Below are 56,598 nucleotides of genomic sequence, written 5' to 3' on the forward strand. Positions count from 1 at the left end.
CACTAGAATGAAAATTTTAAAGTCTACTGTTAGTGCTTCATCTACACGTTATAGCCCTGAATTTTCCAATGCCTATCTCTTTGCAAAAGAGAGATATCGGCAAGGAAAAGCTGTATTGTACCTTTGCATTTTTCTCCCAAACGAAAGACACTAGAATGAAAATTTTAAAGCCTCCTGTTAGTGCTTCATATACACGTTATAGCCCTGAATTTTCCAATGCCTATCTCTTTGCAAAAGAGAGATATCGGCAAGGAAAAGCTGTATTGTACCTTTGCATTTTTCTCCCAAACGAAAGACACTAGAATGAAAATTTTAAAGCCTCCTGTTAGTGCTTCTTCTACACGTTATAGCCCTGAATTTTCCAATGCCTAGCTCTTTGCAAAAGAGAGATATCGGCAAGGAAAAGCTGTATTGTACCTTTGCATTTTTCTCCCAAACGAAAGACACTAGAATGAAAATTTTAAAGCCTCCTGTTAGTGCTTCATCTACACGTTATAGCCCTGAATTTTCCAATGCCTATCTCTTTGCAAAAGAGAGATATCGGCAAGGAAAAGCTGTATTGTACCTTTGCATTTTTCTCCCAAACGAAGGACACTAGCATGAAAATTTTATAACCTCCTATTAGTGCTTCATCTACACGTTATAGCCCTGAATTTTCCAATGCCTATCTCTTTGCAAAAGAGAGATATCGGCAAGGAAAAGCTGTATTGTACCTTTGCATTTTTCTCCCAAACGAAGTACACTAGAATGAAAATGTTAAAGCCTCCTGTTAGTGCTTCATCTACACGTTATAGCCCTGCATTTTCCAATGCCTATCTCTTTGCAAAAGAGAGATATCGGCAAGGAAAAGCTGCATTGTACTTTTGCATTTTTCTCCCAAACGAAAGACACTAGAATGAAAATTTTAAAGCCTCCTGTTAGTGCTTCATCTACACGTTATAGCCCTGAATTTTCCAATGCCTATCTCTTTGCAAAAGAGAGATATCGGCAAGGAAAAGCTGTATTGTACCTTTGCATTTTTCTCCCAAACGAAGGACACTAGAATGAAAAATTTAAAGCCTCCTGTTAGTGCTTCATCTACACGTTATAGCCCTGAATTTTCCAATGCCTATCTCTTTGCAAAAGAGAGATATCGGCAAGGAAAAGCTGTATTGTACCTTTGCATTTTTCTCCCAAACGAAAGACACTAGAATGAAAATTTTAAAGCCTCCTGTTAGTGCTTCATCTACACGTTATAGCCCTGAATTTTCCAATGCCTATCTCTTTGCAAAAGAGAGATATCGGCAAGGAAAAGCTGTATTGTACCTTTGCATTTTTCTCCCAAACGAAGGACACTAGAATGAAAAATTTAAAGCCTCCTGTTAGTGCTTCATCTACACGTTATAGCCCTGAATTTTCCAATGCCTAGCTCTTTGCAAAAGAGAGATATCGGCAAGGAAAAGCTGTATTGTACCTTTGCATTTTTCTCCCAAACGAAAGACACTAGAATGAAAATTTTAAAGCCTCCTGTTAGTGCTTCATCTACACGTTATAGCCCTGAATTTTCCAATGCCTATCTCTTTGCAAAAGAGAGATATCGGCAAGGAAAAGCTGTATTGTACCTTTGCATTTTTCTCCCAAACGAAGGACACTAGAATGAAAATTTTAAAGCCTCCTATTAGTGCTTCATCTACACGTTATAGCCCTGAATTTTCCAATGCCTATCTCTTTGCAAAAGAGAGATATCGGCAAGGAAAAGCTGTATTGTACCTTTGCATTTTTCTCCCAAACGAAGGACACTAGAATGAAAATTTTAAAGCCTCCTGTTAGTGCTTCATCTATACGTTATAGCCCAGAATTTTCAAATGCCTATCTCTTTGCAAAAGAGCAATATCGGCAAGGAAAAGCTGTATTGTACCTTTGCATTTTTCTCCCAAACGAAAGACACTAGAATGAAAATTTTAAAGCCTCCTGTTAGTGCTTCATCTACACGTTATAGCCCTGAATTTTCCAATGCCTATCTCTTTGCAAAAGAGAGATATCGGCAAGGAAAAGCTGTATTGTACCTTTGCATTTTTCTCCCAAACGAAGGACACTAGAATGAAAATGTAAAAGCCTCCTGTTAGTGCTTCATCTACACGGTATAGCCCTGAATTTTCCAATGCCTAGCTCTTTGCAAAAGAGAGATATTGGCAAGGAAAAGCTGTATTGTACCTTTGCATTTTTCTCCTAAACGAAGGACACTAGAATGAAAATTTTAAAGCCTCCTGTTAGTGCTTCATCTACACGTTATAGCCCTGAATTTTCCAATGCCTATCTCTTTGCAAAAGAGAGATATCGGCAAGGAAAAACTGTATTGTACCTTTGCATTTTTCTCCCAAGCGAAAGACACTAGAATGAAAATTTTAAAGCCTCCTGTTAGTTCTTCATCTACACGTTATAGCCCTGAATTTTCCAATGCCTAGCTCTTTGCAAAAGAGAGATATTGGCAAGGAAAAGCTGTATTGTACCTTTGCATTTTTCTCCCAAACGAAAGACACTAGAATGAAAATTTTAAAGCCTCCTGTTAGTGCTTCATCTACACGTTATAGCCCTGAATTTTCCAATGCCTAGCTCTTTGCAAAAGAGAGATATTGGCAAGGAAAAGCTGTATTGTACCTTTGCATTTTTCTCCCAAACGAAAGACACTAGAATGAAAATTTTAAAGCCTCCTGTTAGTGCTTCATCTACACGTTATAGCCCTGAATTTTCCAATGCCTAGCTCTTTGCAAAAGAGAGATATCGGCAAGGAAAAGCTGTATTGTACCTTTGCATTTTTCTCCCAAACGAAAGACACTAGAATGAAAATTTTAAAGCCTCCTGTTAGTGCTTCATCTACACGTTATAGCCCTGAATTGTCCAATGCCTAGCTCTTTGCAAAAGAGAGATATTGGCAAGGAAAAGCTGTATTGTACCTTTGCATTTTTCTCCCAAACGAAGGACACTAGAATGAAAATTTTAAAGCCTCCTGTTAGTGCTTCATCTACACGTTATAGCCCTGAATTTTCCAATGCCTATCTCTTTGCAAAAGAGAGATATCGGCAAGGAAAAACTGTATTGTACCTTTGCATTTTTCTCCCAAACGAAAGACACTAGAATGAAAATTTTAAAGCCTCCTGTTAGTGCTTCATCTACACGTTATAGCCCTGAATTTTCCAATGCCTAGCTCTTTGCAAAAGAGAGATATTGGCAAGGAAAAGCTGTATTGTACCTTTGCATTTTTCTCCCAAACGAAAGACACTAGAATGAAAATTTTAAAGCCTCCTGTTAGTGCTTCATCTACACGTTATAGCCCTGAATTTTCCAATGCCTAGCTCTTTGCAAAAGAGAGATATTGGCAAGGAAAAGCTGTATTGTACCTTTGCATTTTTCTCCCAAACGAAAGACACTAGAATGAAAATTTTAAAGCCTCCTGTTAGTGCTTCATCTACACGTTATAGCCCTGAATTTTCCAATGCCTAGCTCTTTGCAAAAGAGAGATATCGGCAAGGAAAAGCTGTATTGTACCTTTGCATTTTTCTCCCAAACGAAAGACACTAGAATGAAAATTTTAAAGCCTCCTGTTAGTGCTTCATCTACACGTTATAGCCCTGAATTGTCCAATGCCTATCTCTTTGCAAAAGAGAGATATCGGCAAGGAAAAGCTGTATTGTACCTTTGCATTTTTCTCCCAAACGAAGGACACTAGAATGAAAATTTTAAAGCCTCCTGTTAGTGCTTCATCTACACGTTATAGCCCTGAATTTTCCAATGCCTATCTCTTTGCAAAAGAGAGATATTGGCAAGGAAAAGCTGTAATGTACCTTTGCATTTTTCTCCCAAACGAAGGACACTAGAATGAAAATTTTAAAGCCTCCTGTTAGTGCTTCATCTACACGTTATAGCCCTGAATTTTCCAATGCCTATCTCTTTGCAAAAGAGAGATATCGGCAAGGAAAAGCAGCATTGTACTTTTGCATTTTTCTCCCAAACGAAAGACACTAGAATGAAAATTTTAAAGCCTCCTATTAGTGCTTCATCTACACGTTATAGCCCTGAATTTTCCAATGCCTAGCTCTTTGCAAAAGAGAGATATCGGCAAGGAAAAGCTGTATTGTACCTTTGCATTTTTCTCCCAAACGAAAGACACTAGAATGAAAATTTTAAAGCCTCCTGTTAGTGCTTCATCTACACGTTATAGCCCTGAATTTTCCAATGCCTATCTCTTTGCAAAAGAGAGATATCGGCAAGGAAAAGCTGTATTGTACCTTTGCATGTTTCTCCCAAACGAAGGACACTAGAATGAAAATTTTAAAGCCTCCTATTAGTGCTTCATCTACACGTTATAGCCCTGAATTTTCCAATGCCTATCTCTTTGCAAAAGAGAGATATCGGCAAGGAAAAGCTGTATTGTACCTTTGCATTTTTCTCCCAAACGAAGGACACTAGAATGAAAATTTTAAAGCCTCCTGTTAGTGCTTCATCTACACGTTATAGCCCTGAATTTTCAAATGCCTATCTCTTTGCAAAAGAGAGATATCGGCAAGGAAAAGCTGTATTGTACCTTTGCATTTTTCTCTCAAACGAAAGACACTAGAATGAAAATTTTAAAGCCTCCTGTTAGTGCTTCATCTACACGTTATAGCCCTGAATTTTCCAATGCCTATCTCTTTGCAAAAGAGAGATATCGGCAAGGAAAAACTGTATTGTACCTTTGCATTTTTCTCCCAAACGAAGGACACTAGAATGAAAATTTTAAAGCCTCCTATTAGTGCTTCATCTACACGTTATAGCCCTGAATTTTCCAATGCCTATCTCTTTGCAAAAGAGAGATATCGGCAAGGAAAAGCTGCATTGTACTTTTACATTTTTCTCCCAAACGAAAGACACTAGAATGAAAATTTTAAAGCCTCCTTTTAGTGCTTCATCTACACGTAATAGCCCTGAATTTTCCAATGCCTATCTCTTTGCAAAAGAGAGATATCGGCAAGGAAATGCTGTATTGTACCTTTGCATTTTTCTCCCAAACGAGAGACACTAGAATGAAAATTTTAAAGCCTCCTGTTAGTGCTTCATCTACACGTTATAGCCCTGAATTTTCCAATGCCTAGCTCTTTGCAAAAGAGAGATATCGGCAAGGAAAAGCTGTATTGTACCTTTGCATTTTTCTCCCAAACGAAAGACACTAGAATGAAAATTTTAAAGCCTCCTGTTAGTGCTTCATCTACACGTTATAGCCCTGAATTTTCCAATGCCTATCTCTTTGCAAAAGAGAGATATCGGCAAGGAAAAGCTGTATTGTACCTTTGCATTTTTCTCCCAAACGAAGGACACTAGAATGAAAATTTTAAAGCCTCCTATTAGTGCTTCATCTACACGTTATAGCCCTGAATTTTCCAATGCCTATCTCTTTGCAAAAGAGAGATATCGGCAAGGAAAAGCTGTATTGTACCTTTGCATTTTTCTCCCAAACGAAGGACACTAGAATGAAAATTTTAAAGCCTCCTTTTAGTGCTTCATCTACACGTTATAGCCCTGAATTTTCCAATGCCTATCTCTTAGCAAAAGAGAGATATCGGCAAAGAAAAGCTGTATTGTACCTTTGCATTTTTCTCCCAAACGAAAGACACTAGAATGAAAATTTTAAAGCCTCCTGTTAGTGCTTCATATACACGTTATAGCCCTGAATTTTCCAATGCCTATCTCTTTGCAAAAGAGAGATATCGGCAAGGAAAAGCTGCATTGTACTTTTACATTTTTCTCCCAAACGAAAGACACTAGAATGAAAATTTTAAAGCCTCCTGTTAGTGCTTCATCTACACGTTATAGCCCTGAATTTTCCAATGCCTATCTCTTTGCAAAAGAGAGATATCGGCAAGGAAAAGCTGTATTGTACCTTTGCATTTTTCTCCCAAACGAAGGACACTAGAATGAAAATTTTAAAGCCTCCTTTTAGTGCTTCATCTACACGTTATAGCCCTGAATTTTCCAATGCCTATCTCTTAGCAAAAGAGAGATATCGGCAAAGAAAAGCTGTATTGTACCTTTGCATTTTTCTCCCAAACGAAAGACACTAGAATGAAAATTTTAAAGCCTCCTGTTAGTGCTTCATATACACGTTATAGCCCTGAATTTTCCAATGCCTATCTCTTTGCAAAAGAGAGATATCGGCAAGGAAAAGCTGCATTGTACTTTTACATTTTTCTCCCAAACGAAAGACACTAGAATGAAAATTTTAAAGCCTCCTTTTAGTGCTTCATCTACACGTAATAGCCCTGAATTTTCCAATGCCTATCTCTTTGCAAAAGAGAGATATCGGCAAGGAAATGCTGTATTGTACCTTTGCATTTTTCTCCCAAACGAAAGACACTAGAATGAAAATTTTAAAGCCTCCTGTTAGTGCTTCATCTACACGTTATAGCCCTGAATTTTCCAATGCCTTACTCTTTGCAAAAGAGAGATATTGGCAAGGAAAAGCTGTATTGTACCTTTGCATTTTTCTCCCAAACGAAGGACACTAGAATGAAAATTTTAAAGCCTCCTGTTAGTGCTTCATCTACACGTTATAGCCCTGAATTTTCCAATGCCTATCTCTTTGCAAAAGAGAGATATCGGCAAGGAAAAACTGTATTGTACCTTTGCATTTTTCTCCCGAACGAAAGACACTAGAATGAAAATTTTAAAGCCTCCTGTTAGTGCTTCATCTACACGTTATAGCCCTGAATTTTCCAATGCCTAGCTCTTTGCAAAAGAGAGATATTGGCAAGGAAAAGCTGTATTGTACCTTTGCATTTTTCTCCCAAACGAAAGACACTAGAATGAAAATTTTAAAGTCTACTGTTAGTGCTTCATCTACACGTTATAGCCCTGAATTTTCCAATGCCTATCTCTTTGCAAAAGAGAGATATCGGCAAGGAAAAGCTGTATTGTACCTTTGCATTTTTCTCCCAAACGAAAGACACTAGAATGAAAATTTTAAAGCCTCCTGTTAGTGCTTCATATACACGTTATAGCCCTGAATTTTCCAATGCCTATCTCTTTGCAAAAGAGAGATATCGGCAAGGAAAAGCTGTATTGTACCTTTGCATTTTTCTCCCAAACGAAAGACACTAGAATGAAAATTTTAAAGCCTCCTGTTAGTGCTTCATCTACACGTTATAGCCCTGAATTTTCCAATGCCTAGCTCTTTGCAAAAGAGAGATATCGGCAAGGAAAAGCTGTATTGTACCTTTGCATTTTTCTCCCAAACGAAAGACACTAGAATGAAAATTTTAAAGCCTCCTGTTAGTGCTTCATCTACACGTTATAGCCCTGAATTTTCCAATGCCTAGCTCTTTGCAAAAGAGAGATATCGGCAAGGAAATGCTGTATTGTACCTTTGCATTTTTCTCCCAAACGAAAGACACTAGAATGAAAATTTTAAAGCCTCCTGTTAGTGCTTCGTCTACACGTTATAGCCCTGAATTTTCCAATGCCTAGCTCTTTGCAAAAGAGAGATATTGGCAAGGAAAAGCTGTATTGTACCTTTGCATTTTTCTCCCAAACGAAAGACACTAGAATGAAAATTTTAAAGTCTACTGTTAGTGCTTCATCTACACGTTATAGCCCTGAATTTTCCAATGCCTATCTCTTTGCAAAAGAGAGATATCGGCAAGGAAAAGCTGTATTGTACCTTTGCATTTTTCTCCCAAACGAAAGACACTAGAATGAAAATTTTAAAGCCTCCTGTTAGTGCTTCATCTACACGTTATAGCCCTTAATTTTCCAATGCCTATCTCTTTGCAAAAGAGAGATATCGGCAAGGAAAAGCTGTATTGTACCTTTGCATTTTTCTCCCAAACGAAGGACACTAGAATGAAAATTTTATAACCTCCTATTAGTGCTTCATCTACACGTTATAGCCCTGAATTTTCCAATGCCTATCTCTTTGCAAAAGAGAGATATCGGCAAGGAAAAGCTGTATTGTACCTTTGCATTTTTCTCCCAAACGAAGTACACTAGAATGAAAATGTTAAAGCCTCCTGTTAGTGCTTCATCTACACGTTATAGCCCTGCATTTTCCAATGCCTATCTCTTTGCAAAAGAGAGATATCGGCAAGGAAAAGCTGCATTGTACTTTTGCATTTTTCTCCCAAACGAAAGACACTACAATGAAAATTTTAAAGCCTCCTGTTAGTGCTTCATCTACACGTTATAGCCCTGAATTTTCCAATGCCTATCTCTTTGCAAAAGAGAGATATCGGCAAGGAAAAGCTGTATTGTACCTTTGCATTTTTCTCCCAAACGAAGGACACTAGAATGAAAAATTTAAAGCCTCCTGTTAGTGCTTCATCTACACGTTATAGCCCTGAATTTTCCAATGCCTATCTCTTTGCAAAAGAGAGATATCGGCAAGGAAAAGCTGTATTGTACCTTTGCATTTTTCTCCCAAACGAAAGACACTAGAATGAAAATTTTAAAGCCTACTGTTAGTGCTTCATCTACACGTTATAGCCCTGAATTTTCCAATGCCTAGCTCTTTGCAAAAGAGAGATATCGGCAAGGAAATGCTGTATTGTACCTTTGCATTTTTCTCCCAAACGAAAGACACTAGAATGAAAATGTTAAAGCCTACTGTTAGTGCTTCATCTACACGTTATAGCCCTGAATTTTCCAATGCCTAGCTCTTTGCAAAAGAGAGATATCGGCAAGGAAAAGCTGTATTGTACCTTTGCATTTTTCTCCCAAACGAAAGACACTAGAATGAAAATTTTAAAGCCTCCTGGTAGTGCTTCATCTACACGTTATAGCCCTGAATTTTCCAATGCCTATCTCTTTGCAAAAGAGAGATATCGGCAAGGAAAAGCTGTATTGTACCTTTGCATTTTTCTCCCAAACGAAGGACACTAGAATGAAAATTTTAAAGCCTCCTATTAGTGCTTCATCTACACGTTATAGCCCTGAATTTTCCAATGCCTATCTCTTTGCAAAAGAGAGATATCGGCAAGGAAAAGCTGCATTGTACTTTTACATTTTTCTCCCAAACGAAAGACACTAGAATGAAAATTTTAAAGCCTCCTGTTAGTGCTTCATCTACACGTTATAGCCCTGAATTTTCCAATGCCTATCTCTTTGCAAAAGAGAGATATCGGCAAGGAAAAGCTGTATTGTACCTTTGCATTTTTCTCCCAAACGAAGGACACTAGAATGAAAATTTTAAAGCCTCCTTTTAGTGCTTCATCTACACGTTATAGCCCTGAATTTTCCAATGCCTATCTCTTAGCAAAAGAGAGATATCGGCAAAGAAAAGCTGTATTGTACCTTTGCATTTTTCTCCCAAACGAAAGACACTAGAATGAAAATTTTAAAGCCTCCTGTTAGTGCTTCATATACACGTTATAGCCCTGAATTTTCCAATGCCTATCTCTTTGCAAAAGAGAGATATCGGCAAGGAAAAGCTGCATTGTACTTTTACATTTTTCTCCCAAACGAAAGACACTAGAATGAAAATTTTAAAGCCTCCTTTTAGTGCTTCATCTACACGTAATAGCCCTGAATTTTCCAATGCCTATCTCTTTGCAAAAGAGAGATATCGGCAAGGAAATGCTGTATTGTACCTTTGCATTTTTCTCCCAAACGAAAGACACTAGAATGAAAATTTTAAAGCCTCCTGTTAGTGCTTCATCTACACGTTATAGCCCTGAATTTTCCAATGCCTTACTCTTTGCAAAAGAGAGATATTGGCAAGGAAAAGCTGTATTGTACCTTTGCATTTTTCTCCCAAACGAAGGACACTAGAATGAAAATTTTAAAGCCTCCTGTTAGTGCTTCATCTACACGTTATAGCCCTGAATTTTCCAATGCCTATCTCTTTGCAAAAGAGAGATATCGGCAAGGAAAAACTGTATTGTACCTTTGCATTTTTCTCCCGAACGAAAGACACTAGAATGAAAATTTTAAAGCCTCCTGTTAGTGCTTCATCTACACGTTATAGCCCTGAATTTTCCAATGCCTAGCTCTTTGCAAAAGAGAGATATTGGCAAGGAAAAGCTGTATTGTACCTTTGCATTTTTCTCCCAAACGAAAGACACTAGAATGAAAATTTTAAAGTCTACTGTTAGTGCTTCATCTACACGTTATAGCCCTGAATTTTCCAATGCCTATCTCTTTGCAAAAGAGAGATATCGGCAAGGAAAAGCTGTATTGTACCTTTGCATTTTTCTCCCAAACGAAAGACACTAGAATGAAAATTTTAAAGCCTCCTGTTAGTGCTTCATATACACGTTATAGCCCTGAATTTTCCAATGCCTATCTCTTTGCAAAAGAGAGATATCGGCAAGGAAAAGCTGTATTGTACCTTTGCATTTTTCTCCCAAACGAAAGACACTAGAATGAAAATTTTAAAGCCTCCTGTTAGTGCTTCATCTACACGTTATAGCCCTGAATTTTCCAATGCCTAGCTCTTTGCAAAAGAGAGATATCGGCAAGGAAAAGCTGTATTGTACCTTTGCATTTTTCTCCCAAACGAAAGACACTAGAATGAAAATTTTAAAGCCTCCTGTTAGTGCTTCATCTACACGTTATAGCCCTGAATTTTCCAATGCCTAGCTCTTTGCAAAAGAGAGATATCGGCAAGGAAATGCTGTATTGTACCTTTGCATTTTTCTCCCAAACGAAAGACACTAGAATGAAAATTTTAAAGCCTCCTGTTAGTGCTTCATCTACACGTTATAGCCCTGAATTTTCCAATGCCTAGCTCTTTGCAAAAGAGAGATATTGGCAAGGAAAAGCTGTATTGTACCTTTGCATTTTTCTCCCAAACGAAAGACACTAGAATGAAAATTTTAAAGTCTACTGTTAGTGCTTCATCTACACGTTATAGCCCTGAATTTTCCAATGCCTATCTCTTTGCAAAAGAGAGATATCGGCAAGGAAAAGCTGTATTGTACCTTTGCATTTTTCTCCCAAACGAAAGACACTAGAATGAAAATTTTAAAGCCTCCTGTTAGTGCTTCATCTACACGTTATAGCCCTTAATTTTCCAATGCCTATCTCTTTGCAAAAGAGAGATATCGGCAAGGAAAAGCTGTATTGTACCTTTGCATTTTTCTCCCAAACGAAGGACACTAGAATGAAAATTTTATAACCTCCTATTAGTGCTTCATCTACACGTTATAGCCCTGAATTTTCCAATGCCTATCTCTTTGCAAAAGAGAGATATCGGCAAGGAAAAGCTGTATTGTACCTTTGCATTTTTCTCCCAAACGAAGTACACTAGAATGAAAATGTTAAAGCCTCCTGTTAGTGCTTCATCTACACGTTATAGCCCTGCATTTTCCAATGCCTATCTCTTTGCAAAAGAGAGATATCGGCAAGGAAAAGCTGCATTGTACTTTTGCATTTTTCTCCCAAACGAAAGACACTAGAATGAAAATTTTAAAGCCTCCTGTTAGTGCTTCATCTACACGTTATAGCCCTGAATTTTCCAATGCCTATCTCTTTGCAAAAGAGAGATATCGGCAAGGAAAAGCTGTATTGTACCTTTGCATTTTTCTCCCAAACGAAGGACACTAGAATGAAAAATTTAAAGCCTCCTGTTAGTGCTTCATCTACACGTTATAGCCCTGAATTTTCCAATGCCTATCTCTTTGCAAAAGAGAGATATCGGCAAGGAAAAGCTGTATTGTACCTTTGCATTTTTCTCCCAAACGAAAGACACTAGAATGAAAATTTTAAAGCCTACTGTTAGTGCTTCATCTACACGTTATAGCCCTGAATTTTCCAATGCCTAGCTCTTTGCAAAAGAGAGATATCGGCAAGGAAATGCTGTATTGTACCTTTGCATTTTTCTCCCAAACGAAAGACACTAGAATGAAAATGTTAAAGCCTACTGTTAGTGCTTCATCTACACGTTATAGCCCTGAATTTTCCAATGCCTAGCTCTTTGCAAAAGAGAGATATCGGCAAGGAAAAGCTGTATTGTACCTTTGCATTTTTCTCCCAAACGAAAGACACTAGAATGAAAATTTTAAAGCCTCCTGGTAGTGCTTCATCTACACGTTATAGCCCTGAATTTTCCAATGCCTATCTCTTTGCAAAAGAGAGATATCGGCAAGGAAAAGCTGTATTGTACCTTTGCATTTTTCTCCCAAACGAAGGACACTAGAATGAAAATTTTAAAGCCTCCTATTAGTGCTTCATCTACACGTTATAGCCCTGAATTTTCCAATGCCTATCTCTTTGCAAAAGAGAGATATCGGCAAGGAAAAGCTGTATTGTACCTTTGCATTTTTCTCCCAAACGAAGTACACTAGAATGAAAATTTTAAAGCCTCCTGTTAGTGCTTCATCTACACGTTATAGCCCTGAATTTTCCAATGCCTATCTCTTTGCAAAAGAGAGATATCGGCAAGGAAATGCTGTATTGTACCTTTGCATTTTTCTCCCAAACGAAAGACACTAGAATGAAAATGTTAAAGCCTCCTGTTAGTGCTTCATCTACACGTTATAGCCCTGCATTTTCCAATGCCTATCTCTTTGCAAAAGAGAGATATCGGCAAGGAAAAGCTGCATTGTACTTTTGCATTTTTCTCCCAAACGAAAGACACTAGAATGAAAATTTTAAAGCCTCCTGTTAGTGCTTCATCTAGACGTTATAGCCCTGAATTTTCCAATGCCTAGCTCTTTGCCAAAGAGAGATATTGGCAAGGAAAAGCTGTATTGTACCTTTGCATTTTTCTCCCAAACGAAAGACACTAGAATGAAAATTTTAAAGCCTCCTGTTAGTGCTTCATCTACACGATATAGCCCTGAATTTTCCAATGCCTATCTCTTTGCAAAAGAGAGATATCGGCAAGGAAAAGCTGTATTGTACCTTTGCATTTTTCTCCCAAACGACGGACACTAGAATGAAAATTTTAAAGCCTCCTGTTAGTGCTTCATCTACACGTTATAGCCCTGAATTTTCCAATGCCTATTTCTTTGCAAAAGAGAGATATCGGCAAGGAAAAGCTGTATTGTACCTTTGCATTTTTCTCCCAAACGAAAGACACTAGAATGAAAATTTTAAAGCCTACTGTTAGTGATTCATCTACACGTTATAGCCCTGAATTTTCCAATGCCTAGCTCTTTGCAAAAGAGAGATATCGGCAAGGAAAAGCTGTATTGTACCTTTGCATTTTTCTCCCAAACGAAAGACACTAGAATGAAAATTTTAAAGCCTCCTGTTAGTGCTTCATCTACACGTTATAGCCCTGAATTTTCCAATGCCTATCTCTTTGCAAAAGAGAGATATCGGCAAGGAAAAGCTGTATTGTACCTTTGTTTTTTTCTCCCAAACGAAAGACACTAGAATGAAAATTTTAAAGCCTCCTATTAGTGCTTCATCTACACGTTATAGCCCTGAATTTTCCAATGCCTATCTCTTTGCAAAAGAGAGATATCGGCAAGGAAAAGCTGCATTGTACTTTTGCATTTTTCTCCCAAACGAAAGACACTAGAATGAAAATTTTAAAGCCTCCTGTTAGTGCTTCATCTACACGTTATAGCCCTGAATTTTCCAATGCCTAGCTCTTTGCAAAAGAGAGATATTGGCAAGGAAAAGCTGTATTGTACCTTTGCATTTTTCTCCCAAACGAAAGACACTAGAATGAAAATTTAAAAGCCTCCTGTTAGTGCTTCATGTACGCGGTATAGCCCTGAATTTTCCAATGCCTAGCTCTTTGCAAAAGAGAGATATCGGCAAGGAAAAGCTGTATTGTACCTTTGCATTTTTCTCCCAAACGAAAGACACTAGAATGAAAATTTTAAAGCCTCCTGTTAGTGCTTCATCTACACGTTATAGCCCTGAATTTTCCAATGCCTATCTCTTTGCAAAAGAGAGATATCGGCAAGGAAATGCTGTATTGTACCTTTGCATTTTTCTCCCAAACGAAAGACACTAGAATGAAAATTTTAAAGCCTCCTGTTAGTGCTTCATCTACACGTTATAGCCCTGCATTTTCCAATGCCTATCTCTTTGCAAAAGAGAGATATCGGCAAGGAAAAGCTGCATTGTACTTTTGCATTTTTCTCCCAAACGAAAGACACTAGAATGAAAATTTTAAAGCCTCCTGTTAGTGCTTCATCTACACGTTATTGCCCTGAATTTTCCAATGCCTAGCTCTTTGCAAAAGAGAGATATTGGCAAGGAAAAGCTGTATTGTACCTTTGCATTTTTCTCCCAAACGAAAGACACTAGAATGAAAATTTTAAAGCCTCCTGTTAGTGCTTCATCTACACGTTATAGCCCTGAATTTTCCAATGCCTATCTCTTTGCAAAAGAGAGATATCGGCAAGGAAAAACTGTATTGTACCTTTGCATTTTTCTCCCAAACGAAAGACACTAGAATGAAAATTTTAAAGCCTCCTGTTAGTGCTTCATCTACACGTTATAGCCCTGAATTTTCCAATGCCTATCTCTTTGCAAAAGAGAGATATCGGCAAGGAAAAGCTGTATTGTACCTTTGCATTTTTCTCCCAAACGAAGTACACTAGAATGAAAATGTTAAAGCCTCCTGTTAGTGCTTCATCTACACGTTATAGCCCTGAATTTTCCAATGCCTATCTCTTTGCAAAAGAGAGATATCGGCAAGGAAAAGCTGTATTGTACCTTTGCATTTTTCTCCCAAACGAAAGACACTAGAATGAAAATTTTAAAGCCTCCTGTTAGTGCTTCATCTACACGTTATAGCCCTGAATTTTCCAATGCCTATCTCTTTGCAAAAGAGAGATATCGGCAAGGAAATGCTGTATTGTACCTTTGCATTTTTCTCCCAAACGAAAGACACTAGAATGAAAATTTTAAAGCCTCCTGTTAGTGCTTCATCTACACGTTATAGCCCTGCATTTTCCAATGCCTATCTCTTTGCAAAAGAGAGATATCGGCAAGGAAAAGCTGCATTGTACTTTTGCATTTTTCTCCCAAACGAAAGACACTAGAATGAAAATTTTAAAGCCTCCTGTTAGTGCTTCATCTACACGTTATAGCCCTGAATTTTCCAATGCCTAGCTCTTTGCAAAAGAGAGATATTGGCAAGGAAAAGCTGTATTGTACCTTTGCATTTTTCTCCCAAACGAAAGACACTAGAATGAAAATTTTAAAGCCTACTGTTAGTGCTTCATCTACACGTTATAGCCCTGAATTTTCCAATGCCTAGCTCTTTGCAAAAGAGAGATATCGGCAAGGAAAAGCTGTATTGTACCTTTGCATTTTTCTCCCAAACGAAAGACACTAGAATGAAAATTTTAAAGCCTCCTGTTAGTGCTTCATCTACACGTTATAGCCCTGAATTTTCCAATGCCTATCTCTTTGCAAAAGAGAGATATCGGCAAGGAAAAGCTGTATTGTACCTTTGCTTTTTTCTCCCAAACGAAAGACACTAGAATGAAAATTTTAAAGCCTTCTATTAGTGCTTCATCTACACGTTATAGCCCTGAATTTTCCAATGCCTATCTCTTTGCAAAAGAGAGATATCGGCAAGGAAAAGCTGCATTGTACTTTTGCATTTTTCTCCCAAACGAAAGACACTAGAATGAAAATTTTAAAGCCTCCTGTTAGTGCTTCATCTACACGTTATAGCCCTGAATTTTCCAATGCCTAGCTCTTTGCAAAAGAGAGATATTGGCAAGGAAAAGCTGTATTGTACCTTTGCATTTTTCTCCCAAACGAAAGACACTAGAATGAAAATTTAAAAGCCTCCTGTTAGTGCTTCATCTACACGGTATAGCCCTGAATTTTCCAATGCCTAGCTCTTTGCAAAAGAGAGATATCGGCAAGGAAAAGCTGTATTGTACCTTTGCATTTTTCTCCCAAACGAAAGACACTAGAATGAAAATTTTAAAGCCTCCTGTTAGTGCTTCATCTACACGTTATAGCCCTGAATTTTCCAATGCCTATCTCTTTGCAAAAGAGAGATATCGGCAAGGAAATGCTGTATTGTACCTTTGCATTTTTCTCCCAAACGAAAGACACTAGAATGAAAATTTTAAAGCCTCCTGTTAGTGCTTCATCTACACGTTATAGCCCTGCATTTTCCAATGCCTATCTCTTTGCAAAAGAGAGATATCGGCAAGGAAAAGCTGCATTGTACTTTTGCATTTTTCTCCCAAACGAAAGACACTAGAATGAAAATTTTAAAGCCTCCTGTTAGTGCTTCATCTACACGTTATTGCCCTGAATTTTCCAATGCCTAGCTCTTTGCAAAAGAGAGATATTGGCAAGGAAAAGCTGTATTGTACCTTTGCATTTTTCTCCCAAACGAAAGACACTAGAATGAAAATTTTAAAGCCTCCTGTTAGTGCTTCATCTACACGTTATAGCCCTGAATTTTCCAATGCCTATCTCTTTGCAAAAGAGAGATATCGGCAAGGAAAAACTGTATTGTACCTTTGCATTTTTCTCCCAAACGAAAGACACTAAAATGAAAATTTTAAAGCCTCCTGTTAGTGCTTCATCTACACGTTATAGCCCTGAATTTTCCAATGCCTAGCTCTTTGCAAAAGAGAGATATTGTGCTTCCTAGCTGTTTTTTATAAAATCACTTAATTAAATCTAACTCTGATTACGTCAGAGAAGGCCAGGTACCCTACACCATAAGAGGGGGTTTGAAATTTTGACTTGTCTACTTAAAGATCACCAAAATCTGATGACAAGGTCAATTACATCCCTGGGTGGGATTGAACCTCCAACCTTTTGGTTAATAGCCCATGTAAGTGCAAGAAATCCTGAAGCACTCACTCATCATGGGAAAGTACCAATGTGTATCTTGATTATTGACTTTTTAAAGTTTTTCTAGGAAACGTTCTAGATGAATGATTATTAGCCTTTGTCAGTATTGACTTTTGCAAGGTGTCTCTGTGGCGCAATCAGTTAGTGTGTAAGGCTATTAACCAAAAGGTTGGTGGTTCAATCCCACCCAGGGACTTAATTGACCTTGTTATCAGATTTTGGTGATCTTTAAGTAGACAAGTCAAAATTTCAAACCCACTGTTATGGTGTAGGGTACCTGGCCTTCTCTGATGTTTAGATTTGATTCAGTGATTTTATAAAAACAGCTAGGAAGCACAATTTAGCAGTGGGTTGCAGAGAAAAAGAAATATGCTGGCAGAAAAATCCAATTGAGTGATTAAACAGCTCTTCATTTTCTGGCTTTATTTTTATACTAACAAATTTGTTCTCTGAAAAGTGTCCACAAAGCCAAGTCTCTGATTAACACCTTTGTAGGGATGGTTTTTCACCTATTACTAAATTAAACTTGCTTCATTGGAAAGGCAGCAAGATGCATCCTCATTTCAATGTCTACTGAAATAATACAGGTTGACACCAGGAAACATTAACGCCACTGCATCCTTGCTGCTTTCGCATGTGGAAGTCTGTTTAATGTGAAAACAAGGTGATATCTAATTAGCACACAGGTAAGGAATTAAGAAAATCTTTATTTAAGGGTGAAGATGTTTCTCACAAAATCGTTGCCCCAATGCATCATTGAAATTCAAGCTGGAAAGATGATTTTAATATATCACTTGTACATTTTGCATTGCTCTTCTGGTGACAATGTAGTTTGTTTTGTCAATTACCATTTTAATAATCGGGTAAAGAAAATTAATTGGATTTTTGAAAGAAAACAATACTGTCAATATACTATTAAAACAAATTAAAATGGTAAAAGTTATTGTACTTTAAGTAAAAATAAAAGAGCAAAAATATCAATCCCAGTTTTTGATTACTTTAATTAACAAAAAAAAATGCACATAGCAGAGGATAGTTTCGATCAATCAACCTCTGGGTTATGGGCCCAGCATGCTTCCATTGCACTACTCTGCTGCTCATGGAAGTGTAAGAGATCCTGAAGACTAAATTGATTAAAGGCCTAAAAGTACTGGACTATAAGGAAAGACTTACTAGGCTGAATATTTATACACTAGAAAAGAGGTGCCTAAGAGGAGATATTATTAATATCTTCAAATATGTAAAGATACATAACAAAGAGTTATCAGAGGAATTATTTATTAAACGAACACGTGGTCACTCGCTGCGACTGGAGGAAAGTTCAGAACGCAATGGAGGAAAGGTTTCTTCACTGTTAGGGCAATCAGGATGTGGAATTCCCTGCCAGGGAAGGTGGTAATGGCGGACTCTGTAATTGGATTTAAAAAAGGAATGGATACATTTCTGAATGAAAAAGCTATCCAAGGTTATAATACTTAAAATATCAACATGGTTAATCCGGGGGTAACATGAGTTATAGTAGCTAACTAGTCATAAAACATTATTCAGCAAGTATGTAGAATCATCACAACTTAAAACAGGTTGAACACGATGGGCAATTTGCCTCTATTCAACCTCAAAAACTATGTTACTATATTACTATGTTATTGTAGTATACAGAACACCACAATGCAATGAGCAGTGATAGTGAGCACTGATGAGGATACTAGAACTGACACTGAGCAGCAAGATGCAGCACTGGACTATTAGTAATGTACTGTAGTATGCTGAGCACCACAATGCAGCACAAGACAATGAGCAGTGATACTGAGCACTGATGAGGATACTACTGAGAACTGACACTGAGCAGGAGAGACACACTACTAGTATTACTGAGCAGCAATAAGTAACCACTGATACTGAGCACTGATATTGAGATTTCCACTGAGAGAACATAGCCACGTCCTCTCCGCTCTCTCTTCAATGCACGAGTAAAAATGGCAGCAACGCGCAGCTCTTTATATGGAATCCGAATCTCGCGAGAATCCGACAGCGGGATGATGACATTTTCCCTTGTTCAGGTTTTCCGAGTCAGGCGGGAACAACCGAGCCTGCCTCGGACCAGTGTAAACAACGTGGAGTTCGTGGGGAATTCGGTTCTCGGAGAACCGAACCCGCTCCTCTCTACCTTATACCCATCAATTTTTTTATTTTCAATCTAAGCCCCTGCAGTTTTCTGTAAGCATCTGCTTCGCTATGATGATCAACAAGTCACAAGGGCAAACACTCAGGGTTTGAGGCGTAGATCTTAGGACCAGCTGCTACAAGCATGGCAGAGGTGTCACTATCACTGGTGACACCCAGAGAGGTGGCGAGGGAGATTGTAATGCAGTGCGCGCAGATAAGCAGCGCAATGGTAAAAAGGAGGCATGGTTTCATAGGTAGGGGCGTGGCCTGGTGGCCTGAATCTACATTTTGTTGCTCCGGGTGTCCCGGGGGTTGGGGGCTGCACCCGGGGACTAGTGTGTGAGCGGTGCTGGCTCCTGCACAGTGACAGGGCATGGCCACCCAGCATGACGCCTCCCTTCTTGACCATGCTGTAATTGCAGTCGCACTGCAGTTCAGCGTGATCATAAAAAATGGTGTAGGCTCCTGCTGGTGCAGACTGTATGTGCGCGCAGGAAGCCGCCACCATTTTTGTGATCACAGCGGCTGAATGTGATGTCATACAGCCGCTGTGACCACGCCCCCTGTGTCTCCTCCGTTGCAGACCCCATTTTGAAGCCTTGCCCCCGCACCGCTCCATCCCTGACTTGGAAATGGAGTGTTGCTGACCCACCTCTCCCCCCCTTCCCCGCCCCGATTGACAGGCAGAGGCGATCACATTCTCTGCGGGGTGCCGCAGAAAATGCAGGCACATGCGTATGCTCTTAGCAATTTTTGCAGTTGGATCGCTTATTGCGATTGCAATCCAACCTGAATCAGGCCCTATTACCTATCACAATGCGCTGCGGGCAGTACAAAATTGGGTTAATATAGGAGAAAAACCCCCAGACCTGTGCTCCTTAACTGTACCTGGTGGCTAGTGGAGCGGCTGCCCAGTAATCAGTGTCCACCGCAGTGCGCACACGGCCCACCCCCTACGGCCTCGCTCCCCTTCATCAGCGGCCTCGTGATCCGGAAGGGTGGTGTGTGTGTGACTGACCTTAGGATGAAACCGGAGCCTCCGCTGCAGTGACCCAGCAACCAGGGCACGGGAGTATACAGCGCCGCTGGGAGTGATGAAGCTGCAGTAAAGATGTCTATTAGACCTAGCCTGCTGCAGCCCTTGTAGATTCTCATAAAACAAGTTCTTCTTTTCTTGTCAAAATTAATAGCTAAGAATAGGCTGCCTGAGGCAGGCCCCTGTTAATTGGCCTGCTACTGAAGGCACCAACTACAAACTGAGCTCCCTGTTCATGGAAGCGGGGTTATAGAGGAGAATGCACTGAGCTTCTTGGGAACAGTCAAAAGCTTTGAGCCGGTTGGTGCCTCAGATCAAGATCCTACTCTACACCCCAATGTGAATCCTTGTGGAGTCCAGTGTACCCCACAGAAGAAATTAATGTGTCACACCCATTGGCAGCAACCTTAGAATAGCTGCTGACGGGCACAATTGAGAAAGGAAGGGGGGGGGGGACATTTGAATCCAGCACATAGATGCAATTCAAATATGTAATTTGTACCTTCCTATTTTAAAATATAATGGATGAACCTCACCCTGTGAGAACAATCTTCATGATCAAGAGATCTAATATGTAAAATAAGTATGAGTTGGGATAGGGCTGGGGAGGGTGGCAGCTCGGGCAGCCCCTCCCCCGTCAAGTTAAGGAGATTCAACTGAGGAAGCACAAGGGAACTCTCGTCTGGGGACAACAACTGCAGGGAGACCACATCTTTTCAGATGAACATGGGAGGGCGGAAGGCTGCCTAATACTGAAGCACCATCAAATATCAAACCATATCCAACAACTAGTACAAGCATTCCTGGGGGAAGGTCTGCAGCAGACGGATTTGCATACGGTGATGTCATCCAAGCAGTGGGCCAAAGTTGGCTGGAACCCTCATCTGCATATAAAAAGAGAAAAGGGGCATGCAGGGCATGGCGGCCTTTTGCAGTGCTTGGATGACCCCTAGTTCGCATTAAACACCCCCACCCTCCTTTGGTGTGGGGCTCATGTTGGCCATGCCCCATCCCCTGAAGCATTCATGCTGATTTCTTGCAGCAGCTGGGCACTGTAACAGCTCCAGAGCTGCTCTGTAAGGCAAGTAAAAGGGTGTGGGCCCTGCAGCACCACCTGTAGTTCGCATTGTGCGTTGGAAGGCACAAAGTAAGCAGACGGGAGGAGAAGTCAGGATAGTACACAAGGGCATCCTTTTCTCTTAGTCCGTAGAGGATGCTGGGGTCACATTAAGAACCATGGGGTATAGACGGGATCCGCAAGAGACATGGGCACTTTAAGACTTTCAAAGGGTGTGAACTGGCTCCTCCCTCTATGCCCCTCCTCCAGACTCCAGTTATAGGAACTGTGCCCAGGGAGACGGACATTTCGAGGAAAGGATTTATTGTTAAACTAAGGTGAGCATCTTACCAGCTCACACCTTAAGCATGCCGCAGAACGTGGCATTCAACAGAACACAAGCCAACGGCATGAACAATTGCAGCAAAAAGCTGACCAGAACCGTAACACAACATGTGTATAACCACAAGTAATAACTGCAGACACAGTATGGACTGGGACGGGTGCCCAGCATCCTCTACGTACTAAGAGAAAAGGATTTACCGGTAGGTATTAAAATCCTATTTTCTCATACGACCTAGAGGATGCTGGGGTCACATTAAGAACCATGGGGTTATACCAAAGCTCTTGAACGGGTGGGAGAGTGCGTACGACTCTGCAGCACCGAATGACCCAACTTGAGGTTATCATCAGCCAAGGTATCAAACTTGTAAAACTTAGCAAAAGTGTTTACTAAATAGCTGCTCGGCAAAGTTGCAATGCCGAGACTCCCCGACCAGCTGCCCAGGATGAACCCACCTTTCTAGTAGAATGGGTCTTCACCTAATTCAGTAACGGCAATCCTGCCGTGGAATGAGCATGCTGAATCTTACCACAGATCCAGCGCATAATGGTCTGCATGGAAGCAGGACACCCAATCATGTTGGGAGCATACAGGACAAACAGAGCCTCTGTTTTCCTAATCTGAACCGTTCTGGTGACATAAATTTTCAAAGTTCTGACCACAGCCAGAGACTTTGACTCAACGAAGGTGTCAGTGGCCAAAGGCACCATGTGGAAAGATGAACCACCTTCGGCAGAAATTGTTGACGTGTCCTCAATTCTGCTCTATCTTCATGAAAGATCAAATAAAGGCTCTTGTGATACTGCATGGTTTGTACTGTTTTCCATGTGCTCCCAGATCTTTCAAGCAAGTAGCATGGTCAAGAAAGTTCTGTTTGAAAAGAAACAAACATTTACTGTCATTGTTATGCAAATAAACTTACATTAAAGCTAACAAGAAAGCACACTCGTTCTGTCTTTAAACTGATAAAAGAAACCCCAATAATATGGGGCATGCAAAAATTGAGATAAAACTCAGTTTTGCTCCTCTCCACGGAAATCTTTAATAAAAGGCGAAATATTTGTTAGTTCTGAAGAGAAACCAGAGCATGACCAAGATTCCACCTGTCGCCTGAGTGCCATGCCAGCAGTTCTCATTCAGCTCAAAGTGAGCACCCAATTTGAATGAAAGAAAGCAGATTTCTCACCAGGCTTCCCCTTGCTATAAACATGGTTTGTACTCTTTTCCATGTGCTCCCAGATCTTTCAAACAATTAGTGTGGTCAAGAAAGTTCTGTTTGAAAAGAAACAAACATTTACTGTCATTTCTATGCAAATGAGCTTACATTAAAGCACACTCGTTCTATCTTTAAACCAATAAAATAAAACCCCAATAAGATGGGGCATGCAAAAATTGAGATAAAACTCAGTTTTGCTCCTCTCCACGGAAATCTTTAGTAAAAGGCGAAAGATTTGTTCGTTCTGAAGAGAAACCACAGCATGACCAAGATTCTACCTGTCGCCTGAGTGCCATGCCAGCAGTCCTCATTCAGCTCAAAGTGAGCACCCAATTTGAAAGAAAGAAAGCAGATTTCTCACCAGGCTTCCCCTTGCTATAAACATGGTTTGTACTCTTTTCCATGTGCTCCCAGATCTTTCAAGCAATTAGTATAGTCAAGAAAGTTCTGTTTGAAAAGAAACAAACATTTACTGTCATTTCTACGCAAATGAGCTTACATTAAAGCACACTCGTTCTATCTTTAAACTGATAAAAGAAACCCCAATAAGACGGGGCATGCAAAAATTGAGATAAAACTCAGTTTTGCTCCTCTCCATGGAAATCTTTAGTAAAAGGCGAAAGATTTGTTCGTTCTGAAGAGAAACCAGAGCATGACCAAGATTCCACCTGTCGCCTGAGTGCCGTGCCAGCAGTCCTCATTCAGCTCAAAGTGAGCACCCAATTTGAAAGAAAGAAAGCAGATTTCTCACCAGGCTTCCCCTTGCTATAAGCATGGTTTGTACTCTTTTCCATGTGCTCCCAGATCTTTCAAGCAATTAGTATGGTCAAGAAAGTTCTGCTTGAAAAGAAACAGACATTTATTGTCATTGTTATGCAAATAAACTTACATTAAAGCTAACAAGAAAGCACACTCGTTCTGTCTTTAATCCGATAAAAGAAACCCCAATAATATGGGGCATGCAAAAATTGAGATAAAACTCAGTTTTGCTCCTCTCCACGGAAATCTTTAGTAAAAGGCGAAAGATTTGTTCGTTCTGAAGAGAAACCAGAGCATGACCAAGATTCCACCTGTCGCCTGAGTGCCGTGCCAGCAGTCCTTATTCAGATCAAAGTGAGCGCCCAATTTGAAAGAAAGCAGATTTCTCACCTGTCTTCTCCTTGCTATAAGCATGGTTTGTACTGTATTCCATGTGCTCCCAGATCTTTCAAGCAAGTAGCATGGTCAAGAAAGTTCTGTTTGAAAAGAAACAAACATTTACTGTCATTTCTATGCAAATGAGCTTACATTAAAGCACACTCATTCTATCTTTAAACCGATAAAAGAAACCCCAAAAAGATGGGGCATGCAAAAATTGAGATAAAACTCGGTTTTGCTCCTCTCCACGGAAATCTTTAGTAAAAGGCGAAAGATTTGTTCGTTCTGAAGAGAAACCAGAGCATGACCAAGATTTTTATCTGAAAATATGTGTTCTCCCTGCAGTTGTTGTCCCCAGATGAGAGTTCCCTTGTGCTGCCTCAGTTGAATCTCCTTTACTTGACAGGGGGATGCTCGAGCAGCGACCCTCCCCAGCTCTAGCCCAACTCCTACTTACCTGCCAGGTGAGATACTATGATCATGAAGGTGCTTCTCCCAGGGCAAGGCTCACCCATTGCACTCTGGGTGTGCTGCTTCTGCGATTTCCCCAAATGTGGGAAACTTGACTGCATAATTTGTGTTTCCCCTGGTCGGCTCTCGTATAATTCAGATCTCTTTGTCTCAGGTCTCTCTCCAGCCTAGTTTGCTGTCTGTTTCTACTTCTCTTTTCTTGAGCCGCTCCCTTCTATGCCCTTGCGCACTATCCTGACTTCTCCCGTCTGCTTACTTCGTGCCTTCCAACGCACAATGCAAACTACAGGTAGTGCTGCAGGACCCACACCCTTTTACTTGCCTTACAGAGCGTCTCTGGAGCAGTTACAGTGCCCAGCTGCTGCAAGAAATCAGCTTGAATGCTTCAGGGGCTGGGGAATAGCCAACATGAGCCCCACACCGAAGGAGGGTGGAGGTGTGTAATGCGAACTAGGGGTCATCCAAGCGCCGCAAAAGGCCGCCATGCCCTGCACGCCCCTTGTCTCTTTTCATATGCAGACGAGGGTTGAAGCCAACTTTGACCCACTGTTTGGATGACATCACCATATGCAAATCCATCTGCTGCAGGCCTTCCCCCAGGAATGCTTGCACTAGTTGTTGCATTTGGTTTGTTGTTTGGGGGTGCTTCAGTATTAGGCAGCCTTCTGCCCTCCCATGTTCATCTGAAAATATGTGTTCTCCCTGCAGTTGTTGTCCCCAGATGAGAGTTCCCTTGTGCTGCCTCAGTTGAATCTCCTTTACTTGACAGAGATGTGCCTGAGCAGCGGCCCTCCCCAGCCCTATCCCAAATCATACTTATTTTGCATAGGCGATACCATGGTCATGAAGATTGTTCTCCCAGGGTGAGGTTCATTCATTGCATTCTGGGTATGCTGACCCCTGTGATTTCCCCAAATGTGGGAAACTCGACTGCATTATTTGTGGTAGTGGGGGACTGTGTTTGTGCTTTCCTCTGGTCAGCTCTGGTAAAAATCAGATTTCTTTATCTCAGATCTTCCTCTAGCCTTGTTCTTCTTTCGAGAGTTCCCTTGTGCTGCCTCAGTTGGATCTCTTTCACTTGACAGGGGGGTGCCCGAGCAGCGACCCTCCCCAGCTCTAGCCCAACTCCTACTTACCTGCCAGGTGAGATACTATGATCATGAAGGTGCTTCTCCCAGGGCAAGGCTCACCCATTGCACTCTAGTTGTGCTGCCCCTGTGATTTCCCCAAATGTGGGAAACTTGACTGCATAATTTGTGTTTCCCTTGGTCGGCTCTCGTATAATTCAGATCTCTTTGTCTCAGGTCTCTCTCCAGCCTAGTTTGCTGTCTGTTTCCACTTCTCTTTTCTTGAGCCGCTCCCTTCTATGCCCTTGCGCACTATCCTGACTTCTCCCGTCTGCTTACTTCGTGCCTTCCAACGCACAATGCAAACTACAGGTAGTGCTGCAGGGCCCACACCCTTTTACTTGCCTTACAGAGCAGCTCTGGAGCAGTTACAGTGCCCAGCTGCTGCAAGAAATCAGCTTGAATGCTTCAGGGGCTGGGGCATAGCCAACATGAGCCCCACACCGAAGGAGGGTGGAGGTGTGTAATGCGAACTAGGGGTCATCCAAGCGCCGCAAAAGGCCGCCATGCCCTGCACGCCCCTTTTCTCTTTTCATATGCAGACGAGGGTTGAAGCCAACTTTGACCCACTGCTTGGATGGCATCACCATATGCAAATCCATCTGCTGCAGGCCTTCCCCCAGGAATGCTTGCACTAGTTGTTGCATTTGGTTTGTTGTTTGGGGGTGCTTCAGTATTAGGCAGCCTTCTGCCCTCCCATGTTCATCTGAAAATATGTGTTCTCCCTGCAGTTGTTGTCCCCAGATGAGAGTTCCCTTGTGCTGCCTCAGTTGAATCTCCTTTACTTGACAGAGATGTGCCTGAGCAGCGGCCCTCCCCAGCCCTATCCCAAATCATACTTATTTTGCATAGGAGAGACCATGGTCTTGAAGATTGTTCTCCCAGGGTGAGGTTCATTCATTGCATTCTGGGTATGCTGACCCATGTGATTTCCCCAAATGTGGGAAACTCAACTGCATTATTTGTGGTAGTGGGGGACTGTGTTTGTGCTTTCCTCTGGTCAGCTCTAGTAAAAGTCAGATTTCTTTGTTTCAGTTCTTCCTCTAGCCTTGTTCTTCTTTCGAGAGTTCCCTTGTGCTGCCTCAGTGTGTATGGTTATTAATCAAAAGGTTGGTGGTTCAATCCCACTAAGGGACGTAATTGACCTTGTTATCAGATTTTGGTGATATTTAAGTAGACAAGTCAAAATTTCAAACCCCCTGTTATGGTGTAGGGTACCTGGCCTTCTCTGATGTAATCAGAGTTAGATTTGATTCAGTGATTTTATAAAAACAGCTAGGAAGCACAATTTAGCAGTGGGTTGCAGAGAAAAAGAAATATGCTGGCAAAAAAATCCAATTGAGTGATTAAACAGCTCTTCATTTTCTGGCTTTATTTTTATGCTAACAAATTTGTTCTCTGAAAAGTGTCCACAAAGCCAAGTCTCTGATTAACACCTTTGTAGGGATGGTTTTTCACCTATTACTAAATTAAACTTGCTTCATTGGAAAGGCAGCAAGATGCATCCTCATTTCAATGTCTACTGAAATAATACAGGTTGACACCAGGAAACATTAACGCCACTGCATCCTTGCTGCTTTCGCATGTGGAAGTCTGTTTAATGTGAAAACAAGGTGATATCTAATTAGCACACAGGTAAGGAATTAAGAAAATCTTTATTTAAGGGTGAAGGTGTTTCTCACAAAATCGTTGCCCCAATGCATCATTGAAATTCAAGCTGGAAAGATGATTTTAATATATCACTTGTACATTTTGTATTGCTCTTCTGGTGACAATGTAGTTTGTTTTTGTCAATTACCATTTTAATAATAGGGTAAAGAAAATTAAGTGGATTTTTGAAAGAAAACAATACTGTCAATATACTATTAAAACAAATTAAAATGGTAAAAGTTAGTGTACTTTAAGTAAAAATAAAAGAGCAAAAATATCAATCCCAGTTTTGGATTACTTTAATTAACAAAAAAAATGCATATAGCAGAGGATAGTTTCAATCTGCCTACCTCTGGGTTATGGGCCCAGCATTTTTCCATTGCAGTACTCTGCTGCACATGTAAGTGCAAGAGATCCTGAAGCACTCACTCATCATGGGAAAGTACCAATGTGTTTCTTCGTTGGTTGATGGAAGAAACATCTTACAAAAACTCTCCAGATTATTGACTTTTTAAAGTTTTTCTAGGAAACGTTCTAGATGAATGCTTATTAGCCTTTGTCAGTACGTACGTTTGTAAAGTGTCTCTGTGGCGCAATCTGTTAGTGTGTTTGGTTATTAATCAAAGGGTTGGTGGTTCAATCCCACCCAGGGATGTAATTGACCTTGTTATCAGATTTTGGTGATCTTTAAGTAGACAAGTCAAAATTTCAAACCCCCTTCTTATGGTGTAGGGTACCTGGCCTACTCTGATGTAATCAGAGTTAGATTTGAATCAGTGATTTTATAAAAAAAAACAGCTAGGAAGCACAATTTAGCAGTGGGTTGCAGAGAAAAAGAAATATGCTGGCAGAAAAATCCAATTGAGTGATTAAACAGCTCTTCATTTTCTGGCTTTATTTTTATGCTAACAAATTTGTTCTCTGAAAAGTGTCCACAAAGCTAAGTCTCTGATTAACACCTTTGTAGGGATGGTTTTTCACCTATTACTAAATTAAACTTGCTTCATTGGAAAGGCAGCAAGATGCATCCTCATTTCAATGTCTACTGAAATAATACAGGTTGACACCAGGAAACATTAACGCCACTGCATCCTTGCTGCTTTCGCATGTGGAAGTCTGTTTAATGTGAAAACAAGGTGATATCTAATTAGCACACAGGTAAGGAATTAAGAAAATCTTTATTTAAGGGTGAAGATGTTTCTCACAAAATCGTTGCCCCAATGCATCATTGAAATTCAAGCTGGAAAGATGATTTTAATATATCACTTGTACATTTTGTATTGCTCTTCTGGTGACAATGTAGTTTGTTTTTGTCAATTACCATTTTAATAATCGGGTAAAGAAAATTAATTGGATTTTTGAAAGAAAACAATACTGTCAATATACTATTAAAACAAATTAAAATGGTAAAAGTTATTGTACTTTAAGTAAAAATAAAAGAGCAAAAATATCAATCCCAGTTTTGGATTACTTTAATTAACAAAAAAAAAATGCATATAGCAGAGGATAGTTTCAATCTGCCTACCTCTGGGTTATGGACCCAGCATGCTTCCATTACAGTACTCTGCTGCACATGTAAGTGCAAGAGGTCCTGAAGCACTCACTTATCATGGGAAAGTACCAATGTGTTTCTTCATTGGTTGATGGAAGAAACATCTTACAAAAACTCTCCACATTATTGACTTTTTAAAATGTTTCTAGGAAACGTTCTAGATGAATGCTTATTAGCCTTTGTCAGTATGTACTTTCGCAAAGTGTCGCTGTGGCGCAATCAGTTAGTGTGTATGGTTATTAACCAAAAGGTTGGTGGTTCAATCCCACCCAGGGACGTAATTGACCTTGTTATCAGATTTTGGTGATCTTTAAGTAGACAAGTCAAAATTTCAAACCCCCTGTTATGGTGTAGGGTACCTGGCCTTCTCTGATGTAATCAGAGTTAGATTTGATTCAGTGATTTTATAAAAACAGCTAGGAAGCACAATTTAGCAGTGGGTTGCAGAGAAAAAGAAATATGCTGGCAAAAAAATCCAATTGAGTGATTAAACAGCTCTTCATTTTCTGGCTTTATTTTTATGCTAACAAATTTGTTCTCTGAAAAGTGTCCACAAAGCCAAGTCTCTGATTAACACCTTTGTAGGGATGGTTTTTCACCTATTACTAAATTAAACTTGCTTCATTGGAAAGGCAGCAAGATGCATCCTCATTTCAATGTCTACTGAAATAATACAGGTTGACACCAGGAAACATTAACGCCACTGCATCCTTGCTGCTTTCGCATGTGGAAGTCTGTTTAATGTGAAAACAAGGTGATATCTAATTAGCACACAGGTAAGGAATTAAGAAAATCTTTATTTAAGGGTGAAGGTGTTTCTCACAAAATCGTTGCCCCAATGCATCATTGAAATTCAAGCTGGAAAGATGATTTTAATATATCACTTGTACATTTTGTATTGCTCTTCTGGTGACAATGTAGTTTGTTTTTGTCAATTACCATTTTAATAATCGGGTAAAGAAAATTAATTGGATTTTTGAAAGAAAACAATACTGTCAATATACTATTAAAACAAATTAAAATGGTAAAAGTTATTGTACTTTAAGTAAAAATAAAAGAGCAAAAATATCAATCCCAGTTTTGGATTACTTTAATTAACAAAAAAAAATGCATATAGCAGAGGATAGTTTCAATCTGCCTACCTCTGGGTTATGGGCCCAGCATTTTTCCATTGCAGTACTCTGCTGCACATGTAAGTGCAAGAGATCCTGAAGCACTCACTCATCATGGGAAAGTACCAATGTGTTTCTTCGTTGGTTGATGGAAGAAACATCTTACAAAAACTCTCCAGATTATTGACTTTTTAAAGTTTTTCTAGGAAACGTTCTAGATGAATGCTTATTAGCCTTTGTCAGTATGTACGTTTGTAAAGTGTCTCTGTGGCGCAATCTGTTAGTGTGTTTGGTTATTAATCAAAGGGTTGGTGGTTCAATCCCACCCAGGGATGTAATTGACCTTGTTATCAGATTTTGGTGATCTTTAAGTAGACAAGTCAAAATTTCAAACCCCCTTCTTATGGTGTAGGGTACCTGGCCTACTCTGATGTAATCAGAGTTAGATTTGAATCAGTGATTTTATAAAAAAAACAGCTAGGAAGCACAATTTAGCAGTGGGTTGCAGAGAAAAAGAAATATGCTGGCAGAAAAATCCAATTGAGTGATTAAACAGCTCTTCATTTTCTGGCTTTATTTTTATGCTAACGAATTTGTTCTCTGAAAAGTGTCCACAAAGCCAAGTATCTGATTAACATATTTGTAGGGATGGTTTTTCACCTATTACTAAATTAAACTTGCTTCATTGGAAAGGCAGCAAGATGCATCCTCATTTCAATATCTACTGAAATAATACAGGTTGACACCCGGAAACATTAACGCCACTGCATCCTTGCTGCTTTCTCATGTGGAAGTCTGTTTAATGTGAAAACAAGGTGATATCTAATTAGCACACAGGTAAGGAATTAAGAAAATCTTTATTTAAGGGTGAAGATGTTTCTCACAAAATCGTTGCCCCAATGCATCATTGAAATTCAAGCTGGAAAGATGATTTTAATATATCACTTGTACATTTTGTATTGCTCTTCTGGTGACACTGTAGTTTGTTTTTGTCAATTACCATTTTAATAATCGGGTAAAGAAAATTAATTGGATTTTTGAAAGAAAACAATACTGTCAATATACTATTAAAACAAATTAAAATGGTAAAAGTTATTGTACTTTAAGTAAAAAAAAAAGCTAAAATATCAATCCCTGTTTTGGATTATTTTAATGAACAAAAAAAAAATGCATATAGCAAAGGATAGTTTCAATCTGCCTACCTCTGGGTTATGGGCCCAGCATGCTTCCATTGCAGTACTCTGCTGCACATGTAAGTGCAAGAGATCCTGAAGCACTCACTCATCATGCGAAAGTAACAATGTGTTTCTTCATTGGTTGCTGGAAGAAACATCTTACAAAAACTCTCCAGATTATTGACTTTTTAAAGTTTTTCTAGGAAACGTTCTAGATGAATGCTTATTAGTCTTTGTCAGTATGTACTTTTCGCAAAGTGTCTCTGTGGCGCGATCGGTTAGTGTGTTCAGCTATTAATCAAAAGGTTGGTGGTTCAATCCCATCCAGGGACGTAATTGACCTTGTGATCAGATTTTGGTAATATTTAAGTAGACAAGTCAAAATTGCAAACCCCCTCTTATGGTGTAGGGTACCTGGCCTTCTCTGATGTAATCAGAGTTAGATTTGATTAAGTGATTTTATAAAAAAAACAGCTAGGAAGCACAATTTAGCAGTGGGTTGCAGAGAAAAAGAAAAATGCTGGCAGAAAAATCCAATTGAGTGATTAAACAGCTCTTCATTTTCTGGCTTTATTTTTATGATAACAAATTTGTTCTCTGAAAAGTGTCCACAAAGCCAAGTATCTGATTAACATCTTTGTAGGGATGGTTTTTCACCTATTACTAAATTAAACTTGCTTCATTGGAAAGGCAGCAAGATGCATCCTCATTTCAATATCTACGGAAATAATACAGGTTGACACCAGGAAACATTAACGCCACTGCATCTTTGCTGTTTTCTCATGTGGAAGTCTGTTTAATGTGAAAACAAGGTGATATCTAATTAGCACACAGGTAAGGAATTAAGAACATCTTTATTTAAGGGTGAAGATGTTTCTCACAAAATCGTTGCCCCAATGCATCATTGAAATTCAAGCTGGAAAGATGATTTTAATATATCACTTGTACATTTTGTATTGCTCTTCTGGTGACAATGTAGTTTGTTTTTGTCAATTACCATTTTAATAATCGGGTAAAGAAAATTAATTGGATTTTTGAAAGAAAACAATACTGTCAATATACTATTAAAACAAATTAAAATGGTAAAAGTTATTGTACTTTAAGTAAAAATAAAAGAGCAAAAATATCAATCCCAGTTTTGGATTACTTTAATTAACAAAAAAAAAATGCATATAGCAGAGGATAGTTTCAATCTGCCTACCTCTGGGTTATGGACCCAGCATGCTTCCATTACAGTACTCTGCTGCACATGTAAGTGCAAGAGGTCCTGAAGCACTCACTTATCATGGGAAAGTACCAATGTGTTTCTTCATTGGTTGATGGAAGAAACATCTTACAAAAACTCTCCACATTATTGACTTTTTAAAATGTTTCTAGGAAACGTTCTAGATGAATGCTTATTAGCCTTTGTCAGTATGTACTTTTGCAAAGTGTCGCTGTGGCGCAATCAGTTAGTGTGTATGGTTATTAACCAAAAGGTTGGTGGTTCAATCCCACCCAGGGACGTAATTGACCTTGTTATCAGATTTTGGTGATCTTTAAGTAGACAAGTCAAAATTTCAAACCCCCTGTTATGGTGTAGGGTACCTGGCCTTCTCTGATGTAATCAGAGTTAGATTTGATTCAGTGATTTTATAAAAACAGCTAGGAAGCACAATTTAGCAGTGGGTTGCAGAGAAAAAGAAATATGCTGGCAAAAAAATCCAATTGAGTGATTAAACAGCTCTTCATTTTCTGGCTTTATTTTTATGCTAACAAATTTGTTCTCTGAAAAGTGTCCACAAAGCCAAGTCTCTGATTAACACCTTTGTAGGGATGGTTTTTCACCTATTACTAAATTAAACTTGCTTCATTGGAAAGGCAGCAAGATGCATCCTCATTTCAATGTCTACTGAAATAATACAGGTTGACACCAGGAAACATTAACGCCACTGCATCCTTGCTGCTTTCGCATGTGGAAGTCTGTTTAATGTGAAAACAAGGTGATATCTAATTAGCACACAGGTAAGGAATTAAGAAAATCTTTATTTAAGGGTGAAGGTGTTTCTCACAAAATCGTTGCCCCAATGCATCATTGAAATTCAAGCTGGAAAGATGATTTTAATATATCACTTGTACATTTTGTATTGCTCTTCTGGTGACAATGTAGTTTGTTTTTGTCAATTACCATTTTAATAATCGGGTAAAGAAAATTAATTGGATTTTTGAAAGAAAACAATACTGTCAATATACTATTAAAACAAATTAAAATGGTAAAAGTTATTGTACTTTAAGTAAAAATAAAAGAGCAAAAATATCAATCCCAGTTTTGGATTACTTTAATTAACAAAAAAAAATGCATATAGCAGAGGATAGTTTCAATCTGCCTACCTCTGGGTTATGGGCCCAGCATTTTTCCATTGCAGTACTCTGCTGCACATGTAAGTGCAAGAGATCCTGAAGCACTCACTCATCATGGGAAAGTACCAATGTGTTTCTTCGTTGGTTGATGGAAGAAACATCTTACAAAAACTCTCCAGATTATTGACTTTTTAAAGTTTTTCTAGGAAACGTTCTAGATGAATGCTTATTAGCCTTTGTCAGTATGTACGTTTGTAAAGTGTCTCTGTGGCGCAATCTGTTAGTGTGTTTGGTTATTAATCAAAGGGTTGGTGGTTCAATCCCACCCAGGGATGTAATTGACCTTGTTATCAGATTTTGGTGATCTTTAAGTAGACAAGTCAAAATTTCAAACCCCCTTCTTATGGTGTAGGGTACCTGGCCTACTCTGATGTAATCAGAGTTAGATTTGAATCAGTGATTTTATAAAAAAAACAGCTAGGAAGCACAATTTAGCAGTGGGTTGCAGAGAAAAAGAAATATGCTGGCAGAAAAATCCAATTGAGTGATTAAACAGCTCTTCATTTTCTGGCTTTATTTTTATGCTAACGAATTTGTTCTCTGAAAAGTGTCCACAAAGCCAAGTATCTGATTAACATATTTGTAGGGATGGTTTTTCACCTATTACTAAATTAAACTTGCTTCATTGGAAAGGCAGCAAGATGCATCCTCATTTCAATATCTACTGAAATAATACAGGTTGACACCCGGAAACATTAACGCCACTGCATCCTTGCTGCTTTCTCATGTGGAAGTCTGTTTAATGTGAAAACAAGGTGATATCTAATTAGCACACAGGTAAGGAATTAAGAAAATCTTTATTTAAGGGTGAAGATGTTTCTCACAAAATCGTTGCCCCAATGCATCATTGAAATTCAAGCTGGAAAGATGATTTTAATATATCACTTGTACATTTTGTATTGCTCTTCTGGTGACACTGTAGTTTGTTTTTGTCAATTACCATTTTAATAATCGGGTAAAGAAAATTAATTGGATTTTTGAAAGAAAACAATACTGTCAATATACTATTAAAACAAATTAAAATGGTAAAAGTTATTGTACTTTAAGTAAAAAAAAAAGCTAAAATATCAATCCCTGTTTTGGATTATTTTAATGAACAAAAAAAAAATGCATATAGCAAAGGATAGTTTCAATCTGCCTACCTCTGGGTTATGGGCCCAGCATGCTTCCATTGCAGTACTCTGCTGCACATGTAAGTGCAAGAGATCCTGAAGCACTCACTCATCATGCGAAAGTAACAATGTGTTTCTTCATTGGTTGCTGGAAGAAACATCTTACAAAAACTCTCCAGATTATTGACTTTTTAAAGTTTTTCTAGGAAACGTTCTAGATGAATGCTTATTAGTCTTTGTCAGTATGTACTTTTCGCAAAGTGTCTCTGTGGCGCGATCGGTTAGTGTGTTCAGCTATTAATCAAAAGGTTGGTGGTTCAATCCCATCCAGGGACGTAATTGACCTTGTGATCAGATTTTGGTAATATTTAAGTAGACAAGTCAAAATTGCAAACCCCCTCTTATGGTGTAGGGTACCTGGCCTTCTCTGATGTAATCAGAGTTAGATTTGATTAAGTGATTTTATAAAAAAAACAGCTAGGAAGCACAATTTAGCAGTGGGTTGCAGAGAAAAAGAAAAATGCTGGCAGAAAAATCCAATTGAGTGATTAAACAGCTCTTCATTTTCTGGCTTTATTTTTATGATAACAAATTTGTTCTCTGAAAAGTGTCCACAAAGCCAAGTATCTGATTAACATCTTTGTAGGGATGGTTTTTCACCTATTACTAAATTAAACTTGCTTCATTGGAAAGGCAGCAAGATGCATCCTCATTTCAATATCTACGGAAATAATACAGGTTGACACCAGGAAACATTAACGCCACTGCATCTTTGCTGTTTTCTCATGTGGAAGTCTGTTTAATGTGAAAACAAGGTGATATCTAATTAGCACACAGGTAAGGAATTAAGAACATCTTTATTTAAGGGTGAAGATGTTTCTCACAAAATCGTTGCCCCAATGCATCATTGAAATTCAAGCTGGAAAGATGATTTTAATATATCACTTGTACATTTTGTATTGCTCTTCTGGTGACAATGTAGTTTGTTTTTGTCAATTACCATTTTAATAATCGGGTAAAGAAAATTAATAGGATTTTTGAAAGAAAACAATACTGTCAATATACTATTAAAACAAATTAAAATGGTAAAAGTTATTGTACTTTAAGTAAAAATAAAAGAGCAAAAATATCAATCCCAGTTTTGGATTACTTTAACAAAAAAAAAATGCATATAGCAGAGGATAGTTTCAATCTGCCTACCTCTGGGTTATGGACCCAGCATGCTTCCATTACAGTACTCTGCTGCACATGTAAGTGCAAGAGGTCCTGAAGCACTCACTTATCATGGGAAAGTACCAATGTGTTTCTTCATTGGTTGATGGAAGAAACATCTTACAAAAACTCTCCACATTATTGACTTTTTAAAATGTTTCTAGGAAACGTTCTAGATGAATGCTTATTAGCCTTTGTCAGTATGTACTTTTGCAAAGTGTCGCTGTGGCGCAATCAGTTAGTGTGTATGGTTATTAACCAAAAGGTTGGTGGTTCAATCCCACCCAGGGACGTAATTGACCTTGTTATCAGATTTTGGTGATCTTTAAGTAGACAAGTCAAAATTTCAAACCCCCTGTTATGGTGTAGGGTACCTGGCCTTCTCTGATGTAATCAGAGTTAGATTTGATTCAGTGATTTTATAAAAACAGCTAGGAAGCACAATTTAGCAGTGGGTTGCAGAGAAAAAGAAATATGCTGGCAAAAAAATCCAATTGAGTGATTAAACAGCTCTTCATTTTCTGGCTTTATTTTTATGCTAACAAATTTGTTCTCTGAAAAGTGTCCACAAAGCCAAGTCTCTGATTAACACCTTTGTAGGGATGGTTTTTCACCTATTACTAAATTAAACTTGCTTCATTGGAAAGGCAGCAAGATGCATCCTCATTTCAATGTCTACTGAAATAATACAGGTTGACACCAGGAAACATTAACGCCACTGCATCCTTGCTGCTTTCGCATGTGGAAGTCTGTTTAATGTGAAAACAAGGTGATATCTAATTAGCACACAGGTAAGGAATTAAGAAAATCTTTATTTAAGGGTGAAGGTGTTTCTCACAAAATCGTTGCCCCAATGCATCATTGAAATTCAAGCTGGAAAGATGATTTTAATATATCACTTGTACATTTTGTATTGCTCTTCTGGTGACAATGTAGTTTGTTTTTGTCAATTACCATTTTAATAATCGGGTAAAGAAAATTAATTGGATTTTTGAAAGAAAACAATACTGTCAATATACTATTAAAACAAATTAAAATGGTAAAAGTTATTGTACTTTAAGTAAAAATAAAAGAGCAAAAATATCAATCCCAGTTTTGGATTACTTTAATTAACAAAAAAAAATGCATATAGCAGAGGATAGTTTCAATCTGCCTACCTCTGGGTTATGGGCCCAGCATTTTTCCATTGCAGTACTCTGCTGCACATGTAAGTGCAAGAGATCCTGAAGCACTCACTCATCATGGGAAAGTACCAATGTGTTTCTTCGTTGGTTGATGGAAGAAACATCTTACAAAAACTCTCCAGATTATTGACTTTTTAAAGTTTTTCTAGGAAACGTTCTAGATGAATGCTTATTAGCCTTTGTCAGTATGTACGTTTGTAAAGTGTCTCTGTGGCGCAATCTGTTAGTGTGTTTGGTTATTAATCAAAGGGTTGGTGGTTCAATCCCACCCAGGGATGTAATTGACCTTGTTATCAGATTTTGGTGATCTTTAAGTAGACAAGTCAAAATTTCAAACCCCCTTCTTATGGTGTAGGGTACCTGGCCTACTCTGATGTAATCAGAGTTAGATTTGAATCAGTGATTTTATAAAAAAAACAGCTAGGAAGCACAATTTAGCAGTGGGTTGCAGAGAAAAAGAAATATGCTGGCAGAAAAATCCAATTGAGTGATTAAACAGCTCTTCATTTTCTGGCTTTATTTTTATGCTAACGAATTTGTTCTCTGAAAAGTGTCCACAAAGCCAAGTATCTGATTAACATATTTGTAGGGATGGTTTTTCACCTATTACTAAATTAAACTTGCTTCATTGGAAAGGCAGCAAGATGCATCCTCATTTCAATATCTACTGAAATAATACAGGTTGACACCCGGAAACATTAACGCCACTGCATCCTTGCTGCTTTCTCATGTGGAAGTCTGTTTAATGTGAAAACAAGGTGATATCTAATTAGCACACAGGTAAGGAATTAAGAAAATCTTTATTTAAGGGTGAAGATGTTTCTCACAAAATCGTTGCCCCAATGCATCATTGAAATTCAAGCTGGAAAGATGATTTTAATATATCACTTGTACATTTTGTATTGCTCTTCTGGTGACACTGTAGTTTGTTTTTGTCAATTACCATTTTAATAATCGGGTAAAGAAAATTAATTGGATTTTTGAAAGAAAACAATACTGTCAATATACTATTAAAACAAATTAAAATGGTAAAAGTTATTGTACTTTAAGTAAAAAAAAAAGCTAAAATATCAATCCCTGTTTTGGATTATTTTAATGAACAAAAAAAAAATGCATATAGCAAAGGATAGTTTCAATCTGCCTACCTCTGGGTTATGGGCCCAGCATGCTTCCATTGCAGTACTCTGCTGCACATGTAAGTGCAAGAGATCCTGAAGCACTCACTCATCATGCGAAAGTAACAATGTGTTTCTTCATTGGTTGCTGGAAGAAACATCTTACAAAAACTCTCCAGATTATTGACTTTTTAAAGTTTTTCTAGGAAACGTTCTAGATGAATGCTTATTAGTCTTTGTCAGTATGTACTTTTCGCAAAGTGTCTCTGTGGCGCGATCGGTTAGTGTGTTCAGCTATTAATCAAAAGGTTGGTGGTTCAATCCCATCCAGGGACGTAATTGACCTTGTGATCAGATTTTGGTAATATTTAAGTAGACAAGTCAAAATTGCAAACCCCCTCTTATGGTGTAGGGTACCTGGCCTTCTCTGATGTAATCAGAGTTAGATTTGATTAAGTGATTTTATAAAAAAAACAGCTAGGAAGCACAATTTAGCAGTGGGTTGCAGAGAAAAAGAAAAATGCTGGCAGAAAAATCCAATTGAGTGATTAAACAGCTCTTCATTTTCTGGCTTTATTTTTATGATAACAAATTTGTTCTCTGAAAAGTGTCCACAAAGCCAAGTATCTGATTAACATCTTTGTAGGGATGGTTTTTCACCTATTACTAAATTAAACTTGCTTCATTGGAAAGGCAGCAAGATGCATCCTCATTTCAATATCTACTGAAATAATACAGGTTGACACCAGGAAACATTAACGCCACTGCATCCTTGCTGCTTTCTCATGTGGAAGTCTGTTTAATGTGAAAACAAGGTGATATCTAATTAGCACACAGGTAAGGAATTAAGAAAATCTTTATTTAAGGGTGAAGATGTTTCTCACAAAATCGTTGCCCCAATGCATCATTGAAATTCAAGCTGGAAAGATGATTTTAATATATCACTTGTACATTTTGTATTGCTCTTCTGGTGACAATGTAGTTTGTTTTTGTCAATTACCATTTTAATAATCGGGTAAAGAAAATTAATTGGATTTTTGAAAGAAAACAATACTGTCAATATACTATTAAAACAAATTAAAATGGTAAAAGTTATTGTACTTTAAGTAAAAAAAAAAGCTAAAATATCAATCCCTGTTTTGGATTATTTTAATGAACAAAAAAAAAATGCATATAGCAAAGGATAGTTTCAATCTGCCTACCTCTGGGTTATGGGCCCAGCATGCTTCCATTGCAGTACTCTGCTGCACATGTAAGTGCAAGAGATCCTGAAGCACTCACTCATCATGCGAAAGTAACAATGTGTTTCTTCATTGGTTGCTGGAAGAAACATCTTACAAAAACTCTCCAGATTATTGACTTTTTAAAGTTTTTCTAGGAAACGTTCTAGATGAATGCTTATTAGTCTTTGTCAGTATGTACTTTTCGCAAAGTGTCTCTGTGGCGCGATCGGTTAGTGTGTTCAGCTATTAATCAAAAGGTTGGTGGTTCAATCCCATCCAGGGACGTAATTGACCTTGTGATCAGATTTTGGTAATATTTAAGTAGACAAGTCAAAATTGCAAACCCCCTCTTATGGTGTAGGGTACCTGGCCTTCTCTGATGTAATCAGAGTTAGATTTGATTAAGTGATTTTATAAAAAAAACAGCTAGGAAGCACAATTTAGCAGTGGGTTGCAGAGAAAAAGAAAAATGCTGGCAGAAAAATCCAATTGAGTGATTAAACAGCTCTTCATTTTCTGGCTTTATTTTTATGATAACAAATTTGTTCTCTGAAAAGTGTCCACAAAGCCAAGTATCTGATTAACATCTTTGTAGGGATGGTTTTTCACCTATTACTAAATTAAACTTGCTTCATTGGAAAGGCAGCAAGATGCATCCTCATTTCAATATCTACGGAAATAATACAGGTTGACACCAGGAAACATTAACGCCACTGCATCTTTGCTGTTTTCTCATGTGGAAGTCTGTTTAATGTGAAAACAAGGTGATATCTAATTAGCACACAGGTAAGGAATTAAGAACATCTTTATTTAAGGGTGAAGATGTTTCTCACAAAATCGTTGCCCCAATGCATCATTGAAATTCAAGCTGGAAAGATGATTTTAATATATCACTTGTACATTTTGTATTGCTCTTCTGGTGACAATGTAGTTTGTTTTTGTCAATTACCATTTTAATAATCGGGTAAAGAAAATTAATAGGATTTTTGAAAGAAAACAATACTATTAAAACAAATTAAAATGGTAAAAGTTATTGTACTTTAAGTAAAAATAAAAGAGCAAAAATATCAATCCCAGTTTTGGATTACTTTAATTAACAAAAAAAATGCATATAGCAGAGGATAGTTTCAATCTGCCTACCTCTGGGTTATGGACCCAGCATGCTTCCATTACAGTACTCTGCTGCACATGTAAGTGCAAGAGATCCTGAAGCACTCACTCATCATGGGAAAGTACCAATGTGTTTCTTCATTGGTTGATGGAAGAAACATCTTACAAAAACTCTCCACATTATTGACTTTTTAAAATGTTTCTAGGAATCATTCTAGATGAATGCTTATTAGCCTTTGTCAGTAAGTACTTTTGCAAAATGTCGCTGTGGCGCAATCAGTTAGTGTGTAAGGCTATTAACCAAAAGGTTGGTGGTTCAATCCCACCCAGGGACTTAATTGACCTTGTTATCAGATTTTGGTGATCTTTAAGTAGACAAGTCAAAATTTCAAACCCACTGTTATGGTGTAGGGTACCTGGCCTTCTCTGATGTTTAGATTTGATTCAGTGATTTTATAAAAACAGCTAGGAAGCACAATTTAGCAGTGGGTTGCAGAGAAAAAGAAATATGCTGGCAGAAAAATCCAATTGAGTGATTAAACAGCTCTTCATTTTCTGGCTTTATTTTTATACTAACAAATTTGTTCTCTGAAAAGTGTCCACAAAGCCAAGTCTCTGATTAACACCTTTGTAGGGATGGTTTTTCACCTATTACTAAATTAAACTTGCTTCATTGGAAAGGCAGCAAGATGCATCCTCATTTCAATGTCTACTGAAATAATACAGGTTGACACCAGGAAACATTAACGCCACTGCATCCTTGCTGCTTTCGCATGTGGAAGTCTGTTTAATGTGAAAACAAGGTGATATCTAATTAGCACACAGGTAAGGAATTAAGAAAATCTTTATTTAAGGGTGAAGATGTTTCTCACAAAATCGTTGCCCCAATGCATCATTGAAATTCAAGCTGGAAAGATGATTTTAATATATCACTTGTACATTTTGTATTGCTCTTCTGGTGACAATGTAGTTTGTTTTTGTCAATTACCATTTTAATAATCGGGTAAAGAAAATTAATTGGATTTTTGAAAGAAAACAATACTGTCAATATACTATTAAAACAAATTAAAATGGTAAAAGTTATTGTACTTTAAGTAAAAATAAAAGAGCAAAAATATCAATCCCAGTTTTGGATTACTTTAATTAACAAAAAAAAATGCATATAGCAGAGGATAGTTTCAATCTGCCTACCTCTGGGTTATGGACCCAGCATGCTTCCATTACAGTACTCTGTTGCACATGTAAGTGCAAGAGGTCCTGAAGCACTCACTTATCATGGGAAAGTACCAATGTGTTTCTTCATTGGTTGATGGAAGAAACATCTTACAAAAACTCTCCACATTATTGACTTTTTAAAATGTTTCTAGGAATCGTTCTAGATGAATGCTTATTAGCCTTTGTCAGTATGTTCTTTTGCAAAGTGTTGTTTTGGCGCAATCAGTTAGTGTGTAAGGCTATTAACCAAAAGGTTGGTGGTTCAATCAGGACTTAATTGACCTTGTTATCAGATTTTGGTGATCTTTAAGTAGACAAGTCAAAATTTCAAACCCCCTGTTATGGTGTAGGGTACCTGGCCTTCTCTAATGTAATCAGAGTTAGATTTGATTCAGTGATTTTATAAAAACAGCTAGGAAGAACAATTTAGCAGTGGGTTGCAGAGAAAAAGAAATATGCTGGCAGAAAAATCCAATTGAGTGATTAAACAGCTCTTCATTTTCTGGCTTTATTTTTACACTAACAAATTTGTTCTCTGAAAAGTGTCCACAAAGACAAGTCTCTGATTAACACCTTTGTAGGGATGGTTTTTCACCTATTACTAAATTAAACTTGCTTCATTGGAAAGGCAGCAAGATGCATCTTCATTTCAATGTCTACTGAAATAATACAGGTTGACACCAGGAAACATTAACGCCACTGCATCCTTGCTGCTTTCGCATGTGGAAGTCTGTTTAATGTGAAAACAAGGTGATATCTAATTAGCACACAGGTAAGGAATTAAGAAAATCTTTATTTAAGGGTGAAGATGTTTCTCACAAAATCGTTGCCCCAATGCATCATTGAAATTCAAGCTGGAAAGATGATTTTAATATATCACTTGTACATTTTGTATTGCTCTTCTGGTGACAATGTAGTTTGTTTTTGTCAATTACCATTTTAATAATCGGGTAAAGAAAATTAAGTGGATTTTTGAAAGAAAACAATACTATTAAAACAAATTAAAATGGTAAAAGTTATTGTACTTTAAGTAAAAATAAAAGAGCAAAAATATCAATCCCAGTTTTGGATTACTTTAATTAACAAAAAAAATGCATATAGCAGAGGATAGTTTCAATCTGCCTACCTCTGGGTTATGGACCCAGCATGCTTCCATTACAGTACTCTGCTGCACATGTAAGTGCAAGAGATCCTGAAGCACTCACTCATCATGGGAAAGTACCAATGTGTTTCTTCATTGGTTGATGGAAGAAACATCTTACAAAAACTCTCCACATTATTGACTTTTTAAAATGTTTCTAGGAATCATTCTAGATGAATGCTTATTAGCCTTTGTCAGTAAGTACTTTTGCAAAGTGTCGCTGTGGCGCAATCAGTTAGTGTGTAAGGCTATTAACCAAAAGGTTGGTGGTTCAATCCCACCCAGGGACTTAATTGACCTTGTTATCAGATTTTGGTGATCTTTAAGTAGACAAGTCAAAATTTCAAACCCACTGTTATGGTGTAGGGTACCTGGCCTTCTCTGATGTTTAGATTTGATTCAGTGATTTTATAAAAACAGCTAGGAAGCACAATTTAGCAGTGGGTTGCAGAGAAAAAGAAATATGCTGGCAGAAAAATCCAATTGAGTGATTAAACAGCTCTTCATTTTCTGGCTTTATTTTTATACTAACAAATTTGTTCTCTGAAAAGTGTCCACAAAGCCAAGTCTCTGATTAACACCTTTGTAGGGATGGTTTTTCACCTATTACTAAATTAAACTTGCTTCATTGGAAAGGCAGCAAGATGCATCCTCATTTCAATGTCTACTGAAATAATACAGGTTGACACCAGGAAACATTAACGCCACTGCATCCTTGCTGCTTTTGCATGTGGAAGTCTGTTTAATGTGAAAACAAGGTGATATCTAATTAGCACACAGGTAAGGAATTAAGAAAATCTTTATTTAAGGGTGAAGATGTTTCTCACAAAATCGTTGCCCCAATGCATCATTGAAATTCAAGCTGGAAAGATGATTTTAATATATCACTTGTACATTTTGTATTGCTCTTCTGGTGACAATGTAGTTTGTTTTTGTCAATTACCATTTTAATAATCGGGTAAAGAAAATTAATTGGATTTTTGAAAGAAAACAATACTGTCAATATACTATTAAAACAAATTAAAATGGTAAAAGTTATTGTACTTTAAGTAAAAATAAAAGAGCAAAAATATCAATCCCAGTTTTGGATTACTTTAATTAACAAAAAAAAATGCATATAGCAGAGGATAGTTTCAATCTGCCTACCTCTGGGTTATGGACCCAGCATGCTTCCATTACAGTACTCTGTTGCACATGTAAGTGCAAGAGGTCCTGAAGCACTCACTTATCATGGGAAAGTACCAATGTGTTTCTTCATTGGTTGATGGAAGAAACATCTTACAAAAACTCTCCACATTATTGACTTTTTAAAATGTTTCTAGGAATCGTTCTAGATGAATGCTTATTAGCCTTTGTCAGTATGTTCTTTTGCAAAGTGTTGTTTTGGCGCAATCAGTTAGTGTGTAAGGCTATTAACCAAAAGGTTGGTGGTTCAATCCCACCCAGGGACTTAATTGACCTTGTTATCAGATTTTGGTGATCTTTAAGTAGACAAGTCAAAATTTCAAACCCCCTGTTATGGTGTAGGGTACCTGGCCTTCTCTAATGTAATCAGAGTTAGATTTGATTCAGTGATTTTATAAAAACAGCTAGGAAGAACAATTTAGCAGTGGGTTGCAGAGAAAAAGAAATATGCTGGCAGAAAAATCCAATTGAGTGATTAAACAGCTCTTCATTTTCTGGCTTTATTTTTACACTAACAAATTTGTTCTCTGAAAAGTGTCCACAAAGACAAGTCTCTGATTAACACCTTTTTAGGGATGGTTTTTCACCTATTACTAAATTAAACTTGCTTCATTGGAAAGGCAGCAAGATGCATCTTCATTTCAATGTCTACTGAAATAATACAGGTTGACACCAGGAAACATTAACGCCACTGCATCCTTGCTGCTTTCGCATGTGGAAGTCTGTTTAATGTGAAAACAAGGTGATATCTAATTAGCACACAGGTAAGGAATTAAGAAAATCTTTATTTAAGGGTGAAGATGTTTCTCACAAAATCGTTGCCCCAATGCATCATTGAAATTCAAGCTGGAAAGATGATTTTAATATATCACTTGTACATTTTGTATTGCTCTTCTGGTGACAATGTAGTTTGTTTTTGTCAATTACCATTTTAATAATCGGGTAAAGAAAATTAAGTGGATTTTTGAAAGAAAACAATACTGTCAATATACTATTAAAACAAATTAAAATGGTAAAAGTTATTGTACTTTAAGTAAAAATAAAAGAGCAAAAATATCAATCCCAGTTTTGGATTACTTTAATTAACAAAAAAAAATGCATATAGCAGAGGATAGTTTCAATTTGCCTACCTCTGGGTTATGGACCCAGCATGCTTCCATTACAGTACTCTGCTGCACATGTAAGTGCAAGAGGTCCTGAAGCACTCACTTATCATGGGAAAGTACCAATGTGTTTCTTCATTGGTTGATGGAAGAAACATCTTACAAAAACTCTCCACATTATTGACTTTTTAAAATGTTTCTAGGAATCGTTCTAGATGAATGCTTATTAGCCTTTGTCAGTATGTACTTTTGCTAAGTGTAGCTGTGGCGCAATCAGTTAGTGTGTAAGGCTATTAACCAAAAGGTTGGTTGTTCAATCCCACCCAGGGATTTAATTGACCTTGTTATCAGATTTTGGTGATCTTTAAGTAGACAAGTCAAAATTTCAAACCCCCTGTTATGGTGTAGGGTACCTGGCCTTCTCTGATGTAATCAGAGTTAGATTTGATTCAGTGATTTTATAAAAACAGCTAGGAAGCACAATTTGGCAGTGGGTTGCAGAGAAAAAGAAATATGCTGGCACAAAAATCCAATTGAGTGTTTAAACAGCTCTTCATTTTCTGGCTTTATTTTTATGCTAACTAATTTGTTCTCTGAAAAGTGTCCACAAAGCCAAGTATCTGATTAACATATTTGTAGGGATGGTTTTTCACCTATTACTAAATTAAACTTGCTTCATTGGAAAGGCAGCAAGATGTATCCTCATTTCAATATCTACTGAAATAATACAGGTTGACACCAGGAAACATTAACGCCACTGCATCCTTGCTGCTTTCTCATGTGGAAGTCTGTTTAATGTGAAAACAAGGTGATATCTAATTAGCACACAGGTAAGGAATTAAGAAAATCTTTATTTAAGGGTGAAGATGTTTCTCACAAAATCGTTGCCCCAATGCATCATTGAAATTCAAGCTGGAAAGATGATTTTAATATATCACTTGTACATTTTGTATTGCTCTTATGGTGACAATGTAGTTTGTTTTTGTCAATTACCATTTTAATAATAGGGTAAAGAAAATTAAGTGGATTTTTGAAAGAAAACAATACTGTCAATATACTATTAAAACAAATTAAAATGGTAAAAGTTATTGTACTTTAAGTAAAAATAAAAGCGAAAATATCAATCCCAGTTTTGGATTACTTTAATGAACAAAAAAAAAAATTCATATAGCAAAGGATAGTTTCAATCTGCCTACCTCTGGGTTATGGGCCCAGCATGCTTCCATTGCAGTACTCTGCTGCACATGTAAGTGCAAGAGATCCTGAAGCACTCACTCATCATGCGAAAGTACTAATGTGTTTCTTCATTGGTTGCTGGAAGAAACATCTTACAAAAACTCTCCAGATTATTGACTTTTTAAAGTTTTTCTAGGAAACGTTCTAGATGAATGCTTATTAGTCTTTGTCAGTATGTGCTTTTTGCAAAGTGTCGCTGTGGCGCAATCAGTTAGTGTGTATGGTTATTAACCAAAAGGTTGGTGGTTCAATCCCACCCAGGGACGTAATTGACCTTGTTATCAGATTTTGGTGATCTTTAAGTAGACAAGTCAAAATTTCAAACCCCCTGTTATGGTGTAGGGTACCTGGCCTTCTCTGATGTAATCAGAGTTAGATTTGATTCAGTGATTTTATAAAAACAGCTAGGAAGCACAATTTAGCAGTGGGTTGCAGAGAAAAAGAAATATGCTGGCAAAAAAATCCAATTGAGTGATTAAACAGCTCTTCATTTTCTGGCTTTATTTTTATGCTAACAAATTTGTTCTCTGAAAAGTGTCCACAAAGCCAAGTCTCTGATTAACACCTTTGTAGGGATGGTTTTTCACCTATTACTAAATTAAACTTGCTTCATTGGAAAGGCAGCAAGATGCATCCTCATTTCAATGTCTACTGAAATAATACAGGTTGACACCAGGAAACATTAACGCCACTGCATCCTTGCTGCTTTCGCATGTGGAAGTCTGTTTAATGTGAAAACAAGGTGATATCTAATTAGCACACAGGTAAGGAATTAAGAAAATCTTTATTTAAGGGTGAAGGTGTTTCTCACAAAATCGTTGCCCCAATGCATCATTGAAATTCAAGCTGGAAAGATGATTTTAATATATCACTTGTACATTTTGTATTGCTCTTCTGGTGACAATGTAGTTTGTTTTTGTCAATTACCATTTTAATAATAGGGTAAAGAAAATTAAGTGGATTTTTGAAAGAAAACAATACTGTCAATATACTATTAAAACAAATTAAAATGGTAAAAGTTATTGTACTTTAAGTAAAAATAAAAGAGCAAAAATATCAATCCCAGTTTTGGATTACTTTAATTAACAAAAAAAATGCATATAGCAGAGGATAGTTTCAATCTGCCTACCTCTGGGTTATGGGCCCAGCATTTTTCCATTGCAGTACTCTGCTGCACATGTAAGTGCAAGAGATCCTGAAGCACTCACTCATCATGGGAAAGTACCAATGTGTTTCTTCGTTGGTTGATGGAAGAAACATCTTACAAAAACTCTCCAGATTATTGACTTTTTAAAGTTTTTCTAGGAAACGTTCTAGATGAATGCTTATTAGCCTTTGTCAGTATGTACGTTTGTAAAGTGTCTCTGTGGCGCAATCTGTTAGTGTGTTTGGTTATTAATCAAAGGGTTGGTGGTTCAATCCCACCCAGGGATGTAATTGACCTTGTTATCAGATTTTGGTGATCTTTAAGTAGACAAGTCAAAATTTCAAACCCCCTTCTTATGGTGTAGGGTACCTGGCCTACTCTGATGTAATCAGAGTTAGATTTGAATCAGTGATTTTATAAAAAAAACAGCTAGGAAGCACAATTTAGCAGTGGGTTGCAGAGAAAAAGAAATATGCTGGCAGAAAAATCCAATTGAGTGATTAAACAGCTCTTCATTTTCTGGCTTTATTTTTATGCTAACGAATTTGTTCTCTGAAAAGTGTCCACAAAGCCAAGTATCTGATTAACATATTTGTAGGGATGGTTTTTCACCTATTACTAAATTAAACTTGCTTCATTGGAAAGGCAGCAAGATGCATCCTCATTTCAATATCTACTGAAATAATACAGGTTGACACCAGGAAACATTAACGCCACTGCATCCTTGCTGCTTTCTCATGTGGAAGTCTGTTTAATGTGAAAACAAGGTGATATCTAATTAGCACACAGGTAAGGAATTAAGAAAATCTTTATTTAAGGGTGAAGATGTTTCTCACAAAATCGTTGCCCCAATGCATCATTGAAATTCAAGCTGGAAAGATGATTTTAATATATCACTTGTACATTTTGTATTGCTCTTCTGGTGACAATGTAGTTTGTTTTTGTCAATTACCATTTTAATAATCGGATAAAGAAAATTAATTGGATTTTTGAAAGAAAACAATACTGTCAATATACTATTAAAACAAATTAAAATGGTAAAAGTTATTGTACTTTAAGTAAAAATAAAAGCTAAAATATCAATCCCAGTTTTGGATTACTTTAATGAACAAAAAAAAATGCATATAGCAAAGGATAGTTTCAATCTGCCTACCTCTGGGTTATGGGCCCAGCATGCTTCCATTGCAGTACTCTGCTGCACATGTAAGTGCAAGAGATCCTGAAGCACTCACTCATCATGCGAAAGTACTAATGTGTTTCTTCATTGGTTGCTGGTGAAACATCTTACAAAAACTCTCCAGATTATTGACTTTTTAAAGTTTTTCTAGGAAACGTTCTAGATGAATGCTTATTAGTCTTTGTCAGTATGTGCTTTTTGCAAAGTGTCTCTGTGGCGCAATCGGTTAGTGTGTTCAGCTATTTATCAAAAGGTTGGTGGTTCAATCCCACCCAGGGACGTAATTGACCTTGTGATCACATTTTGGTGATATTTAAGTAGACAAGTCAAAATTGCAAACCCCCTCTTATGGTATAGGGTACCTGGCCTTCTCTGATGTAATCAGAGTTAGATTTGATTAAGTGATTTTATAAAAAAACAGCTAGGAAGCACAATTTAGCAGTGGGTTGCAGAGAAAAAGAAAAATGCTGGCAGAAAAATCCAATTGAGTGATTAAACAGCTCTTCATTTTCTGGCTTTATTTTTATGATTACAAATTTGTTCTCTGAAAAGTGTCCACAAAGCCAAGTATCTGATTAACATCTTTGTAGGGATGGTTTTTCACCTATTACTAAATTAAACTTGCTTCATTGGAAAGGCAGCAAGATGCATCCTCATTTCAATATCTACGGAAATAATACAGGTTGACACCAGGAAACATTAACGCCACTGCATCTTTGCTGTTTTCTCATGTGGAAGTCTGTTTAATGTGAAAACAAGGTGATATCTAATTAGCACACAGGTAAGGAATTAAGAAAATCTTTATTTAAGGGTGAAGATGTTTCTCACAAAATCGTTGCCCCAATGCATCATTGAAATTCAAGCTGGAAAGATGATTTTAATATATCACTTGTACATTTTGTATTGCTCTTCTGGTGACAATGTAGTTTGTTTTTGTCAATTACCATTTTAATAATCGGGTAAAGAAAATTAATTGGATTTTTGAAAGAAAACAATACTGTCAATATACTATTAAAACAAATTAAAATGGTAAAAGTTATTGTACTTTAAGTAAAAATAAAAGAGCAAAAATATCAATCCCAGTTTTGGATTACTTTAATTAACAAAAAAAAATGCATATAGCAGAGGATAGTTTCAATATGCCTACCTCTGGGTTATGGACCCAGCATGCTTCCATTACAGTACTCTGCTGCACATGTAAGTGCAAAAGATCCTGAAGCACTCACTCATCATGGGAAAGTACCAATGTGTTTCTTCATTGGTTGATGGAAGAAACATCTTACAAAAACTCTCCACATTATTGACTTTTTAAAATGTTTCTAGGAATCGTTCTAGATGAATGCTTATTAGCCTTTGTCAGTATGTACTTTTGCAAAGTGTCGCTGTGGCGCAATCAGTTAGTGTGTAAGGCTATTAACCAAAAGGTTGGTGGTTCAATCCCACCCAGGGACTTAATTGACCTTGTTATCAGATTTTGGTGATCTTTAAGTAGACAAGTCAAAATTTCAAACCCCCTGTTATGGTGTAGGGTACCTGGCCTTCTCTGATGTAATCAGAGTTAGATTTGATTCAGTGATTTTATAAAAACAGCTAGGAAGCACAATTTAGCAGTGGGTTGCAGAGAAAAAGAAATATGCTGGCAGAAAAATCCAATTGAGTGATTAAACAGCTCTTCATTTTCTGGCTTTATTTTTATGCTAACAAATTTGTGCTCTGAAAAGTGTCCACAAAGCCAAGTATCTGATTAACACCTTTGTAGGGATGGTTTTTCACCTATTATTAAATTAAACTTGCTTCATTGGAAAGGCAGCAAGTGATGTCATCCAAGCATTGGGTCAAAGTTGGCTTCAAACCTCGTCTGCTTATGAAAAGAGAAAAGGGGTATGCAGGGCATGGCGGCCTTTTGCGGTGCTTGGATGACCCCTAGTTCGCATTAAATAATGCAGTCTAGTTTCCCACATTTGGGGAAATCACAGAGGTCAGCATACCCAGAATGCAATGAATGAACCGCACCCTGGGAGAACAGTCTTCATGACCATGGTATCTCCTATGCAAAATAAGTATGATTTGGGATAGGGCTGGGGAGGGCCGCTGCTCAGGCACATCTCTGTCAAGTAAAGGAGATTCAACTGAGGCAGCACAAGGGAACTCTCATCTGGGAACAACAACTGCAGGGAGAACACATATTTTCAGATGAACATGGGAGGGCAGAAGGCTGCCTAATACTGAAGCACCCCCAAACAACAAACCAAATGCAACAACTAGTGCAAGCATTCCTGGGGGAAGGCCTGCAGCAGATGGATTTGCATATGGCGATGTCATCCAAGCAGTGGGTCAAAGTTGGCTTCAACCCTCGTCTGCATATGAAAAGAGAAAAGGGGTGTGCAGGGCATGGCGGCCTTTTGCGGCACTTGGATGACCCCTAGTTCGCATTAAACACCTCCACCCTCCGTCGGTGTGGGGCTCATGTTGGCTATGCCCCAGCCCCTGAAGGATTCAAGCTGATTTCTTGCAGCAGCTGGGCACTGTAACAGCTCCAGAGCTGCTCTGTAAGGCAAGTAAAAGGGTGTGGGCCCTGCAGCAATACCTGTAGTTCGCATTGTGCGAGACCCCTAGTTCGCATTAAACACCCCCACCCTCCTTCGGTGTGGGGCTCATGTTGGCCATGCCCCAGCCCCTGAAGCATTCACGCTGATTTCTTGCAGCAGCTGGGCACTGTAACAGCTCAAGAGCTGCTCTGTAAGGCAAGTAAAAGGGTGTGGGCCCTGCAGCACTACCTGTAGTTTGCATTGTGCATTGGAAGGCACAAAGTAAGCAGACGGGAGGAGAAGTCAGGATAGTGCACAAGGGTATAGACGGGAGGGGCTCAAGAAAAAAGAAGTGGAAACAGACAGCAAACTAGGCTTCCAATGCACAATGCAAACTACAGGTAGTGCTGCAGGGCCCACACCCTTTTACTTGCCTTACAGAGCAGCTCTGGAGCTGTTTAATCACTCAATTGGATTTTTCTGCCAGCATAATTTTTCTCTTACGTCCTAGAGGATGCTGGGGATTCCGTAAGGACCATGGGGGATAGACGGGCTCCGCAGGAGACATGGGCACTTTAAGAAAGACTTTAGATCTGGGTGTGCACTGGCTCCTCCCTCTATGCCCCTCCTCCAGACCTCAGTTTACTACTGTGCCCAGAGGAGACTGGGTGCTTTTCAGGGAGCTCTCCTGAGTTTCCTGACAGAAAGTATATTTGTTAGATTTTTTTATTTTCAGGGAGCCTGCTGGCAACAGACTCCCTGCATCGAGGGGCGGAGGGGAGAGATGCACACCTACTTCTGTGAGTTGATAGGCTCTGCTTCTTAGGCTACTGTACAGCATTAGCTCCAGAGGGATCGGTACGCAGGTCTCACCCTCGCCGTCCGTCCCAGAGCCGCGCCGCCGTCCCCCTCGCAGAGCCGGAAGATAGAAGCCGGGTGAGTATGAGAAGAAAAGAAGACTTCAGAGGCGGCGGAAGACTTCATGATCTTCACTGAGGTAACGCACAGCAGTAAAGCTGTGCTCCATTGCTCCAATACACCTCACACACGGCAGTCAGTGTAAGGGTGAAGGGCGCAGGGGGGACGCCCTGGGCAGCAATATAGACCTCTCTTTGGCAAAATAAATATATATGCAGCTAGGCACTGTATATATATATAAGAGCCCCCGCCATTTTTTTACTATATTTCAGCGGGACAGAAGCCCGTCGCTGAGGGGGTGGGGCTTCTCCCTCAGCACTCACCAGCACCATTTTCTCCACAGCACCGCTGAGGGGAAGCTCCACGGACTCTCCCCTGCTTATACCACGGTAGAAAGAGGGTCTTAAAGAAGAGGGGGGCACATAATTAGGCGCATATATATATGGAAATACAGCGCTACTGGGTAAACATAAAATTATTGTGTTTTTTTCCTGGGTCATATAGCGCTGGGGTGTGTGCTTGCATACTCTCTCTCTCTGTCTCTCCAAAGGGCCTTGTTGGGGAACTGTCCTCAGATAAGAGGATTCCCTGAGTGTATGGTGTGTCGGTACACGTGTGTCGACATGTCTGAGGTAGAAGGCTCTCCTAGAGAGGAGCAGGAGCAAATTAATGTGGTGTCTCCATCGACAACGCCGACACCTGACTGGATGGATATGTGGAATGTTTTAAGTGCTAATGTAAACTTATTACACAAGAGATTAGACAAAGCTGAAGCTAGGGAACAGTCAGGGAGTCAACCCATGCCTGTCCCTATGTCGCAGGGACCTTCGGGGTCTCAAAAGCGCCCACTATCCCAAATAGTTGACACAGATACCGACACAGATTCTGACTCCAGTGTCGACTACGATGATGCAAAGTTACAGCCAAAATTGGCTAAATGTATTCGATATATGATTATTGCAATAAAAGATGTTTTGCACATCACAGAGTCCCCTGTCCCTGACACGAGGGTACACATGTATAAGGGAAAGAAACCTGAGATAACCTTTCCCCCCTCACATGAGTTGAACGAATTATGTGAAAAAGCTTGGGAATCTCCAGACAAAAAGCTGCAGATTCCCAAAAGGATTCTTATGGCGTATCCTTTCCCGCCAATGGACAGGATACGGTGGGAATCCTCCCCTAGGGTGGATAAAGCATTGACACGCTTATCCAAAAAGGTAGCGCTGCCATCCCAGGATACGGCTACCATCAGGGACCCTGCTGACCGCAAGCAGGAGGTTACCCTAAAGTCCATTTACACACATTCTGGTACCTTACTCAGACCGGCAATTGCGTCGGCCGGGGTTGTAGCGCGGTGGCAGCATGGACAGATACCTTATCAGCAGAGATTGAGACCCTAGATAAGGATGCTATGTTATTGACCATAGGGCATATAAAAGATGCTGTCCTATATATGAGAGATGCTCAAAGTGACATTAGTCTACTGGGTTCTAGAATAAACGCTATGTCGATTTCTGCTAGACGAGTCCTATGGACCCGGCAATGGACAGGTGATGCCGACTCAAAAAGGCATATGGAGGTTTTACCTTACAGGGGTGAGGAATTGTTTGGGAAAGGTCTCTCGGACCTAGTCTCCACAGCTACAGCTGGTAAATCAAATTTTTTGCCTTATATTCCCTCACAGCCTAAGAAAGCACCACATTATCAAATGCAGTCCTTTCGATCACAGAGAAACAAGAAAGTACGAGGTGCGTCCTTTCTTGCCAGAGGTAAGGGCAGAGGGAAGAAGCTGCACAACACAGCTAGTTCCCAGGAACAGAAGTCCTCCCCGGCCTCCACAAAATCCACCGCATGACGCTGGGGCTCCGCTAAAGGAGTCCGCCCAGTTGAGGGCACGTCTTCGAGTTTTCAGCCACATCTGGGTTCATTCGCAGGTGGATCCCTAGGCAATAGAAATTGTTTCTCAGGGTTACAAGCTGAAATTCGAAGAGGTGCCTCCTCGCCGGTTTTTCAAATCGGCCCTACCATCTTCTCCCCAGGAAAGGGAGATAGTGTTAAATGCAATTCACAAATTGTATCTTCAACATATGCAGATGAGGGTTCCAGCCAACTTTGGCCCACTGCTTGGATGACATCACCGTATGTAAATCCGTCTTCTGCAGACCTTCTCCCAGGAATGCTTGTACTAGTTGTTGCATTTGGTTTGTTGTTTGGGCGTGCTTCAGTATTAGGCAGCCTTCTGCCCTCCCATGTTCATCTGAAAATATGTGTTCTCCCGGCAGTTGTTGTCCCCAGATGAGAGTTCCCTTGTGCTGCCTCAGTTGAATCTCCTTTACTTGACAGAGATGTGCCTGAGCAGCGGCCCTCCCCAGCCCTATCTCAAATCATACTTATTTTGCATAGGAGATACCATGGTCATAAAGATTGTTCTCCCAGGGTGAGGTTCATTCATTGCATTCTGGGTATGCTGACCCCTGTGATTTCCCCAAATGTGGGAAACTCAACTGCATTATTTGTGGTAGTGGGGGACTGTGTTTGTGTTTTCCTCTTGTCAGCTCTGGTAAAAGTCAGATTTCTTTGTCTCAGATCTTCCTCTAGCCTTGTTCTTCTTTCGAGAGTTCCATTGTGCTGCCTCAGTTTGATCTCCTTCACTTGACAGGGGGGTACCCGAGCAGCGACCCTCCCCAGCTCTAGCCCAACTCCTACATACCTGCCAGGTGAGATACTATGATCATGAAGGTGCTTCTCCCAGGGCAAGGCTCACCCATTGCACTCTGGGTGTGCTGCTCCTGCGATTTCCCCAAATGTGGGAAACTTGACTGCATAATTTGTGTTTCCCCTGGTCGGCTCTCGTATAATTCAGATCTCTTTGTCTCAGGTCTCTCTCCAGCCTAGTTTGCTGTCTGTTTCCACTTCTGTTTTCTTGAGCCGCTCCCTTCTATGCCCTTGCGCACTATCCTGACTTCTCCCGTCTGCTTACTTTGTGCCTTCCAACGCACAATGCGAACTACAGGTAGTGCTGCAGGGCCCACACCCTTTTACTTGCCGTACAGAGCAGCTCTGGAGCTGTTACAGTGCCCAGCTGCTGCAAGAAATCAGCTTGAATGCTTCAGGGGCTGGGGCATAGCCAACATGAGCCCCACACCGAAGGAGGGTGGAGGTATTTAATGCGAACTAGGGGTCATCCAAGCACCGCAAAAGGCCGCCATGCCCTGCATAACCCTTTTCTCTTTTCATATGCAGATGAGGGTTCCAGCCAACTTTGGCCCACTGCTTGGATGACATCACCGTATGCAAATCCGTCTTCTGCAGACCTTCTCCCAGGAATGCTTTTACTAGTTGTTACATTTGGTTTGTTGTTTGGGGGTGCTTCAGTATTAGGCAGCCTTCTGCCCTCCCATGTTCATCTGAAAATATGTGTTCTCCCTGCAGTTGTTGTCCCCAGATGAGAGTTCCCTTGTGCTGCCTCAGTTGAATCTCCTTTACTTGACAGAGATGTGCCTGAGCAGCGGCCCTCCCCAGCCCTATCCCAAATCATACTTATTTTGCATAGGAGTTTCCATGGTCATGAAGATTGTTCTCCCAGGGTGAGGTTCATTCATTGCATTCTGGGTATGCTGACCCCTGTGATTTCCCCAAATGTGGGAAACTCGACTGCATTAATTGTGGTAGTGGGGGACTGTGTTTGTGCTTTCCTCTGGTCAGCTCTGGTAAAAGACAGATTTCTTTGTCTCAGATCTTCCTCTAGCCTTGTTCTTTTTTCGAGAGTTTCCTTGTGCTGCCTCAGTTGGATCTCCTTCACTTGACAGGGGGGTGCCCGAGCAGCGACCCTCCCCATCTCTAGCCCAACTCCTACTTACCTGCCAGGTGAGATACTATGATCATGAAGGTGCTTCTCCCAGGGCAAGGCTCACCCATTGCACTCTGGGTGTGCTGCTCCTACGATTTCCCCAAATGTGGGACCCTTGACTGCATAATTTGTGTTTCCTCTAGTCGGCTACTCGTATAATTCAGATCTCTTTGTCTCAGGTCTCTCTCCAGCCTAGTTTGCTGTCTGTTTCCACTTCTCTTTTCTTGAGCCGCTGCCTTCTATGCCCTTGTGCACTCTCCTGACTTCTCCTGTCTGCTTACTTTGTGCCTTCCAACGCACAATGCAAACTACAGGTAGTGCTGCAGGGCCCACACCCTTTTACTTGCCTTTCAGAGCAGCTCTGGAGCTGTTACAGTGCCCAGCTGCTGCAAGAAATCAGCTTGAATGCTTCAGGGGCTGGGGCATAGCCAACATGAGCCCCACACCGACGGAGGGTGGAGGTGTTTAATGCGAACTAAGGGTCATCCAAGCGCCGCAAAAGGCCGCCATGCCCTGCATACCCCTTTTCTCTTTTCATATGCAGATGAGGGTTCCAGCCAACTTTGGCCCACTGCTTGGATGACATCACCGTATGCAAATCCGTCTTCTGCAGACCTTCCCCCAGGAATGCTTGTACTAGTTGTTGCATTTGGTTTGTTGTTTGGGGTGCTTCAGTATTAGGCAGCCTTCTGCTCTCCCATGTTCATCTGAAAATATGTGTTCTCCCTGCAGTTGTTGTCCCCAGATGAGAGTTCCCTTGTGCTGCCTCAGTTGAATCTCCTTTACTTGACAGAGATGTGCCTGAGCAGCGGCCCTCCCCAGCCCTATCCCAAATCATACTTATTTTGCATAGGAGATACCATGGTCATGAAGATTGTTCTCCCAGGGTGAGGTTCATTCATTGCATTCTGGGTATGCTGACCCCTGTGATTTCCCCAAATGTGGGAAACTCGA

At 39.1% G+C, this 56,598-nt stretch overlaps 13 non-coding genes and 2 pseudogenes across 13 annotated transcripts; 9 read left to right on the plus strand and 6 right to left on the minus strand.

The window, feature by feature from the left end:
• Nucleotides 1-22,318: 22,318 nt before the first annotated feature.
• Nucleotides 22,319-22,434, minus strand: LOC135011201 (U5 spliceosomal RNA). Its single transcript, XR_010210339.1, has one exon. It is a non-coding gene; the product is annotated as a U5 spliceosomal RNA (small nuclear RNA).
• A 275-nt stretch (nucleotides 22,435-22,709) lies between these two features.
• LOC135011199 (U5 spliceosomal RNA) lies at nucleotides 22,710-22,825 on the minus strand. The gene has a single exon (XR_010210337.1). It is a non-coding gene; the product is annotated as a U5 spliceosomal RNA (small nuclear RNA).
• Nucleotides 22,826-23,099: 274 nt separating this feature from the next.
• LOC135011200 (U5 spliceosomal RNA) lies at nucleotides 23,100-23,215 on the minus strand. Its single transcript, XR_010210338.1, has one exon. It is a non-coding gene; the product is annotated as a U5 spliceosomal RNA (small nuclear RNA).
• A 286-nt stretch (nucleotides 23,216-23,501) lies between these two features.
• LOC135011197 (U5 spliceosomal RNA) lies at nucleotides 23,502-23,617 on the minus strand. Its single transcript, XR_010210335.1, has one exon. It is a non-coding gene; the product is annotated as a U5 spliceosomal RNA (small nuclear RNA).
• Nucleotides 23,618-23,887: 270 nt separating this feature from the next.
• On the minus strand, nucleotides 23,888-24,003 carry LOC135011198 (U5 spliceosomal RNA). Its single transcript, XR_010210336.1, has one exon. It is a non-coding gene; the product is annotated as a U5 spliceosomal RNA (small nuclear RNA).
• Nucleotides 24,004-24,147: 144 nt separating this feature from the next.
• On the plus strand, nucleotides 24,148-24,310 carry LOC135011205 (U1 spliceosomal RNA). The gene has a single exon (XR_010210343.1). It is a non-coding gene; the product is annotated as a U1 spliceosomal RNA (small nuclear RNA).
• Nucleotides 24,311-24,981: 671 nt separating this feature from the next.
• On the plus strand, nucleotides 24,982-25,145 carry LOC135011202 (U1 spliceosomal RNA). Its single transcript, XR_010210340.1, has one exon. It is a non-coding gene; the product is annotated as a U1 spliceosomal RNA (small nuclear RNA).
• A 152-nt stretch (nucleotides 25,146-25,297) lies between these two features.
• LOC135011194 (U1 spliceosomal RNA) lies at nucleotides 25,298-25,460 on the plus strand. Its single transcript, XR_010210334.1, has one exon. It is a non-coding gene; the product is annotated as a U1 spliceosomal RNA (small nuclear RNA).
• Nucleotides 25,461-26,131: 671 nt separating this feature from the next.
• Nucleotides 26,132-26,295, plus strand: LOC135011203 (U1 spliceosomal RNA). The gene has a single exon (XR_010210341.1). It is a non-coding gene; the product is annotated as a U1 spliceosomal RNA (small nuclear RNA).
• A 23,935-nt stretch (nucleotides 26,296-50,230) lies between these two features.
• LOC135011196 (U1 spliceosomal RNA) lies at nucleotides 50,231-50,409 on the minus strand (annotated as a pseudogene).
• A 3,771-nt stretch (nucleotides 50,410-54,180) lies between these two features.
• Nucleotides 54,181-54,344, plus strand: LOC135011191 (U1 spliceosomal RNA). The gene has a single exon (XR_010210331.1). It is a non-coding gene; the product is annotated as a U1 spliceosomal RNA (small nuclear RNA).
• Nucleotides 54,345-54,496: 152 nt separating this feature from the next.
• Nucleotides 54,497-54,659, plus strand: LOC135011192 (U1 spliceosomal RNA). Its single transcript, XR_010210332.1, has one exon. It is a non-coding gene; the product is annotated as a U1 spliceosomal RNA (small nuclear RNA).
• A 671-nt stretch (nucleotides 54,660-55,330) lies between these two features.
• Nucleotides 55,331-55,494, plus strand: LOC135011204 (U1 spliceosomal RNA). Its single transcript, XR_010210342.1, has one exon. It is a non-coding gene; the product is annotated as a U1 spliceosomal RNA (small nuclear RNA).
• A 152-nt stretch (nucleotides 55,495-55,646) lies between these two features.
• LOC135011193 (U1 spliceosomal RNA) lies at nucleotides 55,647-55,810 on the plus strand. The gene has a single exon (XR_010210333.1). It is a non-coding gene; the product is annotated as a U1 spliceosomal RNA (small nuclear RNA).
• A 670-nt stretch (nucleotides 55,811-56,480) lies between these two features.
• Nucleotides 56,481-56,598, plus strand: LOC135011195 (U1 spliceosomal RNA; annotated as a pseudogene; the record flags this gene model as incomplete).

Source organism: Pseudophryne corroboree, unplaced genomic scaffold (genome assembly GCF_028390025.1).
Source record: "Pseudophryne corroboree isolate aPseCor3 unplaced genomic scaffold, aPseCor3.hap2 scaffold_2392, whole genome shotgun sequence".
Classification (NCBI taxonomy): Eukaryota; Metazoa; Chordata; class Amphibia; order Anura; family Myobatrachidae; genus Pseudophryne; species Pseudophryne corroboree.